Below are 65,573 nucleotides of genomic sequence, written 5' to 3'. Positions count from 1 at the left end.
ATGCCTTCCTTTGGATCAGGGTGTGTACTAGCGAAGTCTTCATAGAAACATGATCTGTGATTTACAGGCTGTGTGCTTCAAAGGCAATCCAACTAAAACCAGAAAATTAGAAAGGCAATTTGCCCACCTGACTTGAAATACCTATTTTGTTCACTGCTTTCATTTAAACGCTTACAGCCTTCTTGTCAGTAACCACCTCCACAGCTATTACTTGGACAGCAGCGAACTTGACATTGCTCATCTGCCCAGTGCTCTTGTAGTGAAGGTCATTCTGCAGCTCAGAGTACCGTGCAAAGAACAGCTAACAGTATGCTCATCCTCCTCCTTCTCTCTCTGTAGGAAAGTTTATCACAGCTGGAGACATAAACCAGTCAGCTAAGATACCAGCTGTTTGCAGTAGGGCAGACAAAGGGAAAGCAGTCTTCCTGATTCAGTGTTATAAAAAAAAAGTGGCTATCAAAGTCAATCAGAGCTAACTTGATCTGATTCCCAATTGCAAATTGCTGCATGAGAATGGCACATTTCAAAATTGGTGATTAAATCAAAGCCAGACTCTTGCCACATCCCATACTTTATTAATTCAAGACTTTGCAGTATGCCTGCTCTTCGGCCTGGCACCCTGAGAGTCATCTCTACTCTGGATATAAAAGGTACAGCACGCTAAACCTTGACACCAGCAATCATCTGTAAGTTTAATGTTGCATGAGCTATCAAGCAGCACAGATGAGTTCAGTCCATGGAGGACTGAGTCCTGATAAAATTATTTTAGTGGCAGTAGAATGGTGAGTTAAGTGTTTAAGGAGAAAGAGATAAGCCACTGAATTTTTCAGCATGTCCCCCCTCAGAGGTACCCTAAGATTATGGGTTGCTGACATAAATAACAGGTAGGAATGCATACAACACATGATTAAATTAATTGTTATGAACTCAGATGTTTCTATAACCACCAAGGTCTACTCTGCTGGCAGATAACATGTACACCTGCCATTATTTTCAACACATTCAGAAAACCACATTGTTCTGGACCATCATAGCTCCCTGTAAGAGACACATTTACAAAACAAGTGATTAACTGAGCTGTGCAGCCTGTAATGTTTAAATTGTGGTTAAAGTAAGTAGTTTCCCAGATCAAGCATATTACAAGCCTTGTGGTTAATTTCCAGTCCTGATCTCAGAAGGGATCTCTTGAAATTGCTTGGTTACATTTAAGAACAGTGTGTAGGTATGATATAAAGGTAAATATCCTATCCTGTTCCTGCTGAGCAGGTAGTTATGGATATACCAGCTATCACTGGACATTTCTCTTCATTGCAGAGGAACACAACAGGTTTTAGGGCTGACTATAGTTCCATAAAAGATTACCAATTTTTGCACAGTTTTTGGACATGTCATCTTCCAGTTCACCTTTCCCGTTACCTTTCTCCTTCCAGGCCTGTACACTATCGTATGTATTGTTACACAGCCAACAAAATATATGTCAAAGAGAATGCAGGACCTTATAAGATCTCCATCACTGCAGCAGGGTTGGCAGGGGAAGGTTTTAAGCTTACCACCTTTTACTACATCTATGTTGAGTCCAATCCAAAAGAAGAGAGTCCTTACAATCTCTGCAGATTTTTGCTTGCATTTGTTTTTTTGCTGTCAAACTAATGACCGTGAAGTGTCCTTTGACTCTTGCCATAGGAGGCTGGCCAGAGGACAGCTCTGTAAGAGCAATCCTTGGTTTTGCCTAGAGCAGGGGGTTTTAGAGTTCAGAACCCAAGATGCTATTTTAAAAGCAAGAGAATTGCTGCAGGACAAACAAGGCATTTGTATGCAGCATAGTATCTTCCTTTTATCTTAAAAAAAAAAACCCAAACAACAAACTCTTGCGTGCTTTGCAGCAAAGCATGCAAGCTTCTTTCTTACTGTGGACATGTATAATCCTACAGACAGATCTGAAAAACTTTGGCTAAACTAATTTAATATGACAAGCTATAATGAGAAGGGGGGGAGGCCCGCAGCAACCAATTCCAGTGAATTTTAGTGTGGTTTCTGAGCAAGGGGAATACATTAACAATACTGGCTGGTTCTGAAAGACAGTGGTTGATATATCTACAAATAAAGCCTGGTTGGACTACAGGGCTTTATTTTGGGCACCAGAAGAAAGTACTAAAGACTATATTCTGCAAAAAACCCAAGAATTACCTCACCTAAAACAACCTGTAAAGCAGTGTGTGCACAATGACATCCTAGAAATTACCCCTGAGCACAGCATTGTCCTGATGGTTATAAAGTCAGGCAAGAGAGGGCACCTGCTTTCCTCCTGGCAGCAGCCTTTCCAGGCCAGGACCATATAAGCACCACAGTTTTTCGTAACAAGGTTAGACAAATTGCATCTTGACAGAAGTGCACACTGTGGGCTGGAGGGTAAGGACACATATCCTTCTGATACCACTAGTTTTTATCTCTGCACAGAGGCTTTCAAAGGACCAGATTAAGCAGAAAAGCTTTGTGCACTGTGCAACTTCTCAACGGAGGCAGAGGCAATACCTGTTTTCAGAAGTAGGAATCATCACCAGGAGATTAAATAACCAAAGGGAAGAGAGTGTATCAGGGACAGGATCTAATGATAAATCCCTTATTCTAAGTGAAAGGCCTAGACCATGGTCTCCCCTTAGCTACCGACCTCTGAACCAGCAAGGGCAGCCCATGTTTGGCTTTTCAGTTGGGGTATCTGAATTTGGATCAGGCAACCATGCAGGACAGACCTTACAGTAGCCCAGGCAGTATTTCCTGCAGTTGCAAAGTGATTTGGAGACCTCCCTCCCACTTCCAAAAATGAAACATATAAATTGATGAGGGGGACCAAAATGAGCCACAGGCTTTCAAAGCTGGAGCTGATGCTACATCCTTCACACTCACAACAGTATCCTGTTTGAATGTGGGAAAAGCATGTGGGTACCTGCTTTTCCACAGACTTTCTGCTTTACTGCATAAATGACACGGGTCAGTGAACCTACAGGTCAGCTCAGCATGTTCATACAACTCCCTGCCCACCCAAGGGCCTTTGTCAGAGCTGAAATAACAAGGCTGAACATAAAAAGATGCAATATAAATGCAAAGTATGTGTGTGGGGAGTGGGTGGTAAAGATGGGAACAAAAGACATTTATCTAGAAATCCTTTTACAGACAAGATGCTGTTTCTTGGAATGACTATTTTTCTACTACAGTTTACCTACCGCAGCAGACTCCCAAGAACACCCCTGGAGTAATATCTGTAGACATAACGTTCTATACATTATTATTATTACCTTGGCAAAGGTTATTACAGCAAAGATTGCTCCTGGCCCAACTGCAGAAAAACGTTATTCCTTCCCCTGCAAAGACTGCAGCGTCTGGTTTGTCTATAGGACAAGGCAGCAAGAGTGCTTCCACCCCCTAGAAGCCCAGTTCTGGCTTTGGAGAGCTGACCAGTTCTTACAACATAGTATTTCCCCCCACAAAATTAAAAGAAGCCATCCTGAACAAGCAGCTGCCTTGAAACTAGGGAGCAAAATATCCTGATGAGAAGTTCTGTCTTTAAAGCACTATCCAGGGAGATGAAGAGAGGAATTAATTCCAGCCCTTTTGGTAATGAAACTTTTCAAATTAATAGTCAATTGCTTTGGAATAAACCTGCCAGACTAGACAAGGTGCTTTTGTACCAAAGATCACCCCCTAGATTTGCCTCCAAGAGTTCCAGGGATGACAGGATTTCAAATGCTTCACACTCAGAAACAGCATGTGGCTTTCTAGAGTTACTGGAAAACATAGGGAGCCAAGTCTTGCAGTCATCTAACTGGTCCATGGCCAGGAAGACCGGTTTTCACTGCTGACCTCTGGCAAAAGAAGACTCTTCGCAAAGTGACATGCAGACCCACACACTGAACCGGCAAAATCAAGGTCTTGCATGCAAGAAATGGTGTTGCAATACTGCAGCGACATGAGACCTTAAAGGGGGGCAAGGGTGAGGGTTTTTTAAAATAAAACTGAAGCAAGAGTGATTTTACTCTCTTATATCGATTTACTTATGATCAGCCGGACAATTGTAGCAGAGTAGCCTGCCCAGCAGTCAGGCACTGAAGTGCTTGTATCCCAGTGCCTGCCAAGAACTCCTTAAAATGACATGGAAGATGAGGGACGCTCACTATTGAGTCCTCCTCCTGTGCCCTGGATTCCTTTAAGTTTGGAAACCAGTCTTTGGTCTGCTCTTCTGTATCCATTGCAAGTTGATAGTCCGTCTCTCCAAGCCTTTCCACTTCTGTGGATCATCAGGTTTTGCTCACCATCCTTCATATTTATCTGGTTGTCTTATGGTTCCTACTCTGTTTCCTGCCTTTTGCCATGATCTTTAAATGGCTTGAGTTTTTATTCTAGCTTGGAAGTAGGGTATTCCTTCTTTTAGGCTGTCCTTCCCACACTGTGTGCCCTGGGAAGCTGTACATACTGGTGCTGGGGTCCCAATGACATGCTAATCTAGGTGCCATCAACCAACATATGCTATTAGTATAGCCCTTCTCCTGCTGTTTGTTCCAGCTGCTGCTCCCATTCATGTCAGTCTTAACATTTCTATCACAATACTCACACAGATTTGTCTCGGTAGTGCTATCAACCTTAAAGTGGTCTTCTGGGTGTCTAGGGGGGAAGAAAAAGACTTTTTATGTGCTTAAGGATTTTGAGAGCCTGGTTTTGGCACTCTCCAAAAGTTTTAAGCTTGGCTGAAATCTGTGCCTTAATTCCCTGCTGTGTAAATAAAGATGATCAGTTTATCTTCTATCTCTATTCACTGTAAATGCCTGGGAACACAGGTTGTCTTGGTAGCGTGTGACAGGGTGCTGGGCATAAGGTGGCACTGATTTTAGCAGGTATGTGTCAGTGTTACAGACACGCTGAGCCCTTGCAGGTAGGCAGGGACACCTTTGGGGTGGGGATACACAAAGAACACAGACCCAACAATTCTGTGTCAAGGGCCTATTTCTACCATGAATGTTTAGGCATGTAAATATCAGCAAACCATGATTACAGTTCCTGTGCAAACACAGCTTGCTATCCTAGTATTTTTTCTGAAGTACAGAAGCAGCAGTTACCAGCTTATGTGGTTCCTTGCTTTTTTGTGCCATTTCTCACAGTACATGCAAGCTAGGATATTTGAAGCAGGGTGGGGTTTTTTTCCCTCCCCTTTTAACTGAATGTAGTGTCTGAAAGGAGTGCTTGAAACAAGAGAAGAGACAGGTCTTCTATATTCTTCTCACTGCATATTTCATTCCTGACCTAAATGAGCAGCCTTCAAAGCATCGATGCAGTGTTTGTGTTCTCCACTCTCAAGCCCTGAAGTCTGCCTATGGGTTAATCTCCATGGTGGTCATTTTACTCACAAGCCATTTAATCACAAGGAATAGGCTAACAGTACTTGATTATTTCTCTCTGGCTACTGAAAAGCCATCATCAGGAACTACTTTCTACCACTGTCAATAGAGGCTGGAAATGAACTATTGGATGTTGAGGTTATGCGAGGTTCAATCCCTTTAGTCACTAGGTCTCATTAAAGACAAGTTAGAGGCATCAGCACCCTGCTCACTAGAGATGAATGACCATCTGCACCTTGCTGGTTTTCACCCACAGTTCAAGTGTAGAGGGGAGGGAGGAAGCAGAGAAAGGAGCAGCAAACAAAAGCAGCAAAGTACTGAAAAAGCTGGGGTTTTTTTGTAGAATGCCTAAGATATTAAAACTTCCAATACTTCTCTGTATTTCTTAATTTTTACTGCATTTGAGCGTTTTTCTCCACTTGAAGTATTTCAGAATTATTGACCATTCCCTCTGCAATGCTCAGCTCTAATTTTAAAGTCTAGATATATGAAGTGACATCATTTTAACTATGTATAGAGATGGATGTGGATACAGCAGGTGTGAACCATTCCAACATATTAGTGCAAGGGCCTGCAAAAACCATTCTGAGTGCATCACCTGCAACACTGACTCAGATGGTTACTCCAGGATAAGTATCTAATGTGCTGAGTCAAAGTGCCCAGAGAAGCTCTCAATACACAAAGTCAATATCATAAAATTATATTGGTTTACGCTGTCAAAATATCGTCATAGAAAAATTCAGAAGTGTCAGAATCATAGTGTTTAAGGTGCAGAGGATAACTAGGCACTTGAACAGGGAATTCAATACTTGTTGACCCATCATGCTGTTGAATGACTCTACCTTAATTTGAATTATATTTATAGCTCCATATTAGATCTTTACTACTATGCACCAACACAAGAACACTGCTTTTATGCAGACAGAAGTAAATGCTGAGAATCTTACTCTTGTTTTGTTCTACTTAGAATTGTTCACAAAAGCTCAGACTTCATTAGCATTTGCATGCAGGAGACTCTGTAGCTGTATTGAAGTTCTACAGCTTAGCATGCTCTTACTAAATCTTCCAGGAAGGGAGTCGAGCTTGTATTTGCATGAGCAAGTAGATACAGAAAACAAATGCTAAGAAACAGTGATGAATATTGCACAAAAACATTGACACTGATTGCTCATTCTCTTTTCGATAACTAGAAGCATATCCAACTTGAGGCTATGACAATTAACTATTGGAAGATCTGAAAGGAAGCTATCTGAGTGCCCTTATGCACACACAGAAGATTCAAAGTGTCGGTATAAGGTATGGAGATTCTGTGTAGCTTATTTATAGCTATTTTAATTATAGAATTTTCTTCACAGACTTGTGGAGGTGCATGCATTCTTCTTAACGTAAGAATTAAATTTGTTTGCAAAGTTACCATGCAAAGGTAGTTTCACAGGCAAAGCTGACTTCGCACATAACCTCATGTACAGAGGTATTCAAAATCCTCTCTGTTTATCTAATTGTAATCATAATGTTGTCGTGTTGACAATATTTGCATAGAAGAATGTGCAAAAATCACAGTTTATGAAGAAACCTCAGTCATGCTGTCCTATATTCAGAGCAGTTTCCATACTGTTATTGCCACAGAAATTTGTTTCATTTTGTCTATATTTCATTAAATCCACATTATCTTAGGGAAAATTCAGCTGGCCCAGTTAAGATTTTCTCATTTTAACTTGCAAAAACTATTCCTTTTTTCAGCTTAAAGTGTTGTGTAGGGCTGTCATTGGTCTGTTTATTTAAGATGTATAAAAGCAATATGTAATATAATTGTTCTTAAGAAAAACAACTTTGTGTTTACTCAGGTATTCCAGGATTGATTACCTGTGAATACTAAGGTGCACCTACACTGCTTGGAACGATTCAAGAATCCTGCAAAGACATTGGGAATTAGGTCCAGGTATATTTTGGGTTTTCCAGCCATACCAGTACAGAATTATGGGTCGCCAGTTTAGTATTTTTGGGTGTTTCTTTCTGTGATGAAGTGATCCAGCAATGCAGCTGAAACAGAGCAGGTTCTTCCACGCATTTGCTACACATCGACGAGCTATTGAAAAGGGAAAAAAAAAAAAGTTGCCTTTGAGTGATATTTTTCATCATTGCCTACTCTGCCAATAACTTTGGATACCTGTTACCAGGGAGAACAAGATTCAGCCCATTTTGCAGCAATCATCTACAGAATCTGACAAGGCGCTTGCACAGTGGGAGTTGCCGGTGATGCATTTTTCAGTACTTGTTCCATTTGATCGAATTAATCTCAACCTTTCTTTACAGGAATCAATGGTGTATTTGACTTAATTGATCTTTCTCGAAAAATATGCACACAAGGAGTACCGTGTGCTTTTGCTAGCTCCAGTTCAACCTTCTAAATTGTGTCAGAAATGCATCCATCTCCTGTAACACCATTTTTACAGATCAGAACACAGAGAAACTGAATGATAAACACCTGAATCAATGTTACCTTTCTCTGCCAAGCTCCTCACAGGTAACACGGCTTTAATAGCAAAAGATCTCCAAGTATGGTTTCAAATTACAAAAATCACATCCTATGCTGTTCAGTGCTAGGCTATCGCAACATCCACTACCTACACATTCAAGTTCAACAGTTTCACTGTGTTCTGATGAGACGCTGTACTTACACCTGCCCTCAGGTGTAAACAGGAAAGCAACATCACACAGCTTAAGCACAACACACATGAATTGTTCCTCTTCCTTCTTTAGCTCAAGTTTTCACCCTGGGCCATTTTCAAGGTCTTGTTTTTCTCTCTCTAATTATTTTGTTACTGTTAATGTGGCCAGCTTTTTTTAAAGGAGGATTATAGAAAGGGATAAGTCTTAATATATTTTATAGTCAAGAGTTTGCTTATCAGATCCAGTTTTCTATATCATGGGAAATCTCCTCTGGAATGCCTTAGAGCACCTTTGAGCAGAGACAGTAAAGGGCATCAGATATAAAAATCTATTGCCATCTTGTTATCCAACACTTTTGGCACTGATTTGTATAATCCACTTTATGGTTATTTTAGAGTAAGTGTAAAAAAGAAACTGAGTCTCCTCGTTATAGTTTGCCTTTCTGAAGATGATTTAATAAGCCTACCCTTTCTATTAATTTACAGGAACACAAGTGACATTCATTGGCTTAATACTTAACCTGCATCATTGTAAAATTTGGTGGTTGTATTAATTCCCTGAGAAGTGAAGCGTCCTTCTCTTGCTACAGAAATGATCTCATTAGTAAGCAAACGCCTGGCCAAAGGGGTAAACTCCTCACAAGTAATCACTGGCAACTCCAGCTTCCTGGCAAGCCTGATAGCTTGTACCAGAAGACAGAACACACCCTTGTGCCAAAGCCCAGCTTTAATATTCATGCTTCACTCCAGCACAAGCTATGCCTTAAGGCTAAAATACACCTGTGTGCAAAGACCCAGCACAAGGTTCACAAGCCACTTAAGAAGAGCCCTGGCCTTGTGGAGTCTGTCTCTGCAGAGAGGAGTATAGTAAGCACTGAACAGTGGAGCATAATGACAGTCTGAAAGTTACTTTGATGATTTCCTTTCTCTCTTCCATCTTCCCATGAAATTCACAGCATTTTCCTTTAAAATCTATCTCCCTCTGGCAAACTGTTTTGGGATCACTAAAAATTGTGTTGTCACAATAGGATGCATATTCTATTGAACAATTGTGTGTAAAAATCACATTCCCTTATCACAGCAGTGGGATGTAGTGGGGAACTAACAGAACATTTCCTGGCAGAACAGTACTTTCACTGAACTCCCCAGTAATAGATTTTGGCTGGTGTTCCTAGACTTGAAGAACTCCTGTCATTTGACAGGAGTGCAAATACATCAGCATATACGTTCCTCTGTTCTCCACCATGCCAAAACTCATTCACTCTTCCCAAAACATCTCCTCCCAACATTAGAAATCCCTTTTCTCTGAAGCTTTCTGGCTTCTCCTAACTGACTCTCTTCCTTCCCATTTAATTTTCTACCCCCTAAACTAATCCCTACAGACATTCAGCTGCTCACAGTCTCCTTTCCTTTTCCTCTCTCTCTTACGTACTTACTTGTTATTCTCCCTACACAAGCTCCAGTCTCACCGCTAATCTCTCCTTCCATCAGCACATCAGTTTGTTTCACTCCCCTCATCTTTCTGTTACTCCATCATGCCAGCATGTTGTCCCCAGACCAAGGATCCCACCCACCATTTACACCTCTCACCCTCAGGTTTTCTTTGCCCTTCTGTAACATACTTTGAGGATGCGCATGCAGCACAAAACCCTCACACACACACAATCGTAAATGGCCTCATTCCTAGGGGAGATATATTATAAAAAGATAGAACAAGGTATGGGGAACATTCAGACTGTTTCAGAAACCTTCCTACTGGGATCCAGCAGGTATCTCCAGTTAAACCTGTAGTGAGACTCAAGAGCAGTTTTTAATCAATGTATATACGAGAAACTGTGTGCAATAGAGTTGTAGGTGTGCTAGATGCCATTAAAACAAGGAAAGAAATAATCCCACTAAACCTATAGTTTCAAATTTCTTTTAGTTGGTATTCTATTACTTCAAAAGCCAACAAATCATGCTCGAGATCACTGTCCTAGTCAAACACCAGCCCATAAATGCACCAGTGTAAGCAATTGAACATAAAGGTTTATTTGAACTTCAAAGGTGTTTTCTGACTCTCAGTCACTGGTTACAATTTCTCTTCTGTAAGAAGCCCAGTTTACTTTTGCAGGTCTCCCCAGAATGCAGATGTAGACATTTCTGAGATGCTGTCATCTGATTTATAAAATCAGCAAATGGTCCATTCACTCCTTTGATGTGGATTTCAATGCCTTATCAGTTTCCACAGGGTCAGCCTGCAATGTCAGGTGTGAAAGTGCTAGTCTACCAAAACATCTAGTGCCATTAAAACCAACTAACTTCCACCCTGCATGTTGCCTGCATTCTAGGACGGACTTCCATTGGCCATAACAGATCTCATTTAGATTTTGATTCTTATTGTGTCAGAAATTACAAAGTGCTCTACACAGACACAGGTTTGGAAGTGAGTACTGTCAAATGGATTGCAAATTGAAAAAAGAAATGCAAATCCAAGACAATTACCTATGTAAGTGCATTTGTCTCATGAGGACCTATAGAGACAGACGTAGCAGGAAGCATGTGAGACCCAGCACCTGGTGTAACATTTGCATTATAGGCTGGAAAAGAAATGAAAGGACGTGCACAGCTGATGCTAGTATTCATCACATCTATCAATTCAGTGAGAGGAAAGGAAATAGAGAATGATGAAAGAAAAGACAGAAACTAAAGCAGAAAGTACAATGAGATCTTGTTTGAAAAAACGCATGTTAAGAAACACGTGTTGAATAGGAATTAGATCAAAATCTTTCAGAGTAACTCCCTGAGGCTGACCGTGGTGGCTTAAGCATGGGTTTGCTGCCAGAGAGAATGGAAAAAAGATATTGTGCAACTTGGAGACGCATTGCCTCTTACCACAGCATTTCCATAGGGCTAAGAGCACAATTCTTCTAGATACCAGTTCACAGCCACGTCTTCCAGCTGCCAGGAGAGAGCGCTAACAGGTTTGGTCTAGCGTGGGGGAGGGAGAAGATACCCTCCACATTGCCTGTTGTACCTAACTGTGCCAGTCGGTGTGTTATGAAAAAAAGGTATGACACTGGGAAAAGATCCTAGGACAAATGCATTGGTCCCTCATTTGCTGTGCAGGCTGTTAGGCATCCAGTAAAGCTGGGTCCAACAGAGATGGATCGGATTTCAAATACCAATGCATACCATGCCCTGCTTGCCATCTCTGTGCAGCTCCAAGCTGAGTATGCACCACTACTCATCAATATCCCAGGCAGGGACAGGCAGCACAGGCACCTCGCTCCTGGTCCCAGACTGCAGGACCTCAGATTAGTGCCAAGCTCCCTGAGACCTCAGTAGAGGAGTTTAGATCTGGTTGCCTCAATGACACGGGTGTTCGAAGGGGGGAATGAAGTTCAGAGAGCAATAAAGCCTGTCCAGAGCCTAGCTGACCTCCACTACAGGGATGAGATGAAAAACCTCTGTCTTTTGACTCGTTTAAGTATGACCCAGGGAAAAAAACTAACAATAAAAGTACATCAGAGGAAATAATCCTGCATAATGCTGGCTAATTTAACTGAAAGTGGTATCCATTTTTAATCCACTAGGTAGCATGTAATTCCAGACCTTTTATATCTGAGCAGGATTCCTCCATGGCAGGAGACACGCTTCTTTGGAACTAACTGGAAAAGTAGGATTTTTTTTTCTTTCGGGAAAGCCCACTTACATTCCTGTAAGCCTTCCTCGAGTACCTCAAGAGCCCTCAAGATCACTCCAACTGGAGGAACGAAAGGAACATTCAAGGTTTACAATAATCCTTTTCCTCAGGAGTAGGAGAAAACATCAGATGTGGCTGCAGCTTTCAATGCATTATTAATACAAACCACTTGGCAGCATTTGTTTCTGTGAGATAAATTTTATCTGTGAACACAAAAGAAAGAGAAGGAAGACAGCTGGTCAGACTGGTCACAGGAATACCTGCTGAGCCCAATCAAAAGCCAGTATTTTTGCACAGGGACCCGTGAAATGTGGACATAAAACAAAGCGTAGAGAGTAGTAAATACTTGAAGAAAATGTATTCAGTTACCAAACTCAATGAACAATTGTAATGCAAACTACAGCAGCACTTCAGCAACAATGCAGACTAATTAAAGATATTAAACCATGTAAACAAACCTCTTATCAAATAAAGCAGGCACTAAAGGAGATCCTGAGGCATTTATTGTGCCACTGGGTTTTCTGCAGGGGTTTTCAATCTGTGAATGCCTAGATGCTTCCCAGGGAAGCTGGACACCTTGCACAGTAAGACTGATCCTCCTGACAGCAGCCTCTCTTTACTTACCTACCTTATGTGGAACATGTGGATGTAATTTCTAGACTTAAACGATGGATACACAAAAAAAAAGGGTGCGAAACTTCTGGTTTGGTGGCTCAAGTCACCAAAATAGAGAATAAGCACTTGTGCAAAAAGGGTGCAATTGCAGGCCTGCGATCTGCACACTGCCATAGGTCCATTAATCTGCTGGGGGCTGGACTCAAGAGAATGGGAAATCTGTGACATGACATGTAACACCAGCTAGGCAGAACAGTAAAATGAGCCAGACGAGAAGGTCACACAAAGCTCTTGCATTCAAAATGTGTGTTTTCGTGTCAAAAAAGTCCCTGTGCCAGCTCAGGACTGACTTACTCCCAGACTCCTGCAGAACAATTTGATGTGGGGACAGGGACTAAAGGTGAAAACTGGGATGCAACCAAGTGCCCAACGCAGGCACCTAAATTAAGCAGGTGACACAGGGGTTCTTGTTTGCCTTTTAAAAATGCATCACTACCAAAAGTAATAATAAAAAAATTCAACCAGATTTCTTTGTGGCATTTAGTGTGGGTTTGCCACACAAGGACTGTAGAAGTAGATCAATTCAGAGTATAAACTAAGATCATTAACCTTTCACCCTGTGTGAGGACTCCCATTCACTCCTGTACAGTTGTTCTTCGATTACAGTAAATTATCCTTCCCCTGAGTAGGAGAAAGCTGCTGCAATCTAATAATGTTACACCTGAATGGGAGCTTCCACAGCAGTATAACATGGTTTAATTCAACACTTCATCTTCACACCCTCAGTTGATTTACCTTAGCTTTCCTGAAAAGAAATTACTTTAGGGAGTGAATTGGTCAATGCAGTAGCCTGCTTTACCAGATAAAACAGGTGATGCCTATATCTGTGGAGGAAAGAAAGACAGTGGCTAGGAAAAGAAGTGGATCACAGAGTCTGGAAGCAGGTGTGCAGCTTTTCTCCAGCCTCATGGAGAGGTCCCATGAAAAGATAGGAATGCCTCGGGCTCCGCTATCTCATAGCAGAGCACTCTGTCTGTCCCCACGCAGGCTCAGGGAGCAGCACTGCTGGTGCAGTGATAGGGCACTCTGTTTGGCTCACTAGGTCAGGGCGAACTGCATGAGTGCAGCTAGAGTATCTTCAAAGCCTGGGGAGATCTGTGGCACTTTGCAGCGTGTTTTTTCAAAAACAGCTCCGTGACTTCACAGGGAAGTAGAGAGGGAGGAAATTACCCTAAAAACTCAGTACACGAGGACTCAGTCTGCATTTTCCTTTCCCTTACAGAAGGGGGGAAATCCAGGTCAGTCTACTCTATACTGAGCATCTTTTTTGGTAGCTGCAACTAAACTTACGTCACTCAGCTTATATACTTTGTCATTCAACTGTTCTTCAAGAGTAGCCATTTATTTTACGCAGCTGACATCCTCCTTTGCTTTCCCCCTCGTCCCACCCCAGATTTCTGGGAGAAAGCATGACTCGGATATACCATCCTACTCACACAGAGCTTCTGTAAGCAACATTAACATAATCACCAAATGACCTATTCATCCCTGATAGACCTAAGTCTTTCTTTAATCAAGTCTATAGCTCCTCCATCATGTCTTCCTTGTTAAGCAAGTCAGACTTATCTCGAAATGTCAAGAGCCACTGTGACTAATTAATTATTCTACCTTATCAGTCTTTTAAGAATTACTTCAAAAATCGCTGAAGATTCCCCTTTGAAACCATACTGTCAACCAAGAAAGAAAAAAAATAGCACGCAAAAGAACTGAAATAAGAAAACTTCTTATTCAGTGCAGAAAGTTCATTCAGCCCAAGAAATGGTGTCCAGTAGCATATCATCAGCTTCACATACTTTACAGGGTTTTTCTCCCAAAGAATCGCACTTTTTTATTTGTGGTTTGCCATGTCCTACCTTGCCAAGCATAAACACACACTTACATAAACACTCTGAAGAGAGAACAACCTCATTAAGAACAACTGGCAGAGCTTCCTTCTCTCTGAAAGGAGGCGTCCTTTTCTACATCTTTCCAAATCTTTCCCAGTCCCATATGGATTTTTTCCACCTCCCCCTTTCCAGTTTAGGAAGCATGCCATGTGCTTTGATCATCAGTCCAAAAACCCGTTTATAATCTCAGTGTTATTACGAGCAATCAGACTCTGAATGGGATAAAAATAACCAATGCATTTGTACACTTCTTTCTTTTCAAACTAGCATAATTCAATAACACATTGGCTACATGCAAAAGATGCATTCATTCAACCATTCTAAAGAAAGACAACTCATTCCTTGAGTTGTAATGGTGCAAATGCACATTTATGCCTGTCTCTGTCTGAAGGATTGAGCAAATGCAAAGACTGTCATGAATTAGGGTTTTAGCTATGCTTACTAACGTTTATTGAAGATTTCCAATCAGAGAGTATCTTACAAAAGAATCAGTTGAAGAAAACAAACTCTCCCTTAACTGATTTGCACAGGAGTCCAGCCAGACCATGTTGTGGGTTGACACATATGTCCTACTGAACATACTCAGAGCTATTCAAGATGCTTGAAATAAATGCCATAGCCTTTAACAGATGTTAGAGTATTTGCATGAGCTTTTCTATTTCTTAATTATCCATACAACAGGTTCTTTTGTATCGATTATCTTCTGTTGACTGGGAGGAGCGTTGCTGTGTTAGATATTATGGAGAATTAAAAATAACTCATCTCCTCCACAAAGTAAAGCTAGTGGAACTAAAGGAAGAACGTCAAAAACCCAACTGTTTTGTTTGTTTGTCATATGTACCCATCCGTCATTCCAATTGTTTTATGCTGACATTATTTTCCTTTGTATACACAATAATTCTTATGGGGCATGCATTATCTTCTGTACAGAGAGATCCCATATAGTTTTTGTGGAACTTATCTGGAAAGATACTACCTAAAGTATACATTTGCATCTGACTATAGTGTCAAAGGGAAAACAGTTTGTCCAATTTCCTCCTCTTCTCCTCCCATCACTTTTAAGGTGAGAATTGACCCTTGTTATTTTTTCAATATTTGCAAAATGCAAAAGCCTGTTTTTAGAACCCCGAGAGATTTTCCTGCTCGAAAATCACACTGCACACTTAGGATGTTTTTGCTGCCTGCTATAGGAAGCATCTTTGTGCAGAATAAAACAATGCCCCTTTTCCAAGCACACTGGAACTGCACAAATCAGTACGCTGTGCTAAAATCATCAACTTGTTTCATATCTTTAGTTCACTGCAGCTAGAAGAAGATGAACAAATGCCACGTTCTCAGCAAGAAGAATAGACAGCGTTTCTTCAAAATACAGTGATTGGTTTGTTAAATGTTTGAGAAAGGATTTGATGTATTTAATTGAAAAGGCATTCCCTTTACTATATTTGTTTGATGCATGAGGTTATGACAATTTTTTTGTGCAAACCTTTAGCAACCCGATTTTGTTACAGAAATAGCTTAATTTCTATGATTAGGCCTGTGTGTACCACCCTCTTCTTTGTTCAGCTGCTAAGGCTGGCTAATAAAGCTGTTATTGCTCAGAAATGAGGTAAGCCACCTCTGGCTCTACGCTCCCAAACCCTCTACGGGAAAAGGGGAAGCGGTACATGACACAGCTGCTGTTTTCATTCCCAGGGCTTTGATTAAGGACAGAAAATGGTGCCTCTCGGAGCAGAGGAAATGGCTGTCCAGTAAATACATGCTGAAAAAAACCATACTGTGATAGAGGCTGATAGCAATGAACACAATACATGTTGCAACAGTAGCAGCATAACAGTGGTCTGGATATACACAGCACTCCCCCTGGACCTCCACAGGCTGACCAAGGAGACCAGCTGTCGGGGAACTGAGAGATGAAAGGTGAGTGACAAGCACTTACGGAAGAAGATGCTTTAGAGGAGTTGGGAGAGAGTCCGCACACCCTTGACAGCATGGAAAAATATCTTACAGCCTGTAATACTGGATTTACTAGTGGTTTTCCACAAGCTATGTCAGGGTAGGAAGAGAGATGCTTGGCCCCTGGAGCAGCTGCAACAGGAGTGAGCCAGGCATTAATAGCCTTAGTTCTCCTCCTTTCCTCGGGAGAACATCAGTTTGCTGCTGGCTATGACTTTCTTCTCAGCTCTGTGCAGATGACCAACAGCTTGCCTGGGAACACAACCCAGATTTTGAACAGTGTAACTGTCATGTAGGCAGATACTGTCCTCTTGCGCAAAGACCAAAAGACGGGTCCCAGAGGGAGCACAGCCAGGATTGCTTCAGGCCTTTCAATAATGGAGCTCAACAGGAACCATGGCTACTGCCAGAAAACACTAAAAGTCTGTTCACCACCAGTGACGTCCCTCGGGGCATCAGCATGCCTCCAAGGTGGATCTCAAGAGGAGCCAGTATGGCTGAGTTAGTGCTGATTAGGGGGTAGAAATCCTTTGAAGAACTAGCAGAACGACTGGCCTTATCCTCCATATAGCATCTCTCAAAGTGCATCAAGTTAAGCCCTCGGGATATTTGTACTAAGCCTGGAAGAAGGCCTTTTATCACCTTCAGCTGAGCAGGAGTCATCCCTTCTCCCCAGATAAGGAATGGTCACAATGACCCAGGCATGATCACTTCTGAGCTGGATTACTCTAATTCACTCTATCGAAGGCTGGATGCAGGCTGTGCCAAACTTCTCTGTTTCTCAGGCTGTGAGGAGTGAATGAAGGCCCTGCTCAGTTTTATCCACTGAACCCCAGTCATTTTCAGAAGATAGCTTACAGCTTTGCTCCATGGACTCCACACAGCTAATGTGTGGACCAAACAAACTGTTAACAGCCGATATGCCTAAGAAACCAGTTTTCAGCCCACCGCCTGCCTAGGGACTTCCATGGGGCCATGCAGCTCTGTGCAGGCACATGACCACCAAAACCAAAAGATGCTTAAGTGAGACGACCCAGGTCTAGCACAAGGCATTACAAAAATACAGTTAAATGCAGAGTCTCACAGTCTTTAGGGAATTTTTAGAAATTTGGAAAAAAACTTCTCTGCTCTGGTGGTACTGGGAATATTTTGTATAAATGAACAGCACCTTATCCTCAGAGATTTCATAGCCTTTTCCAAAGTTTATGTGGATTTGCCCACACAATGGCAGACACCTCTGAACTTGGAAAGGGAATTGTTTTGCACTAGTGACACAAGAAGGCTTTTTTTAAGAAAGAAAACCTCGCTTTTTGAAACTCCAGGGCAGATTTTCACAGGTAGGAATGTAGCAGTCTGAAGTGGGGCCACAGCTCCTCTCCCACATAACGCAGTGACAGTCGATGGGTGCTGTGATCTGCAAGGCAAGGGCACTCAGCATCTGACAGGACCTGCCCATGACTAGTCTGTTGGCCCCATGCAATAGATTTGCTGGTTTCTTTGGAATGAGCTCCAGGATCTCCATTAACTGTGCAGTTTATAAAAATCATCTCCCTTGGCTACTGTGCCTGGAGGACCTCTTCTTGTTTGCAAGTATCAAACAGTGCTTGATGAGGGCATGAGGCAGAGTAATACATGAGCTGAGAACATCATCTTTAAAGGTGTTGTGGATGGTTTCCAAGCAGATAACGAATCTCTCTCCAAGTCCAGAAGACCAGTTTGGTTTCAAACCTCATCTTTTGCTTGAGATGAAATTAAGAAGTTGCAAAAGCATCTCTTACTCTGTCAAGCCCTTGTTCTTGCAAACGGTGTCACTTACACAGCAAGGACTTAGGGTAGCACTTCCAACAGTATAGTGCTTGCTACCTGAATATATTACCTTCCATAATTTCTTTTATTTTTTTAAATTTACCTGAGTACTTTCTCCTGTTGCTTTTAAAACTCCCATTTAGGTAAGCAACCTATGGCCTTTTCAGGTTTTTGCCTTCTTCCTCTCTTCCCATTTCAACTGTTTTAGACATCTGTCCTGTGAATGTTCTTTGCACATTTCAGAAGCAAGGCAAACATCCTGCAGCAAGTCAACAGCAGATACTACTAAAGGCAGATACTTGTTCCACACCATAACAATACATCACAGGCAAGCAGCAAAGCTTTTTCCTGTACCCAGGCTCTTACTTGGTCTATGTGGGGGACCTCAGTGGAGGGGCTTGAACTAAGGGGCACAATGCCTTGTGACTGTGAGGACTGGAGCTGTGCTGATTTTGGGGAAAGAGAGGGATCAGATTTGGGGAAAGGTTGTGTTATGAGATGTTTTAAGTTGTTAGAGGGTGTTATAAGAAGGTAATTGTGTTGCTGTGCTGCAACAAGAAAGCAAAGTGTGAAATGCACTGGAGATACTACTTCTTCCACTACATGCTTTGGAGTTTAGTATCAATAATTAATATAAATAATTTTAATCCTTCAGTTTAATTAAAAAGGAAGTGGACTTTCAGGTACATCTCCTCCTGCACAGTCATGAATACCTGACAAACAATAGCTAATTTTGACAAATTGTCTGCCTAACAAATGCATTTAGCTAAACTAGAAGCAAAGCAGATCCTGCTAGATGTAGCTGAGTTGTAGTCCCTCCACGAAGACATTCAAACCTCAGATATGTTGTTATCCCATTCCCAAAGGAAATTAAGAACATTTACAGCTAACCAGTGCTATTACTTATGCAGTTAGCAAGCAACTTAATGGGCTATAGCTTGAAGAGAATGAACAGCCCAGTTCCCTGAACAGCTTACATTCAAGTTGCTGGCACACAGGAACGTGTGTGCCACTGGGTGTGCCTTGCTTTTTTTAATCTATGCTATCTTAAACTATCATCTGGCACAGATAAACCAGCACAACACTGTAACAGCACCTTCATTCAGCTGCAGGGAGACACCCTTCAGTAAGTGGTAAGCACCACCTCTCTTCCTTTCCAGAAGTAAGAAACTTAATAATAGCAGAGGCCATTCCTAGATTTCTGCTTCTTTTGACACTCTCTGTCTATATTCCTTTCTGCTACTGAAATCAGACAGGATCTTTCTTATGGAGAATCAAACCCCTCTACACAGGCTACAATTTTTCTTAACAGAGTAGTTGTTACTACTGTTGTCATTACTGTTAAGCAAAGGTGCCTCACCAGTCAGCCGCACTTTAAATCCTTGGGCTGAAGAGGTCTCAAGTGGCTGGTGGTCTCAGCAGTATCAACTAGTGGGATGAGGATCCTGGCTGCTTAAAGTGCTGGAAACACCTCTTCCCTTTGCAGCATCAGAGGAAGAAGTATTTAATCTAAACACTGAGCTACTCACTGAGTAGCATCTCCTATCAATATGGGCCTTGAAGCCTGTCTCAGATCCAGAAAAACTGCTGTCTCCAAAATTCCTTGGATCCCTAAGGTCTGTAGCTAGAGAACTGAACACAGAGTCCCCAAAAATGCAAGGAGCCAGTAAGGTTCGTCAATCATTCTTGACAGCATTTTCAGCTGCTTTTTGGGTATCCATTGAAGATACCTAGCAGGAAAAGCAGTTTGTGTAGGCAGTGAGCCATGCTCTGGTTGACTAGAAGTGCCAGTACATGAGGCAAATGCAGACACTATGACTTGATCAGCATTAATTTGAACCATATATTTTGGGAATACCCATAGGTCCATTTGTTCCGGAGAGGTACTTAATTACTGAATTATTTTTTCCTATCAGTTAGAATTATATTACAAGCTATCTATGTAATGTAAACCTTACAAAATGGAAACTGAATAACTACATTTTGGCTCACACTTGCACGAATCATTGTCTGTTACCGCTTTAACAGGCTGGCCATCACAAAATAGATTGTATGTCACAGTAAAAAAGCCCCAGATAAAGATTTGAAGATACAGGGTGTCTTTTCAAAGTATTTGAATAAACTTATTTGCTGTCTGATTCTCCTCTCAAGTACACTAATCTGTTGCTCTGTAGCTCAGCTGTTGGTACACTTAAGCAGAAACATGCCAGATGCATCTCTGGTTTCCTTGGTGTACCCAGGAGGACAGCAGAGAAGCAGGATAAATTCCCTCCTCTGTTTTACTCCTTCTCCTCCAGGCTGCTGGTGGAGTTGCCCTTAGCTCTTGGCAAGTGAGAGAAGCCCTAATGCTTTTTCAGTTTCAGTAGCATCATCTGCCAGCTCTGTATCATCCAGGTACGTTCTTGTTCAAGGGTCTCCTGTCCTGATAATGCTATTTCTTTCAAAATAGCTGGATCACAAAAGAAAGCACAAAAAAGAAGCCAGGTCTGAGAAATTGACCCAAAAGGGGTTTGATAAACAGTGGGATAAAAGACACCTAAGAAACAAAGCTCTGCACAAGTCTCATGGCCTCTGGCTAGTGGCCTGTTTAAGCTCTACCTCAGCATTTTCCTTTTCCACCACACATTTTAAATGATTCTTCCAGAAGCTGGTAATTTATAGCTCCTAATGCTGAAGGCTTGCAGTGCATCATCTGAGAAGATGAAAATTTTATAGCCAAATGAGGAGGATAAAGGTATTTTCATAATCAGTTCCTGGTCAATTCCCTACAACCATGGCTAATACTAGAACTGAGGAATCTGTGGTGGGTTTAATTAATTTAGTGTAGTGCAATAGAGGGATTCTGTAATCTATACTTCAAAAATTTGGTGAAGGTTGTAATAAAGCCTAAGCTGTTTGTTTTACACTGTTTTTAGACTCTGTTGTTAGCCCTTTGCTGTTCTTTGAGGGCTGTTTGGATAAAGGGTCCTCACAGCTTATCAGCAGCTGTTAAGTATGAAAGCAATGGTTTCTCTCCGGATTGTGGAGTCTCCTCTTGCCTTAGGTCAAGGAAGTCCAGGATCTGGTCTGAGAAGCTAGGAGTGAACAGCCTGGAGTTGCATGATGACAGTTATTTTATAGCTTACTACACTCAGAAACACACAGGGTATATCTTATATCACCTAATGCATAAGTCACATTTTCCTACAGTTCTAAAAGTGATGTGTGCCATTAGCATAGGTGCTTTACAGGCTTACATTTGAGTACTGCTTGTCAGAGCGTCTCCAGTGCCAGTCCAGCTACCTCTCCTATAATACACAGAGGTAGCCTTTGATTTTTGTTCTGCTGCCGTTGGCATCCCTAAGAAGTGGTCCTCAAAAAAAGAACATTTGACATAGCAATTTGAGATAAACGAAGTTATGTGCACACTGCACATAACATCTGTCTCAAAATCGTCAAGAAAATAGCCATAAATATCACATCTACAAGATGGAGTGATGATGATGATGGTGGCAGTAATAACAACAACAACAACGGTTGCTGTGAGATAGGCAAGGTTTGACCCAAGAGAAAGAGACTTTCCGAAAGTTCTGCCCTGGAAAGAAAGGTTGTGAAGTCAACTCATCTCCTTTTTTAGCTGAGACTGGCAATATTAGACACAGTATTAGACATTTATTGTAATGATGAATGTCTTGAGACTATAGGTTAAATAACATTTTTAAAATCTTGGCTTCTGCTTCCCTTTGAGATATTAGAGGCTATTAAAGTACATTACAATTACTTGCCAAATTTTATAATCTGTCATGAACAGGTTTCTGGAATCACATGAGACAATACCCACAGCAGTGGATGGATGAAGAGTGTGCTCACCGGTGTCCTCTGTTTTGGACAAGAGTTCTTCCATGAAAAACCTGCAGAAAACTCCTTGAAGAAGTATGCATATAGTTGGCTAATTAGTCCAGTCTGGTGGTTCCAAGACGTCCTGTTCTCTATGGGTTGTCTGTAAGGGAAACTAGGATTTGAACTACCTGAGATCAGAATTTGATCCCCAGGATCCTCAGGAAAAAGAAGAACAGAGGCAACCTGTAATTTGGACTGCTTCACTGCAAACAAAATCATTTTACAACATCTAATACCGTATTTGGTAATTTTAGCCAAAAGTCACCTTTTTAATCTAAGGCATGTTCTCACACAAAAGATTGGGACGGTAGTTGTAAAGTTTGCCAAAACACCTTGCAAGGAAGGGGATTCAGATCCTGCAATCACGGAGACTACAGTCCCACCAGCGACCCGCATGAAAGGTTGCCTCACCCAGGTGTGTTCCCAGCCAGCAAGACTCCTCCAGGTAAGGACCACAGCCTTTTCCTCAGCAGAGCAGTTAGAAGTCCATCCCCTCATCCCTGCCTCCAGGATCTCCAGTTCACTCGCCCCAAAAAGGAAGATCCTTGTGGCATCGCTTGATTCAGTCCTTGTGCCTAAGGACCCATCTTTTCCTGCTCCGTTGTTCCCTGAAGCTGCTCCTTAGCTCCTGGGCTGGCTCCAGCCTTCCTTGCTGAGCTGAGATTTTGACTCCAACACAGCCTTCGAATGCGCTAGGGGAGAGGGGTACTTCTGGCCATGAGACATCTGGGGACAGGAACACACCCTCGCAGAAAGGGGCAATAGATCATCTTGAAAAAGTTGCTTGAGCCAAAGAATGCCAAAATCACTAACCTTCTAGGATGAAGAGCTCTGCAGCAACATGCTTAAAAAACTGCCATGTGTACACAAATTTGCATTTTGTATGTCGTGAACCATTTGGTGTGCACCAGTGGGAGGGGTCTTTGATATCTCAGTCCATGGATATTTGATCCAGAACATACCCTGCCTGGCATGCCCTGGGCATTTCTTTCTGTAAAAAAAAATTATTGCAGGCACTTCACAATTCATTCAAAACAGGACAGCGGGCATGTTTCTGAGCTTATGTAAAAACAGAACAAACAGGCTTATTTTGAGACACATCATGTTTTCTAGCTCTTAATCCTCTCTATATAAGAAAGAGTAGGATAATAACAATAAAAATGACCCCAATATTAAATAAATACACCAAGGTACCTAGAAACAATATCCACAAGCTTATTGCTACAATTAATTACAGTGAAGGACGTAACCTCTCTTCTTTCTTTTTACTACCACCAGGCAGTCTAGTCATCCATCTGCAAAACCCAATATGTCAAAGATTTTGAAGTTCATTATTACATGGTACCAGAAACTCTTTACCAGAGCATGCTGACTGATAAAAGCAAATGGTGGAGTTCCTTCATCCCTGAAAGGGCTGCTGTGCAATCCTATTTTATGCAGTAGAATCAGCTAGAAATGGAAGCTACAGACAGAGTAGGAATTTAAGGAGCCCAATATTAAGAAAAAGAAGGAAGAAATAGCCATTAAACAGAGAATGAACATGGAGAAGGGACACTTGAGAAGTGCTAGCAGGAAACACACATATCACTGGCAATTCAATCAAGTGAGAAGGTGTTGAAAATGGAGAAGGAGCGGAGAGCAACAGCACACCCTGATAACCTAGGCAATCCATGTACCTTTCTGACCGATTTACTTTTGGCTGGTCCTCTTTTCCCATGCAGACCAGAGGATGAAGGACATTGTAAATATGGGTTTACTGTACTGATAAGCACTTCTTTTTCTTACCCTCCCAACTAATGGTGAGTTTCACAATCAGTATAAGCCAAAGCAATGTGGACTGCTCACTAATGTTGCAGAACATTTATCCCACAAAGAAAGAAAAGCTTCATTTTCACAACACAGCCATGTAGCTGCTAATGCCAGCACAAAAGCAGCAGCAGGAATGTATGGTCTGGGAGTTAACACTATTGTGAACTTGCACACTGCTTATGGACAGGGACATTGTACTGTCAGTCCAGGAATACTATGTAAACAGAGAAATGCATGACTGGCTTTTGAGAAGCCATGACTTATCATTTGCCAAACGCTGCTTTGTTCTAATGTAGTCTTCCTCCCTGCTTCCCCAAGAACACATGAAAATGGTGTAAATCGTAAGAAAAGGAGATGGGGTTCCTTTCTGTATAAATCATTACTGGTTACATAAATCTCTTCATCAGTAGGACACGACTTGGAGGAAATCCATACTACAGCTTTTGAGCATTTTGCAAGCAAGGTGCTCTGCTCTGTTCTTTTCACCCGAATGAGTAAGAAGGTACAAGTGTTTGAACAACACTTATGTCAGAAGTACAAAAGCTACCTATAAAAATATTTTTAGTGGATAATCTACCAAAAAGCTGATTTTGATGCTCCTGCTGTGTCAATATTAGAGGTTATTAAATGGATCATATTGTCAGTACAGAGGCGTGCAAAAAACTAAGTTTATGACTGTTTAAATGCTGTTGCCAAGATGATGAATTAGATTAGATGCAAAAATGGACTATTTCAGGTGCTGTTTAACCTATTTTCACTAAGAGGTTCCAAAAGTATAAGAAACCTTTGACAAACAAGGTTTAGAATGGAGAAGTTATGAGCCTCACTTCATTCAGCATTTTGGTTAACTGCAGTTTTTTTACGTGGAAATCATAAGCAAAGGCTGCAATGGAAGTTGTCTTATATCTTAGTTAAAATACATAGATGTATATATATATTTATATGTGTGTGTATAGGTACCTCTACACATATACAGACATATATGGCAATATATGGAGAGAGAGAGAGAGAGAGAAATTAATCCAGTGCTCAAATCTGTGGCAATTACTGTAAAGTTATTCTCTTAGGCAAAGACCAGAAATGAGACAGGAAGACTAAGGATTTGAGTTAGGTCATGTTGCTAAAATATCTTTGATGAAGATGAAAGTGGCTGATGAAGGCGTCATGTGCCATCTGTTCGTACCATATAATATAGCTGACATAGAAGATTGTGCATTTCCCTAAGTTTTGTCACCTCTACGTGACAAAATGTCCTTGGATCACCATAGGTGAAACAATACCACAACTAAATAACTTTGGAGATCTCTTTCAGCATTCCTAATGGAGGATAAGCAGAAAAAAACCACAGCTTCTTGGGCAGCTCTGCTGTCTGAAAGTCATGTAGGAAGGTGCATCCATTCACGAGCTACACTTACACACTGCCTAACCCTAGACATAGTCATGAATAGCTCCATTTGTGGATAAGGTCTTAAATTGGAGGCCTTTGCCTAGTGTGTAGGCTTTGGAGGTCTGGCTTAAGGTGCAGGCTGTGCGCCACACTTAAAAATTTGAAAAAACTGTCTCCTTGAATCTTAGCATATCAAGGCAGTGTGATACACCTGGATTTGGAGACGGTTACAGGCTGTGGCAGAAAGCATCTGTTAGGCCATGCTTTTAGGCAGAGCTTTCTGTCCTTTTGCCTTTACAGCCTCAGGGGAAACAACTGCTAGCAACTGTTCTCAGTACTGGCAGTGAAGTGTGAACTTCCAGTGCAAATAAAGATTGGGGAAAAAGAAAAGAAAACTTTTGAAACTGCATCTTAGACTTCAGTTTTCCATTTAAAAAAAAAAAGGGCAATATAAACTCAGAAATATTTTAAGCAGATCTAGAATCTCACCATTTTTTCTCAGTCTGTCAGGAAATGTCTCATTGACTAAAAAACTGAAATAGTACCTCTTGATCTCACTTCATTAAGAGAGGCTTTGATAGTTTTAATCTGGATTATTATTTTGGTTTTGGTTTGGGTTTTTTTTAAAGTGATTTAAAGCTGTTGTGTTGTTTGCACCCTAGCTACTAAATCATTGTGAAAGCTCACAAGAACAAGAAAGTCTTGCTAGATAGAAACAAATGAGCTGCTTTGTTTAAAAATTATTTTTGGCAACAGAAATAATGCTATTGCTGAAAGGAAAATTAGTCTTGTAATAAAAACAACCTCTCACTCATTCCACCTATAAAATTATTCATTCTTACAATGAATTCTTCTCAGGGAGCTAATTAGAAATAGAAAGTTCTTTAATTGATGAGCATCTGACCATTAGGGCATTTTCAATTTCTCACAGCATCCCAGATGACACTGTTATAGAAAGGCATAACTGAAAAAAGAGAGAGACTAATTGGAACAATTAATTGAAACAACATACAGTTAATTTCAATTATAAGAATCCTGACTGCTCCCTTGTCCCTTGTCGTGTGGCCTGCTGCACTGGGGTGATGTTCCTACAGACTCCTCAGCAAAAGCTGCATGAGGATCCCATCTGCACTGATTATTCCTGTATTTACTATTTGGATTATCATAACACACATCAGTCCTACTCCTGCACGCAGTTCCCAGTGTAAGGTGTTCTATAAAAGCAGAACAGGAAGATTCGTGACTGTAGACACGAGCATGGCTTTACATGCTTGAATTACCCATTCAATCAGGAAAAAGTTAAGCCACTCGCTTGAATGCTTTGGTTTTTAAATGTCCCTAATACAAATTTCCACAGGAAATGTCAAAGAACACTTCTAAGCAAGAAGTCTGTTTCCAGCTAAATATCCAGCTCTGATACTTACCAGACTCTGGGAAAAATCTCCAAAATGCGCTTTTTACAGGCAAAGTTTTCGTGCTCCGATTTGGAGACTCACAAACATTGAGCTACAAAACCTTACCACCTCATTTCTGTGAGGCTAGGATTTCATGCTGCATCTTTTGGTCAATGGAGTAGCTTTTGTACAGGGTGCACTGATGACATATTCACCTGCAGAAATTATCCAAGTTCTAGCTTGAAATAGCGTATGACTCTTGCATCTACGTGCAGCTGGTTCTGGCCTCAAGACTTTAGCTGTTCTACAGCTTCTTATGGGAGAAACTGTTTGATTTTTTATACTAGCATTCATTTCCTATGCCATGACTCCTAAGTCTGCTACAGGGATCTTATATAAACAGCCTATTCAGCAAGTCTGTGCTGAGTTTGGGACATGACTAATTATAATTTTATATGGTTGAGTGAATCAGGACTGTACTGTTCAAGAATGGGCTGCCTGGAGAGTTGCATTTATTCATAACATCCACCAATATTTTACCTCGCTTTCTCACACATTGTCCTCCCTGCAACAAACGAGAGAAACTGTTCTTACCTCAAATTAATTCGTCCTTCTGTATGGTTCCCCATACCCTTCTCATGTGGACTTTCAGAGTTCCCTACTTCTAATCCTTTGCAGGAAATACAATCTGAAGCTGAGTTTCATATTGACATAATCTCATCTGCCAGTAGCAGAGTGAGCAACCCTCCTGATTATCGACTGTGTTAACAGCTCCTGGGCCTTCAAGTCACCATGAAGACATCATCTGTGGAAGACAAAAATGGAAAGCCTGAATAATGATACTGTCTTAAATGTATGTGAAATCCTTAATCTTTTATTTTGTAAACCATAGATCACCATCTATTGAAAAAGTAGCATTTCTTTGTAAAGGCATTCTACGCAGATGGGCTTCACATTGAGATAATCCTAGTCCTGTACTGATTATCTGACTGAACAAAAGCTACCCTAATGCCTGAGTACCTACATCAGGAGGATGATCTGAACTTTGTACAACTAAGTGTGCCAAATATGCTCATTGAGATTGGTCAAGTTGGTCCCATCTTAAAATACAGTCTTATGTAAGACAATTGTGGTGGGTTGACCTTGGCTGACTGCCAGATACCCACCCAGTTGCTCTCTCACTCCGCCTCCTCAACAGGAGAGGCAGCAAAAGTAAGATGTAAAAGCTTCTGGGTTGAGATAAAGGCAGTTTAATAAGAAAAGCAAAGGCTGCGCATGCAAGCAAAGCAAGAAGAGGACTGTACTCACTACTTCCCATCAGCAGGCAGATGTCCAGCCACTTCCTGGAAAGCAGGGCCTCAGCACCCGTAATGATTGCTTGGGAAGACAAATGCCATAATGAGGAATGTCCCTGCATCCTCCTCTTTTCCCTCAGCTTTTACTGCTAAGCATGATGTCCTATGGTATAGAATGTCCCTTTGTCAGTTTGGGTCAGCTGTCCCAGCTGGGTCCCCTCCCAACCTCTTGCCCACCCCCAACCTACTGGCCTTGGGGGTGGAGAGGCAGTTTGGAGAGAAAGCCTTGACACTGTGCAAGCACTGCTTAGCAATAGCCAAAACACTGGAGTGTTTTCACTGGTGTCAGCTGTCAACCCTGCCTAGTCAGAAATGCAAAGCACAGCACTATACGGGCTGCTAGGAGCTTCATCCCGGCCAGACCCACTACAACAGTATACCAAGTTATCAGCTACTGAAGTGATAATACACATGGATAATGTTGCTAGACCAATAGAAATTGTATGATGGCCATAAGAACATATCCTAGATCCTACAGGAAAACAGACAAGTCCCTCACTTGATGACAAATGGGATCTTGTGAAGCTTCTTTGTGGCTTTTGATGGGAACCTGAACCAGGAGGGTAAACACTTTTCCCTCCTCTGAAACACATGGGTTTTTTGGAGATTGTCATCCCTTTGCATCTAGCAGAAGAGTCACGCCAGCCCTGGACTCTGCAAGAGCAGGCAGAAGGTTCTTCACTGACACAGTGCACAGTGAGACAACAACAAACTCTGCAGGCAAAGGGACAACCTACATTGCAGTGAACTCTGCAAAATTCCGCCTGTCAAAACTTAGCAAATTAAAAATCACAGAGAATTGAAATATGCGATACCAGAGATGGAAGCATTTCAGAGTTTAATTAAGATAAGCCACCACATAACGTGCTACACTCTGCCAGGGTAGTAGCACATTGCACCTTCAAATGCAAAGGAGAATTTCCATTCCCTTGTTTCCATCATTACTTTTCCACATTTTTTTCCTAGTCTGTTACATTTTTGTGGTTAGAGAAACCAACTGGAATGTCCGGTACAACTGGCCTATAGATGAACTTTGCTAAAATACCCACAGCTTCTGAGCCATTAAAAATCACTAGGAAATTGACTGCAGCAAAAGAAACACAAGAGAATTGTGAACTTAAAAATCTAAATGAGAGAATATTTTATATTCTCATGTTCATGAGTGCTTACAAGGGTTGGGGAGAGGGTCAGTGTTCTGTTAACCTCTTGGTTCCTCTGTTCAATACAGCCTAATGCTCAGGAGCTGGGTGGGAGATTTGACATATTGATGAAAAGTCTTCCAGTGGCATTAGATATAACCAAAACAGGCCCCACGTATTTGTCAGGAGCTGTTTCTATTCATATCTAGATATTAAACAACAGCACTCAAGATAGGTTGGTTTACATTTAACTTATTTTTCTCCTACCAGTGTGTTTCAGTCAGCATGTCTCTGTTACTCAGAAGAGATAAAACAAAATTGAAAACTTCAAATTGTTCAAGCAAGCAGCAAGATAAGGATAATAAAATCTCATTCATTGGCATAAATGGATCAATCACTCATAGAAGGAATTTGCTCTGTGATGTACTCCTGTTGCACAATTGGTCAGATGCAGACAACAGCAGCTGTGTTTTAAAACTAAAATATTGATTATAACTGCTAATGATCACTGGAATCAATAATCTGATCTGGAATGCCACGCCATACGGTCTTATATTTTCAAGGCAACACTACCTTTTAACGCTGCTCACATCTTTATGTTTACAATATTATATCCTAGGTACTAATTCAGAAATAACGATTTTTCTGTGAAGCCTTTTGGTAATCTAAAATTTTAGGTATATATTACTTTAATTATAAATAGTCTTTTTCTACCAAGCTACCACAGCAGTCATACCTGTATGTGATCACCAGAACTGTGTAAATTTAAAAAATTCTATAGAAACTAGAATATTTTCAGATTTCATAATAGGCTTTCATGATTTCCGATAGTCTTTACCAAAATTGAACATTCTTTGTTAGTGGAGAATATGTCACTGTTTCATCCCTTAATCCATTTTATTTTGTTTGTAGGCTGTATGTACAAGAAACAGAACCTATGCTTCTGGTTGCAACACAAAATATTTATTGATGATTTATTGATCCAGATGTAATGATAAAAAGTCACCTAAGTGAGCAGCAAAACTGGACTTTGTGCAGAACTGGGCACCGAGTTTTGCTTTATAAAACATGCCTCTGCCAGAGTGTAGCACATGCAAAATGCTGGAAGCCTGGCTCGGATAGACGTTGCCTGGATTTGTTGTGTGTCGGCCTAACATCTGGCTCTTGGTTTATTTGGTATCTTAGTTGCCAGGGTCTGCTGCTAATCCTGTTCCTCCTCCACTGATGCAGGTGTAGGCATGAGTCCTCTATCTCTCCATGGTCCTTCTACGCTGCGCTGGCAACATAAAGGACCTTGATAATGTAAAAGCTGTAAATGTAATTTGACAGGACTTAAATGCATCTTTTGCCACCTTTACTATGCTGCAGTGATATAAGGTAACCTTCTTGTCAGTTAGGGCTGGTTACTATGCAACTTCTATGCTTGTGGGTAAGACATAAATAATAAGAGCTGAAAAAAGTTGCCCACAGAGACACGCCAATATCCAGAACACAAGGCTAATCATGCCTTTTTGTTGAAACATATTACAAATACGAACACTATTAGATCAAGAGTCACTGCAGGAACTCAAATCTATGTGGAAAAAGAACAGTACAAAACCTGATGGAGAATCTGGGGCATTGTACTGGCACTGCCATGCATAAAATTTCATTATTTTTTTGAGTTTCTATGCAGACCTATGACCCACTTCTGTTCCCACTGAAATCCATGGCAAATTTAATAGGTGCTCTATTTTTTCATTTTAATAGGCACTCTATTTATAGAAAAATGTGTAACTTAAAACTATGCGAATTCTAGTCTTGCTTCACCTTCTACTCCTCAAGGGATACTTTTTACTGAAGAACTAAATGCTATTCCACAGTAGTAACTGTGAAAGTAACCATACATTGTGCCTAAAATGCCTGTCATAGCATGTTGAGCAGATTATCCTACATTGGAGAACAGACTTTTTTCCTAGCTACTAAGCTACCATAGTCACAGCGCGTCATTAAGGCTGTGCCTGGTTTTGACAGACCATCCCTCAAAACAAAATCAAATTATTTTATACTTCCTCATCTTTGACTTCCACCAATCAGTATTCATCAAAGTTTAAGGCTATCAGAAAAAGCACTGATGAGGCATGAAAGCTGGAAAATGTGGAGCTGCTTCCCATTAGTCAGTCTTCCATCCTCTTCTGCAATGTCATATGTTAAAAGTCAATTCTTTGATACACTCCACTTTTTAATTTTTTTAAGGTGATCTGAGAAAAAACCTTTCTTGCTAACACATCTGGGAAATATCAAGGTCATTTCCATTCAAAAGATTTCACTCTCTGATACCACGTTACTCAAGGTTCAGTTTCTATGATGGGCCTAACACAGCTTTCAGGACTTCAGCACAGGAAAAGTAACATGACGCAAAAAAAAAAATACACGTCTGTTTCATAAAATTAAGTATATATATTAAAAAAAAAAAGTAACACACAGATATTGTCAAGATAAATTGTGGTGGTACTTAAGCTTAGATTTCAATTACTCCTATTTGTTGCAAATCAATGCCTGGATCCAGTGTGAGCCAGACTGGGACTCAGAAGCAGTGCTCACAACGCCTGAGCTACGATGCGCCTCAGGAGGGGCTTAGTAATTTGACGTTGAGCCATACAGGCATACTCAAAGGGCGGTAGGCAGTGTGCGGGGATGGTTGTAGAGGCAGCGCAGTGAAAATCGGTGCTGCACCGAAAGGGGTGGTCTCATCCCCTTCTCCCTGCCCACAGCCACTTGCCCTCTCGTGCCAGCGCTGTCACTCATGTGGCCACACAGCGGGCTGGATCCAGGAAGCTGCTCAGCTGAAAGCTAGCAACAGTGAAATGACTGGGGTTTAGCCAGGTTGGTCCACCAGCCCAGTTCTCCACGTGGCTGCACAAAACTCATACTTGCAATGGGAAGCCATGGGGATGAGCGGCCAAGCACGGTGGCAGGCATGGTGCCATCCCTTTCGGAGCAGCCTGGACTGCAGCTGATTAAGCAGCTGGAGAGCTGCAAGTGGGTAAAACTGTCCTGCAGGTCAGGTGTGCCTGCAATCCCTACCCTGGGCAAGGCTGGCATAGCAGTACCTTAAGTATATGTTAACCTGCTTTTAAGCAAAAGCCTTTAACCTTCCTTTTCATGGCCTTTAAAACTATTTGAATGACCCAGTCCACAAGTAATTTACAAGCTTGCATAATTGAAGCAATTTTGTTTAAAAGAATTCCAGAGCATGCTATTCCCTTTTCTCCTCAGCGTTACAATGGATGCTTATCCAGTCCTGGGACCCTGGTAAGCTCTTATGGGATGCATATAAATGAGCTACGACAAGCAGATATGAGCTCCCTTTGCCTGCACACCAATCTAATGGGCCTCTAGCCAGCTCCAAACTGAAAACCCTTGTGACCTTGTTAGGGTGACACTGTGCCCGAGCTAATAAGCCGTGCTCAGAGGCAGAGCGATCTGGGCTGGGCTTCACAAACATGCTTTTGAATTGGAGCTGGCTTTTGTCCAGGCAGCTGAACATGCATGCAGAGGGAATTCGTGCATGAGTGCAACCAACCATGTAGACATATTCACAGTATCATCAGACTGAAGGCTACAGCTTCTCTCCAGAAGATCTGAGTATCTGCAAAGCCTCTATTCTAGATTTCAACGTATATGCACTGTGTTTCACTTAACCTTCCCTTGTGAACCAATGGAAACCTGTTGCATTATACAAGCTATCCAGTCATCTTCTGGCATTGTTTATCCCTAATAAATCCTAGGATCAATTTGGCTGTCCCTTGTTGCAGGAACCACCCATTTCCATATGGTTTGAGACATATTCCTGTAATTACCTTGGTTTTGCAAGGCATATGAGATACCATTATGTGTCTTCCAGTTTTGTAACTGTCATGTCTCACAAGCTAAAATTTGGCCATGTTTCTTGTTCAAGAAGCCTATACACTACGGAAGTCCTGTTCATTTAAGCCTGTCTTTTTAAGACAACAATAAACCTGTAAATATTTTGACCACATAACATAGTTAACAAGTGTTTTAGTTCACATTACTTCAATCACAGTTCAGCACAAATAAAGGCTAATATATTTTCTAACTTGGCCATTATTGGTTTTACCCAGTTCTTACTGGGTGCTTCAGCTGGGCTGTTGCAACTATTTACCACAGCACCATTGACATGAAAGCAAGTATTTTTATTACTTGCGTTGTTTTATGTATACACTTGGAACTTAACTCCGCTCTTTCACACTCTCTCCCCCTCTTTTTCTCTCCTCTCTAAGACTATTGACAAAGCTGGATGCCCTAATGCTCCGTATCTCTGAAAACATGTAAGGTTATGCAAACAGAAAGCAAAATAAGTGTAGAAAAACAAATTGAAAAGCAAGCGCATGCTCTGTCTATACATAAGAATAATAGACTATACAAAGTGCAGAGCAGAAAATGGCAGCTGTATCTAGATGTTAGAGAGTACTTAGAGCAAGAAAGAGAAATCTAAAAATCAGCACAGGAGGGGGAAGGAGAATTAGACCCACTATTGTGTAAGTCAGGTAGAAATCGAAATGCAGTATTTCAAGTGGGGTATAGGCACACCAAGAACGTTAGGCAGGTATTCTGACAACTGAGGTGTGTCTGGCAAATACCTGTATGCTAGATGAATGTTGAATTTTCCTTTGAGAAGTGAGCGCATACAACTAACACATGTAATATCTCAAAAAGAAATTCAGACTTTTCTGACTAAGTTACAAAACAATTCTTTGCCTTTACTGTGTAACATCTACCTAATGTTAAGAGAGGCCAGCTTTAACATACAATGCTAGGACCCATTTAATTTCTTACACGCTTGGTCACGAGCAGTTGCTTCTTTCTTTGTGAAATTGCCTATATTATTTGTCATTACATATCTTGCAGCGTTCTCAGTGTTCATAATAGCTTATTTAAAATTGAATTAGGAAGTGTGATTCATAAGGTGGATACTGTGAAAGCAAAATTCTATTAAAAGGTACTGGTATTGATGTGTCTTTAAACAGCTGGAAAAACTCTGCTGGCACAAAAAAATGTATTTAAGCATATCAACTGGCACAATGAAATTAGAAACTTTCCAATTATTTAATTAAGCAACTGAAGTTTATGGCTGAACGCAGTTTGCCTGCAGTAAAGGAAACAGCTCAGTTACCCAAAATCCAATCGCAAAAAAGAAACAATCAATATTTTCCCCCTCTGGGAGTGGAAGCAAGTACCAGCTGCCACACTGTATATATAACCGAGATCTGTCTCAGGGACCAGTATTCAGATTTGCATTAGAATGAGCAAGGAGTGTTTTTAAACTGCCTACTACATGACTCAGGAACATAAGTGCTTGTAGTGAGTTAAACAAGCAACCTAAACTTGATCCTTTAAACTCCCCCTGGGTACCTTTACCCTAATATGCCCATAGGAGATGTCTTCAACAGGAACAGAGTGAAATCTGAGAACAATGAAGAGCCCACTATAAAAAGGGAAGGATTCCCACCACCTCCAAGGAGGGCAAGACCTGGGCCTAATGTACACGTAAGCCACCTTTATTGTTCTTGCAAGATTTGCACAGTTTTGCTGCATTTGACGGTAAGAAATTCATGCTAATGTAACTTTGGTTATACCAGTGCGGCATACTGCATTAGCAAAAAATAGCTTGTGGCCATGTTTTTAATATGCAGTACAGCTAATCTGGTCCATATGGGAATGTGCACCAGCTCTTTATAGGGTTCTAGCTGTATCACTTGGAGAGAAAGGATCTTAACTGCTGCTACCCAAACTCTTTGCTCTGTCACAGAGGTCCTGCCATGACATTGGGAAGGTTGTTTAATCTCTTGTGCCTTGGGATCCCTCAGCCTGTAAACCTGAGGTAACAGAACATTCCACCTCCTGTCGCTGCCCTGATGGGAAATACATTAGAGACTCTGAGCTGCTCAGCTTGTGATATAGGCCATGACTGATCACTGCATTTACACCATTATCCTTAATCTAGGCCATTATGAGTAAATTAAGGCTCTTCTGTGCCTTCATTGTTTCAAGAAACAAGAGTGGGAAACTATTCCTTAATTAACAAGCTGTTTTCAACATTGTACACTTTTCAAACTTTTTAACATTTAAATAACAACAACAAAAATATCAAAATAAAACAAAGCTTGGCTAAGCAGTACAGGTGAGAAACATTAATTCAATTGAAACACAGTACCAGTTAGAAATGGCAATCTAAATAATACTGAAACACAATTTCCTTTAAAAACTGTCACAGATCGCTGTTTCTGTACTGTAAAAATGCATTCAGCTATCCTACTGTGCTAGTTGTTAATATGTAGGTCTTTTTTTTAAACTCAAATTAGATTACAATGTTAGTAGGTCATAATGGAGCTATTGTTCTCCTACCATGTACCTTCCTGTGCAATTCTGCTGCTGATAACAATTCAGATCAGGGGATTTAGGTGGAAGGAGAATGTTATACCTTTATGTCAAGCCATCTAACGAATGTGAGTGTGAAGAAATGATACACTTTAAAACAGTAAGCGCTCAGATAAGGATGTCCTTCTTACATTAATACTGAAGACAACAATCATCTCAGGCATATTTCTGGTGAAGTAAACTCTATAAAAACCTACCCAGTCTGGCCTTTCAAATCGGAGGTGTGAGGCTCACCACTGGAAAAAAGAACAGGGGACACCTTTATGCAGAAGTGAATTTGGCAGTGAATGCAGGATTACCACGTTGACCCTGCACACAGTTTGGGATGCTCACATATCAATGACAGAAATCTTGCCTTCCCACATGAACTTGCTGGAAATACTGCTTGGAAAAGGTGGGACTGAGAAGGAAGAGAGATGTTTGTATACTGTGCCAGCTCTCTGCCCTGTGACCTGGTGCAGTGCGGAATTACAGTATGGGACTGTATCTGCTATCACATGGATCAACCCCTCGAAAATAATTGTCTAAAGCTTGCAGAGGTCCCTAGTACAGGGGTAGCTGTCATTTGACTTTGTTATTGCTCTGTAATCCGCAAGTGCAAAAGTATCATTTCATGGAAAACTCTGCCTTGGAAACAGACACAGGGCACAGGCAGGAGCCTGGGAGCGGTCCGGCTGGTTCCCCTCCAGCAGGGTCGGAGGCTGGAGTGGGGCAAGTGTGGAGACGGGTCTCACCGCCTGAGCGCACAGGCAAGGGAGCGAGCTGCTGGCTGCCATCCCGCTCCCTGCCTTCTGCCCTCTGGCTAGCAGAGGGTACATTTCATCACCTGCCTGCGCCGTGACTTTTACATGCAAGGAGCCCAGGGCATTTTATTCACAGGACTCAGATCCTTTGACTTCTGGTGTGATGTTTTTGCCTAGTCACATTGGGATCAATTCATAAGGTGAATTTGTGCGTAATCCTAGGACTGCTTCTGCCTCACAGAACAGCTGTAACTGAAGTTTTCACCTCTGCTAAGTGTCCTTGAAAATTTCTTCATATATTAGATAAGCATGCTTTAAGCATCTGGCTTGTTTAACCAAGAATAAAACCATGTAATTTAAATTTGCAAAGATACACCCACAGCCTCTTGTTCTTGTCCAAATCACAAGACAAATATAGCATCCTTAGCATTCTGTTAACTTCCTCCCAATAAAGCTTAATGCATCTTAAATATCAGGAGGAAAACTGTAGATAACAAACTGAAGAGTCAACAATATCTTGCTGTTGCAGAAGGCGGCCTGGAATGTCCATTGTTGGAGGGCTTTAAAAACACGTTAGACAAACATCTGTCAAGAGAGACATAGGAATATCTGAGCCTTCCCTAGAGGCAGGAGCTGGATCAGACGACTCTGGAGGGGCCCTTCTAGCCCAGTTTTTCTGTAGGTCTGCCTTAAACTACTTACCTCCAGCTGCACTTAGCCAGATGCCAACTCACAAAGGCAAATGCTAACGTCAGTCTTTGCTCACCCCCAAGTCCGATAAGAGTGTCACTGGAACCCATAAAAACATTAGGTAAAGACTTTATTATTTTATTTACTACTATCATCAGTATTAATGATTAATAATAATAGTAATGAAAAAAGCTATAAAATAATAACAAAAAAGAGTTAATAACTGTCATAGTGGTAAGACAATCTCTGCCCATTTACATCATTATACTTTAGGTTTCTAAGGAGCAGCTATACTGTATCTTTACAAATATTTCTCTTTTGAAGGTTTCTTTTCACTTGGGATGATCCATCTCCAGATTATATAACACACAGAGTGTTATATACTTCCCCTACACAGGCAGATATATAGTTACTTACCAACATATGCTTGCAACACCAACAGAATGTTTCAATTCATGGATATCATAAATGCTTTTTGTTAAAGTAATGGACTGAAATATTAGTAAACTCTTAAAAAAAAAAAGAGTGAAACTAATTAGCAAAGTGACCATATAAGTACTTCCCCAGCTGCTAACACAAAGCTAAATAATATAATATCCTTGGCCAAAATTGAAGCCTGGGAAGAAAGTCTGTTGCTTCATTTATATCCACACTAAAAGCAGAACCACAGCAGCTAGCTATACACAGGCAGCTGCCAGGCGTGCCTTTGGCAAGATGCTGCTCTGAGAATTGTTACTGCTCACAGTTACACAGGGGTGGAAAGCAAAAAACAGACACATTTACTGAACCAGAGGCCTGCAGTTAGACACATAAAACTCCTTAACTTTCAGAGTAAGCAGCAAGATGCTTCTACTTAAGGTCCAAATATAGAATCTGGACGCCGACATTAAGCACAGTTGTATAAAAATATTGACTTTATTGAAGAATTTGGATTCAAATTGAATTAATGGGAAAAAGCACACCAGAAACCGCATAGAAAATACTTGTATCGACATTTCTTTAAAAAGGTTGAAACTCAAATCCAGGCAAAGCTTAGATAGGAGCTCAATTAGAAAGCGTCGTTCCAGTTGGCACAGGAGAAATTCATCACTCTTCCCTTCACTGCCCAGGGCAGGGGGTTGGTCCCTGAAACACAGAAATACTCCAGTTTGACAAGCCTCAGGGTGTCTGGGAAGATTTGGGTGCTTACACTAAAGCGCATTTCTTCTTTAGCCCCAAGGCTTTCTCCCTCAGATGCACATCTCCTGGGGATAACTCGTCCAGAACCACCTTCTGAGGCAATAACTGCATTCAGAAGTGGAAACAAATAAAACAGTGCTAGGGACTCCGTGGCACAGTGACGCAGCAAGAAGTGGGTAAACAACCTGGACAGCTTAACGTGACAATTGCCTTCCTGCTGAACCAGTCCTGTGGCCGTCCCTCAGGCTCATCTGCACTAGTTCTTTCACAGAACTGTCGCAAAGCTTGAATTATTGATATCTGTGGAGCACAGCATATCAGTAGGTACCAAAGAACTCTCTCCCTGCAAAATAAATAAGAAATAGAGCAGATCCCATAGCCGCTAGCAGCCTACTGAGAAAGGGCTGAATCTTGCTCTGACCTTAACCCTGCAGATGGGCCTTCCAGCTCCAGCTGTAGAGCAGCATGCAGCACCAAAGCTGGTCACATTCCCAGGTTGTAGTTTTTCACTGGGGCTGCTTATTTTGAGCCGTACATCATCTCTGAGCTAACTTTCAGGTTAGAAGCAAGAAGTCTCACTGATTGTTACTCATTCAGAGCAGTGTAACAAGCACAAAGAACGAGGGCAAACTATCAAGTACCAGTCTCTTAGTGACACTCGTGGACAGCATGGAGACCAGTGCATGACATGCGAGACCCTGGGAACTCACACACGTTGAAACATGCATTTCCTGGCTTTTTCCCCTCCCAGGAATGACGACCTAGCAAAAACACCAGAGATAAAATAGGGGCGGTTGTTCTTGGTTATTTACACTAATGAGGACCTAGAAAAGCTGTTATACTTTTCTAATTCCTAACATGAGAGGACAAAGGATACAGGAATTTTCCCATGGGGTTTTTTTGTGTTTTTCCCTGGAATGTTACAACACCACAAGGGCTTCTGCCATATCCAAGCCAAATGCAAGTAGGCCATGACCCTCATTTTTTTTTCTCCAAATAACCCAAGTAAAGCCTAGATAAATCCCATAGCTGTATACACCTGCTGGAATTAGTCAGAAAAAGATGGTGTCACTAACATAGCAACAAATGGAGTGACACACATAGGAAGAGGAAACCGGATAGGGTCATACTGGACCTTTTTTGCATGCTGGCTTCAACCACTGCCTATAGCTGAAATATCAGAACAAGACATACCTTTCACTTCATCTCTTTCTTAACTGAAGGGGGTCCTTTGGCCACTTGCCACCAGCACCAGTGACGCTTACACATAAGATAAGCAGTGCACTTGAACACGACAATAAGGATGACAATGAGAACCCACTTGCAAACGGATGAGTAAACAGCAATCAGAGAGAGATGGGACATGCTGGGAAAACCAGAGCAGAAAAGACACTTAATTTCAATGTAAAATGCAACGAGATTGACCGTCATCTCACTGAAGCCACTGGGACTCACGATCCTGGCTGCAAAGACGAATTTCAGTATGATATCCCATTGGAAGAATGTGACTGGCAGCTGTAGAAGGATGTGGGATTTTATGAAGATGAAGTAGAGAAACAGACTGACTTTTGTAAGCTCTTGAAATGACTAGCAGCTGGAGCAGCTCATCTACGTCACCTAATCTGTCCAGCTCCACTTTGCAGGAATGCCCACAGCCTCGGTAGCCCATCTGCAGTGACACTGCACTGCCCTCTTGTTCACTGCCCCATTACTCTCATTGTAAGAAATACATTCTTAATGACTTGAGATTTTCCTGTTTCAGCTTCAGGCCATTGCACCTTGTCTTACCTTCTTCTGAGAATGTGGATAATTCCCTTCTTTCATTTATACTATTATCTCTGCAATTATTTATAGTCTGTAACTGTGAATCTCCTGAGTCCTCCATTTAATACAGTTCTTTCGGTGTCTTTTTCTGCAGTATGTCTTACTTTTCTATCACCATCCATTACTGGCTTTGTATCTTCTATATTTTTAAAATAATTTTTACATTATGGGGACTCAATTGTATTCACCATTCCAAATGTAGCAAAATCACAGCTATATGAACCAGAGTCTCATTATTTTGATACTATCACCTGAGAAAAGGTGGGTGTCTTTTATGTGAAAGATAGATTCAAAAGGCACAGGCAACCTTATTTTCAAATGGCAAATCACACATGCTAAACTTGGAAGTGTAGGAGCAAAGCTCTGAGTATTCTCAACATGTCCAAAATATTGCAGTTTTCTTCAACCATGCACTAAGAAACACAAGAGCAAGCAATCCTTGTTAAATTAATAAATAACAATGAGAACATCAGTCTGAAAGCAGGATCTCATAATAGCAACTATTACCAAAATCTTTAGGTGACAGTGATTCCCTTTTACTTAAATCAATATAAATTTAAAATTTAAATAATGGAGCATATTTCCCTGAAAAAAGGCCAAAAGCTCCAATAATAATAAGTATTAGGAAAGGCATGGGTAGAGTTTATTGTACAAATTGTTGGTGTATTTTAAAATTTTCCTAAATTTTAATTTTTAAAAAAAATTGACAATCTGTTAACTGCTGTTCTGAAGATTCAACGATCCAGTCACTTGAGGATGTACTGCAGGCCATAGACTGTCTCTGTTTCCACAGTATTTACCACTAAATTACTTGAGCACTTGCCAATCATTAATAAGTATACCCCCTGGAAATGCCTTGTGACACAGGGAAACATTTTTATCTCCATTTTACCGGGCAAAGAGGGATAGAAAAACTGAGCTGCACAAGAACATTTGAAAAAATTTTGACAAAGCCAAGCCATAAATTGAATCGAGATCTCCCGAGCTGCTGTTCAGTATCTTCACAGCAATATTCTTAAGAAAAAACAGACAAGGTAGCTGCAGTTGAAAAGCCTAAGGAATCACTCATTATATGCAAATAAGATTTATCTTCTTGTATCAGGAGACGCTATGCTGTATTGGCGCTGAAATGACTAATGCTAACTACAGAGATCATGATAAAATGGATCTCCAAGGAATAAGAAAGACATGATAGAATAGCAATCATGACAAAAACACAGCTTTGAAAGGGTACTTGCCTATATTTTAAAGCATTCAGGTAAAATGAAGTAATGGTTATGACAGTGTAGTAGTTTTGCATATTAATGATGTGATAGACTTCAGGAAAAAAAGAGATCAAAATCAGTCTGGAAAAGGAAGGCTCTAATGGGATAGAGTTGGAGTCTGCTATGGGCCACCAGATATGGCAACAGAGAAGCACAGCTCTACAGTGTTAAAAGGGAGAACGATGTGTCAGGACTGTGTATTATCAGAGAAGACTTGAACTTCCCATACACAGAGAACAAATACTACTGATAGCTGTCAGTTCTGGCTACTTCCAGACATGAGTGATGAGTCTATCCTCACCAAGTAACCAATGAACCCATACTGCTGCGGTTGAGTTGTAAGTTTGTTCTCCATTAAGTTTTCCACATCAGATCTGGCAAGATCTGATCTGAATGACCATGGGCCAGCTCACTTTAAATCAAATGAAATTATACATAGGATTAAGTTCTCTATTGTAAAAGATGAAATTTTAAAATATTCAGAGAACTAGAAAGTTTAAGGGTTTGGAATTCCTTCAAATGCTCATCAAATGTATTAATAAAGAAAAAAGTGCATTGCATATGTATTGCATATGATACTAAGATTAAAGATCCTGTAAGTATCACTCTATAACTAGATTAATACTTGATTCACTTTTCAACAGAAACAATGACTATACAGTCAAGGGTAGGATGGTTAAAGGAAAAAAGGATACAGAACAAGAATTATCAAAATGAAATAGAGGTGAAACTCCAAAGATCTTGCAGTGGAGTAGACAGTCTTTATCCTAGGACACATGCTACAGGAGAATAGAATGAACATTGTTTGTATTTAAGGAAGAAAAGGGGAGAAATTTCTCAAACTGCTCAGCCAGTCAGACCTCTAGTCTGATGTCAATAATCTACAAAGTTTTAGGACAAATACAGAAGAGAAGACACCATAAACTTCAATGTGCTTGGAAAATGGGAGAAAACACAATGTGCATTTACCAGAATTAGATTGTGCCCAGCTAACTTGAGTCCTTCTTTCCATAAGTCATCTGAATTTTTCGACAAACTATCTAGACCAAGTCCACATGGGACTCAGTAAAGCATCTGACAGAGTCCAGCACAGGAAACTATTAGTTAAGCAGCAAATGCTGGCAATTTGTACAAGAGTTGCCAGATGGGTAACATACCTTAAAGGGAACGTGAGTACTAATATTGAAAAAAAAACATTAGGATAAAGGAGGTTACTAAGAGAGTCCATCTGTGATCAGCCATGGGATCAATCTTATTTAATATCATCACCAACCTTACTTAATATCATCACCAACAATCTAGCCACAGAAATTAGGAAGGGGTTAACAAAATTAAGGACATGAAGGTGGACAGCATACTTAATAGACAACTGACATTGAACTACATAATAGAAACTGCCTACATGTCTGTGAATGGCCATGCAGAAATGTCCATCTCTCCCCTTTGATTACACAGGTAATCTTGCACCCCAAGTTAAATACTTAGGGTAGGTGGGTACTTACAACAGCAACCATGACACCATCTGATGCAGCCGGAAAAAGGACACACAGGGTGTCAGTCAAGGTATTTCTAGCAAGGAAAGTATTAATGTCAGCTTAATGTCAGCATAGGAGGCTGGGATGAGACCTCCTGTGGAGCTCTTTGCACCCTGATGGACCACCTACCTTTCTGTTCAGTCAAGCCCAGGAAAGGTGGATTCAAGCTGGGAGGGGGGCTGATGGTCCCAAGCACAATGGTTAGAGGGTGGTCTATCAGCAGTGAAGTGCCCAAAAGTGTTTGGCTAGTTTAGCTTGAGAAAAAGGGAGCTGAGAGAGGACAGGGAAGTTATGTCAGGCACAGTCACTGAAAGTGAACGTCAGTCTCAGAAGAAACAGAAACAAAATGAACAGAAATAAATTCTGTGTGGAAATTAGAAAGCAACTAGGTATCCCAGGAACAAGACAACAGGGTACTCTTGATAAGGTTTACAGTAGATGTTATTGCAAAAAGAAAGAGGAAAAAAAATCAAGAATCCCTCTACAAACAACTCTCTAAAGGGTTTCCACATGATGCATAATCAATTTACGGTTTACTTATGACTTAGCTTTCCACAGCATGAGACTAGACTAGTCTTAGCCTTCCCTTCCAGTCTTCTGTTCATTATTATAAAAAGATACTTTTCCTTTTGAAAACAGTTGTAACAAGGAAATAATTGACCTTGCAAGAATAAAACTTATTTATATCTATCCTATCCAGGTATGTCCTAAGATAGCCCAGGCGTAAGAAAGCTGATTTTCAATCAGCAGAATTAAAGTTAGAGTCTAAGTATTGCTATAGACAGATACATTTATATTATATTCTTGAAATAGATACAGAAACTCTATTTCATGGCGTCATTTCATTTCACAGAGGCAATTTCCTTGTAAGCAAAATCTAACAATATTTCAGCATGCAGAACAGTATAATCTTGCATATAAATGCATAGACATCAGTACTGATCAATTTCAATGTAATTTAAAATTTAAAGGAAGTGCTGTTATACTGCATTTCCTCAGTTTGTAAATCTGTCTACCACTTCTTGCAAAACACCACCTGCACCAGGGAAGAGCTTGACCATTTGCCTGTCGGGTATTCCACCTCCCCCCAAACGACAGTATCCAAAAAAAGACTGTGAAACTCAAACATATGGGGAAGAGGAAGGGCTAGTTAATGAAAATGGCAAGAGTTTACAACACCCTTAGGGATGAAAAATGAAATTTGCATTTAAAATATGAGTAGGCAATGCAGAGTGTGACAACAGATCATTTTTGCAGCAACTATGGGACACGGAAAACACAACTCACTGTTACTCCAAATAACCCATGAGCCCAGGGCAGCTCTCTTGCCATGTCCTTAGTTTATTCTTTTTTTGACCACCAAGCGCCACAGCCTCTCTATCCACAACAGGGAGCTCCCCCAGCATGGTTCTCTGCTGCCTACCTTTCTACAGAGGTATGCTTTTCTGCCACGTTTGTTACCTTTTTTGCAAACCAAGAACATATTCAGAAATTTCTATATTCAGGCTAATATTGTATTCTGTTTCCATATTATCCTCCAAATCTGAACATTCCCAAAATGTTCCAGATCATCCGCTCACATGTTCATGTGAAGGGAAAGTAATATTTCTTCTCACACATCTGCAGTGACACCCTCATCATTTCAGTATCTGATTAAAAATTTCTCTGCTAGCATGCAAGAACCTTATGGCCCACTCCAAGCTTTCCAGTAACATTTCTTTTTGTTCCTCATCTTATTTCCTATGCTCTACAGGCACACCACCACAATCTCAAGTTTTAACCTGTTTAACTAGTCATATTCCTTATTTTTAACATGTACGGCCATTTTTCATCCTTTGCAAAGAAGAACACAAATATTAATATCCTCCTCCACTTAATATACAGTTTTTGGAACACAAACATCAGATTTCCCAATATGCAAGTGTACTTCCACAAAGGCGAACATATACAGTGTTAGTCATGAGTGTACATTAAAAAGAAGCAAACAAACTTCAAATTCCTCTTTTTCCACTGGAAAACTTTACAAACATGTACTTCTGGAGGAATTTTAATAAATGTTTGTATTAACAGATGTAAGTCCCACAGGAAAAACTCATCAGAATATACTCCAGCCTATGTATACTGAAGATAAATCTTGCAGTATCAGCAAGATCAATTTATATTTGGTTTATTACTAAGCATATAGAATTGATGTCACATGAGGGTATGATATTCTAAAGAGTATCTCATTTGTAAAGATAAACATTAAAAAGTGGAAGTAGTCACGCAGCTGCAAAATGGGCAAGGCTGTACTTTTAAGCCACGTTCTGTCCCACATCTGATAGAAATGGAAGCTCTTTTTCCACCACAACTAAAGTTTTATCATGTATTACCGAAAAAAAAAAAAAGTATAATGGAAGTTTTGGTTCCAATGCATGACTTACAACTTTCTCACTTGCAAGTTTATGCACTGCATGCACAGCACAGTACCACCAATGAAACATGGATTTGGGTTTTGAAAACAAATTAAATACTTCCAGGTTCTGATCCTAACATGACTTCAACGATTGTGATGTCTTCCAATACTGTAACACTAAATAAAATGTGTTCATGCTCATATCACACATGCTAGATCCTCGCAAGCAGGGGAAACCCGTTAGTAAGTGACTATACAAAGAAAATTGACTAATTTGTAGCACAGAGGAGGAAATCCTGTCCTCAAGGAAACCAGCGGCAAATTCCAATTGATGTTGGCAGGTCAAGAATTGTATCCAATGTTTTTTCCATTGTGAAGAATACATCCAAAAGAGACAAGTATTTTCTAGCCTCCTTCAGAGATGAACTATCCACGTTTCTTGTACCACTAATGATAAAAAAAAATCGTAAAAATTTGTACTAAAATCGCTAGCGAGACATCAGTTCTCTCTGCCTCGTTTTTACAACTCAGATGATGACGACAGGAATGATAAGGGGGACTTTTTTGTGAGTCTTAATTTACTGTTTGTTAGGTATCCTGAGAACACCACAGGAAAGGCACTTTCTTAGCGCAAAGTTGTTTGGTTTTGTCCTTTTTTCCCTAAAGCTGCAGGCAAAACACAGAACATGGATGTGAGTAGCACTTTTAACAACAGTATAAACCTTCCCACAGTTTGCAGAGCAGCCTTGCAAAAAGAAAAAAAAAAAAGGCTAATTTGTGCCTTAGATACAGCCACACAATCACATGGATCAGAAGGATTCACGCACATACCTATTTTAAATTATTCCCAAAGGATGCATTCTGTCTCTCTCATGGTCTGTACAACTCCTCTGAAGTCAGTAATACAGATCCTGGCTCTGCACTTCCAAAATACAGCCATGAATACACCTCCTTCGATTACTGTCAGTTCAGGCATGCAATGATCTTATGAGCAGTTTATGTCTTTGATGGCAGCACACAATGAAAAAAATATTTTTGCAAGCGATCCTAAGGCAGGATGCTATCCCATGATATGTAGCTGCTGCTTTTTCTACCCATGAGGCTTTCCTCTTCTTTATTAGATTAGGTTGCATACTGTAGATGTATCCTCGCTTCATGTCCTTCACCAGAGGAGCTGGAAGCGAAAGTCCCATTGATTTAAGACCTGAGGGTGAATTAGTAATCCCAGTGCTTCAGGAACTCATTTAGAAATGGAGGCTACACGGTCTTTAAGGCGTAAAGAGAAAGGAACACAAAACACACTTAATTCATATTACGTGTACTCCAGAAGGTCCTTTCTGTTCTTTATTTTCTCTTGTAAGTTGACTTTACACTCTATAACCAACAGGGTAAATTAATTATCCCAAAGGATCCAAACCTAATATGAGTCCAAAGGTATTATCAGGTGAATTGATGCTGGAAAGTCTCTGGGGCCCCAATATCCACCAGAATTCCCAAAAGGAAAGGTAATACGATGCCATTGCTTGTTACTTGGGTCGTTTCTTTAAGGCAAAGGCAATGCCTAACTGGTTCACTTAGCTTCTTCGCAATCTTTTCCAGCTTTTTTCAAGGGAACATCACTAGATGTTCACGAATATTCACCAGTTACGGGTGAGAAAACAGGATGGAGACTTGCAGACTTCTCTAAAAACAATTAGCAGTAATAAAACTAGTATGCATAATATTTAATACCATATACCACTTGACATTTTACAGTTCTTTGCACACACACGAACAGATTGTTCTGTACAATGTCCCAGCAAAGATGGCATATCCTATTATCACAAACGAGAGATCTGCAACAAACCTTCATTTCTGGTGAAACTCCACTGAATCCGAGTGTCTGCTCAGTACAATACAAGAAACCACTGTTAGAAACGTGGTTTAGGAATGCTTTTCTCTGGTGTCTCAGGCAGTCTGGTTAGTTAGAAACTACTCCTGCGTAATGCCTAAGTGGTTGTGGAAACTTTAGCCCTGTACTCTGCACATCATATATCTTTATAGTGCATATTTAATAACGTTACTACAAATACGTATTAATGCAAATAATAACAGGAGATAGACCTAGACCGGTTCTGCGAGCAGTACAGGAGCAGAGCACCCTTTGAGATTGTTCTTGACTGCGGGAACTTGCTTAACTGAGGTGGCAATGCCAGCTTTCCCATCACACTCCCTCTCTACACTCCCTGAGGTTGCCCACTTTCTCATCCACCTTCTGTCTGCAGCTTCCTGACTTCCCGACAGCTGAAGAAGTTCAACTCAAACAGACATGGCAAAAACCAAAGGAGACTGAGGGTCACAGATGGAAACACAGCAAATGTTAATGCATTTCCCAGACCGACAACGAAAGGACTTACAGTTACAAAAGCCAGCTCACATTCTCTACAAAATTCAGCACACTTCCTAAACCTTAGACCCTCCTGGGCGCTTTGCTCCTACGTTATCACTAGCATAGTAGGACTGCTATTCTCCTAATATTTCCAACAGAAACCCACAATTTTATTCCAGTTCTCCTGTATAGATCTATTCCGGCTTATATCCTTGTGTGTATGAACAAAGTGACACTACAATTCACTACACACACAGCAGATCCTCCCAGACACCTTCCCATTCCCACACCTTCCCATTCCCACACGAAGCAAGCCTTTGCAAGACTACGGCTGCCACAAAGGCACAAAACCTCACTGCAGATGGCTCCCGGCTCCCATGGATCTCACAGATCTCCTTGTAGGGGCTGGCAGGCTACTTGTCCTTTTAAACAGAGTTCCTGTAAGGATGGTGCTAAGGAAGGGAAAGACCTTTTCTGCCTGAGATGCTTTTCCAGAGATTCCACCAGAGCCTGCAAATGATCAGACTCATGTATTTACTTATTCACTCATGCATTTTAACTTAGTTGAAATGCCAAAAATTCTTTTACAGCAAGTTCTGCTTTGGAGTCCAAACTCTCAGGTGTGCAAAGAGCTAGGTACATCCAAGATAGAAAGTTGCTTCCCCATCACAAAGCCAGGTGCAGGTGCTCACGAAGCAGTGATAATGCAGGGGACAAAGACTACTTTTCCTCCCTCTAGTAAATCTGTATCTTCCATAGACAAAAAAGGAAGACCATCAACTACCAGCATACACTGAGTTATGTCCAGCCCTGTATTTCTGCATGACTGGAGTCTTCTTGTGTATTGCTGCACTCAGTGTATGGCTTATAAAATATTTCTGTAATGGTAACAGGACATTTGTGAAAATGCTGTTCAGCCCAAAGCACAGCAGACCATGCAACAGTGAGCACCCGACTGAAGGCAATGTGTCATGCTGAAGATCTGTGAGAACGATGTTTTCAGCGAACCACCTACACTAAGTCATCTTCCTGAGGACCCCAGTCAACCCCCCTTGTACACAATAGATGTTTCTTGCTTGAAGCAGAATTATGTTTGCAAGAACAATGCCGTAGCAGCTAATGCCACATACCAGGCAAGCTGGGAAAGCAGTCTTTCTCTCGCTGCCCCTGAGGCCATGTGGTAGAGGGGCTGTAGGAAGGCAAACACTAGGAACTGGTCTCTTCACATTTACACACATATTAGAAATATCATTCCCAGATGTATTTCAGTTACATGAAATCAAATCTTGACTTCTTTAACAAGTCTCTGACACATCAACTATTTGCCCATTTGGATGACCTCGACACTCATTCGTTACATGAACTGCAAGAGATAATCCACTCTGAAGTTATTCATGCAGTGGTATGATTTGTCTTTAGTGGAGTCATGATACAACTCGATGCGATTCAAAAGGGGCTTCACTCTGCAAATAATGTATAAAGAAATATGTTACGACATTTAGGAAATATGGCGTCTCAAAGATACTTGCTTCATTGGAGGAATCATCCGCATTACTGAAAAAGACTTCAAATATTAGGCTAATAATTCAAGACTTCATTTCCAAGGAAAGAAACAGCAACCAGCTTTTCATCATTTTTGGATGCAGCAGCTCGCTGAGGTTTATGTCTCCACTACAGTATTAATAGCACAGCACACAGTATTACCATAAAATAGCAAGTCCATGAAAATAAATGAAAAAAAGCAGAGGATCACTAAACCTCAATTGCAAATTCTAAGAGTGCCATGAACAAAACCAAATCTGCGTTTTACCAGCCCTTCTCGTCTTTCTTTATTTCACCAAGACATAATTGGATGTTCAAAACGCTACAAATGTGGAATAAAACTACCAATTCTCCTCCTTAAAATAAAAGGTTAAGCTTGTAATTATACGACTTTGGCATATCATTTTGTGCAATTACTAATTAACTACGATCCCTGATCAGAGAATGCAGAAGTAGTGATTTTCTTCCTCAAGAGCTGCGCCTGCTTCGTTTTAAGTCGAGTTCCGCTACGGAGGGAGGAAAAAACCCACGGGCACGCAAGCATGTGCGCGTGGGGCGGCGGGCGGGGGGGGCACCAAGTGGAAGAAACGCTTCTTTGGAGGCAACCAGCCCGCAACGCGGATTTCGGCACGCCTTGCTGTGCCGCCCAGGACGGGGGGCCCCGCAACGCCCCCTCCCCGCGGCGGGGCGCGGACGGCGACATCGGCGTTTCGGGGAAGCGGGCGAAACAAAGCCGCCGCCGCCGCGCCGCACCCCGCCCCGCGCCCCCCTCCGCCGCCCGAGCTCCCTCCCGCCTGGGCTGCCCCACACCGCCGCCCCGGGTGCCGGGCTGGCAGCGGGGTCGCACCGCCCCCCCGCCCCGCGGAAGGACGGCCGGGAGGGGCTCTGCCCGCGGCGCGGCACCGCACCGCACACCGCCTCGCCCCGCCGCAGCACCACTCACCGCGCCGCGCCGTGCCGTGCCGAGCCGGTGTGCGGGCGCGCCGCGGCGGCCGCAGGTGCCGCGGAGGAGGAAGCGGGGGCGGGCGGCGCTGGCGAGCCAACCGGGGCCCGGCGCGGCGCCGTGAGTCACCAGCGGCCGCGCAGGGCGGCCGGGCGGCTGGTATAAGAGCGCCGCGGGGACACCCTCCCCCCGTGCATGTCTCCGTCTACCCTCTTCTCCTCCTCGCCTCTCCGACCGCGGCGCCTGCCTGCCTGCCTGCCCGCCCGCCCGCCCTCCCTCCCTGTCTCTCTCCGTCCCCGACGCGGCGATGCGGTCGGACCGGCAGCGCGGAGACCTGAGCGTCGCGGCGGCAGCCGGCGGCGGCCCCGGCCCCGGCCCCGGGCGCGGTGCGGGGCGGCGGGCGGTCCCGTGCTGCTGGGCGCTGTGCCTGCTGCTCGCCCTCAGCTGCCTGCGTGCCGCCGCCGACGGTGAGTGCGGGGCCCGGGGGGGCTGGGGCGCGCACCGCCGGGGCTGCTCCCGCCGCCGCCCCCCGCAATAATTTCTTCTCCCACCACCCTTTCCTTCCCCCCCCCCCCCCCCCGATCTCTCAGGCTGCTTGCCCTCTGCGCCGGGGGGAGCGGGGCTCCGTGGAGGGGCCGCCGGGCGGGCCCGGGGGGACAGGGGGGCGCTGCCGCTGGGGTCTGCCCCGCCGCCCCTCTTGTCGGGGGAGGCGCCGTCTTCCCCGCCGGGCCCCGGGCGGCGCCCAGGGCCGATGAGGGTGGGCCTGAGCCCCTGCCCGGCCGGCCTTTCCCGCCCCGGGGAGCACCTCTCCCGGGAGCGGCCGGGGTGCCGCGGGAGGGTTTGATTTCCTGCGCGATGCCTGGTGCTAAGAGGAGGATCTGCGTGCCTGGGGCTTACCGGGGGGTCGGGGAGGATTGGGGCTTTGCCGTGGAGGAAGGAAGAGGAGCCCTCGGAAAGCCCGCGGCGTTAAAGGTGCTGTCAAACTACTGTGCAACTTTGGCTTTGTGGCATCCAGCAGCACTGGCATGGCCCTAGTTCAGGGCCAGCGGTAACCACCATAAGGGATCTCCACCTGGTGGCAAGGTTGAGTCTTGCCAGCGCCGGATCCCTTCTTGCCGGCTGGGCTCTCACTAGTAGTGCTGCTCGTGGCGAGCTCCAGGGTTGCCTCCCAGTATAGAAGGTGCTACCCCCATGGCAGAGGGACCTGCACATTAAGCCAATTGCATGGTCAATTAAAAATATTTTCCTCTTGAGTGGAGGTAGTAATCAATTGACTGACTCCTTTCTTCCTTCAGGAACTGAGGTCCAGGCTGCTAGGTGGGAGGTGGGCAATTGATATCTGCATTGTTGTGTGGCTCTTAATCTCCTGACTAGTGCCCTAAAGTAGGCCTAAGTGTCAGATCTTGGCTGTGTTGGTGAGATATACTTAAGGGTAGTTGGACCTTGTAGTCCTAACTGTGTGCGGTAGTTCCGACACTGGGTCTGTCAGGTAGAGCCCCGCCAGCGGATTGTTGCATCCAGTCCTCATACAAGGAAGAACAGGGGAAATGTCTGCCTAGTCACTCCTCAATTCCCAGTCATGTAGATTGCTCCCATGTCTGGTCTACACCAGACATGATTAAACAGCTGTGGTATGAAGGACCAAGCTGCTTCAGTGGCACTGAAACTGCTAGTGCACTGTAGTCAGAAAGTGTAACAGCAGATGAGGGCAACTCTAGTCCACCAAGTTAGTCTGATTCTTCCCTCAATTTGAGTTAGTGGCCCCACCAGCTCTCTCCTACTAGTAGTTGCAATTGCCAGGGTCTGGGGGAGTCTAAGCTAGTTCCTGTATGAGCTCTCGCAAGGTTTCCCAATCACTGTTGCAAGCTTTTCTGGGACTTGGTGTCAGATGACAGCACACAAGTGTCACATGTTTGAGGCTGCCCAGACAAGTAATCTGACAACTTTCTTAAGGGGCTGAGACAAACAGTGACAGTAGAGGTATGGAGAAAGCTGGTTTAACTTGGGTAGTCATTGTAACTGTGCTCCTTCGCCCTGCACACATTGCTGCTTATGAGCCAGCTTCTAGTAAGTAGTTACCTGGGGAACAGTAAAATATTATGTTAGCAATCACAGGCTGTGAAGTTACTGGTTCTCTGCATCTTTTGCCTGAGCCTTATCCCAAGGAGGAGAAAAGGTGTGAAGGTGCTTCTGGTGTATGAGTAGCGCATGAAGAGAAGCTTTGAATTAGTGGCTAATTGATGCTGATCTAAAAATCATTAAGTGTCTAGTGACTGAAGCTGCAGCCAAGGTATGACTCTGTTGCTTCAAATAGCAGTGGATTAGACTGGTAATGTCATGACTAAATGGTTACCTGGCATTGCAGAACTGTGCTTCATGTAAGACAGGGGACCACACTCAGTTACTGGCTGGAACTAACCTTCATCTTAATGGGAGCTCACTCCAAGTGGCCTTTAGAGTTTGACAGACATTTTCAGGAGTAGCAACAGATGATGACCTTTACCTTTGTGCACCTGTGTGGGTGTTAGGTGCTGTCAGTTCTTTACTTGTTTGTGTGCTAACGAGTAGTTGCTCTGACATTTCACTTGGTATCAGCTGCAGAAGCCATGATACCTTCTTGGAATGGCTTGTTGTAAGGGTTGTGATTGTAAAGTTATAGCTGTTACTCCAAGCTCAGTTACTGTTTCATTTAGCCTTGTGTGTAGCTTCCCTGTAGCATTTGGTCAAAGTGATGTTATGTTTTTAAGTTAACTGTGTTGGGCAGTCTTAGCAAGCCTTTTCTGGTTATTCTAGCTTGAAATAGAGTAACTAAGGACTGTGGAGTTATTTTGGGATCTCCTGAGTGACAGGCTTAGTCTAATATCTCTAGTCTGCTATTTTGGGAAAGGTTGACTGTTCTCACTCTGAAAGCCTGGATGAGAATGTCTCAAAACTAGCAGGAGTCAGTCATTGCATATGTTAGGTGGTAGTACAGTAATAACTGGAATAACATGTGACCAGGTCTTGCAAGCAGAAGGCTACTTCTGTTAGAGGTTACTGGACAACAAGGTGATGTCAGGCTTGGAGCAAGCTGATAGCTGTGGCTTCTGCACCCTCTCTAAGCTGGCTGGGGTATGCCTTCTCGCACAAGGCAAGCTACTTGTTTGATAGCTCTTGACCAAATAGTAGTAGCTTTACAAAACCATGCTATTAGAAAGTGCATGCTGGTGTAACTTCCATCCTGAAGAGGAAAGGAGCGATGGAAATACAGATCACAAGAGCTGATGTTCAGTTTTTTGGCACTCTTTGAACACAGTTCCCATGAAAGTTGTTACAGCTTTATTCTGTCTGACAAGTGAGTTAGTGTTTTACTCAACCAGTAAGACTGCTAAAACATTAGCAAAGCTCAATAAGCTGCTCTTTCAAATCCTTTACTTCTAGCATGAATTTACATGAGACAGCTGGTAAAATTGCCCATGTTGTCCTTGCTAATACACTGTCCAGGGTTTGCCGTTGCCTAGTGCTTGATGGCTGGCCAATATAATGTGAAATGGCTGAATAGCTTCCTTTTCCACTTGGGAACTGTCTTGCGTTTTGCATGTCATACACAGAAGATATAAAACAACAAGTAACATTCTACTAAAATTTGGTGCCCTTTGTGAGCCCCGGGATGCCAAGACAAAGCACCTCCACTAAATGATGCAATAAACCAAGGAGGAGCAGGAGTCTTGTGTTATGCCATAGACATGTGCAGCCAATACTAATGCACGAGCTTACACGCTTGCCTGCATGCATTACATGGAACAGCTCTGGCTCAGCTGCTGAGGAAGCAGGCTACTGCTTTTAGTGACAGTTGTAACACAGCTTCAAGACAAAGTAGGTTCCCTTGAGGGATGGGGTCATACAGTTTTAGAGCTGAAGATACTCTGGAAAATGCACTCTAAGCACCATGCAGAAAGCAGTACCTTACTCAAGCGTGCTGACAAATCAAGACTGTTATCCATTGAGAGACAACAGACTTGATTCCACAAGGGAGTGATAAATTATCTTGCTGTCTTAGCATCACACTTGATCTAACTTTAATAAGCAAGATCAAGATAAGTAATCACTCTTCTTTTTGTGTCTACTAAGGAATGTCTCTGGGTGCCCTTGTTTGAGGAGTAACTTAAATCATGAAAACTTGTTGTTCAACTACAGAGCAGATATGTAAGCTATCTTTACAGATATCTTGGATTCTGCTGTAATGAGTTAGCAGAGTACTGAAATGCTAATCCAGATCGACATTAGTCAAGTTTAAACCCAGTTTGTTTAAAGTTTGAAGAGTTTTGAGAAAGCAATGCTAGGTGCTAGACAGCAGAAGTTATTATGTGCACGCATCTCTCTGCCTTGCAAACTTGACCTTGCCTTGAAAAGGAAAACTTAGTAAGAAGAACACTGAGGCTGGTTTACTGTTAACTGGCAGGTGGACTATTGTAGTGCTTAAGCTTTGCACTTGTACTGTGAAGGAAAGCTTCTAGCTCTACTTTCATGATTGAATAAGGTGATTCCAAAGATTTGGAGCTCAGATCTGGTTTCATGTTGATGTTATGCTGTTTATTAAGCTGGGTAACTTCTTGATCAGCAGTGGGGGAAAGCAAGAAAGTATTGCTAAACAGTATCGGGGCTTAAGTTCCCTTTTTTCATTGAAGGTGCGAGAGCAAAGTGTGAGGAATCCCAATTCCCATGTAGTAATGGACGCTGTATTCCTTTACTCTGGAAATGTGATGGTGATGAAGACTGTTCAGATGGCAGTGATGAGAATGCCTGTGGTAAGTAATCAAAATAAATAACACCTCTGTAGTAGTACTTGCTAGTTGGCAGTGGGGGCTTAGCAGTGGATAGCTGGAGAGACCCTTATCCCGTCCAGCACTTCTGACAGTCAGAACACAGAGTAGAGGACAAATTCCCTAGAACAGCTGGGGGACTATCTTGATGCCTTGTATCCATCTGAGGCAGTTGAATTTTCCTGAGTGCTATGAAAGTCTCCTGGAATTGGTGACTGAGAGAAGAGCTCATGACCAAAACTCTTTATTTGCGAGGGTGGTGACTGTCAAGAACAGAATGCAAGCCTGTTCTCAGTTGTTGCTTAAAGACATAGTAGAAACTGTTTGCTATTAGCACTTAGCTGTTGGCTATTCAATGGTTAAATGCCCTATTTTATGTGTGAAAGTGATTCTGCTGAGTCCTCTACAAACACTAAGTCTAGCTTTGGTTGCCAGCTCTTGCTTTAAGCAGACGTAGAGGCCAAGATGGATGACCAGATGTACTTAGAGATGAGGCAAAACGGACTCAATATCCAACACTGTTGTGGCTGAACTGCCAGTCTACTCAAGCAGACCTAAACTGTTACCTTAGGGTTACATAGTACCATGCTTCTGTAATGACAAATCAAATGCCTTGATAATAAACTCAGAGTTCAAAATTCAAATATTAATATCAATAGACCTTACTTTAAATCAGGTGTGTTCAAGGCACCAGCTATTCTAGTAGCATAGTCTCCCTTAACAATAGCAGTCCTTCAGTGCCTGCTTACAGGAAGATAAATGTTTCTCTGTGCGCAGTATAACTCTCTAGGAAGTGTTAAACAGTGCTGTCATTAGACTGGTGGAGGATGACACCAGACATCCAAGGATATTGCATCACTTTCCTAGGGCAAGGCAGCTTATCTCTAGCTGCAACAAACAAGCTAAGCTCTGGTCTCTAAACAAGTGGCTGTCCTTCTCCCTTGCAGTGAAGAAGACATGTGCTGAATCTGATTTTGTGTGCCTCAGTGGTCAGTGTGTGCCTAACAGATGGCAGTGTGATGGGGATCCGGACTGCGAGGATGGGTCTGACGAGAGTGCTGAACTGTGCCGTAAGTGAGCCTGGCTTGTTGGTGCAGGCAAGCCTGCAGGGAGTAGCGTTTTGACTTCTTGCCTGCTTGCAGCCCGGCTCTCCTCCTAAAGGAAGGATGAACTTGTGTTGGAGAGCACCTTCCTAAGTGCTAGCTTGGCTTTGGCCACATCAGGGTCTTGACAAGACTTTTTACTACTTAAAAAGATGCAGAACTGAGTGGGGACTCTGCACTTGTATCTGGTAGCAGATAGCAAGTACAAGACTTTACTGACAGTCAGAAGCAGCAAGCACAACACGGCAAGCCTGACCATTACTGTGGCTTGTTCACCAAGTGATCACTGTCCTCCAAGACAACTACTTTGCAAGATAACGAGAGCTAGTGTAGGAACTGAGTGACTGACCACATGTTGGGGGGTGGGAAGCAGAAGTGCAGAGACTTGACTGTGAGATCTTGCGGTTAGCAACCCCAGTTGTCTTAACTGTGGTAACTAATCAAGGAATATAGATCCGTGAAGCTTCATTTCTCTGTATCAATAGGATCCACACTGAGGAATACTTCAGCCCCAAGTCCTACTGCAGTTTGGCATTACTCCTGCCTGCCACTACGTGTTATAGCTCAAGCTTCTACAGCGTAACTGGTGTGCAATCACAAAACTACCACTACAAAGATACTCGTAAAATACTAATCTATTAGGAGCTGGAAACATCTTTTTTTTACTGAACACTACAAACTAGTGTAACCTCTTCCATGACGGAGCAATCAACTTAGATGGATGCTGGCATCTAATTAACTGCAACTTTGTCCAGAGCTGAAGCCTTTCAGTCTCAACTTTCAGGACAACTGCTAAAACCCAAGATCAGTAGCTCTTAAATTTCAGAACTCTTAAATTGAACTTAAACTTTTTTCAATAGATATGAGAACATGCCGGGTAAATGAAATCAGCTGTGGTCCTCAGTCAACCCAGTGTATCCCAGTGTCCTGGAAATGTGATGGTGAAAAAGACTGTGACAGTGGAGAAGATGAAGAGAATTGTGGTAAGGGAAGAAATGGTGGCTGCATAACTCTATTTGAAATTGACTTGTCTGGAAAGGAGCTAGCTGGGCAGTATACCTGGGAAGATAAATTTCTCATAGTATCAATATCTCCTTAAACCTACATTCATCTTGTATTGCAGCCCGCTTAACAAAGCGGACTTGTTCTAGCACTCCTATCCTGCTAAGTTAAGAACTACAGCAATATAAGCTATTCAACATCTATCTCTGGTCTCTGGCTAACTTTGGCAATAGCCATAGGCTTAGTCACATGTCAGGCAAACCATCAGAACTTGTTCTCTGCAGAGTTTCTCAAAAGGTAACTCTAGTTGCTGCTTACATTAACAAATCATCTCCTAAAAATGCAGTAGTGACTTGTAGCCAAGGGCACAGCTGATCTGCTTTATAGCCCTATCCTGGAGTTTTCTGTGCACTTGTCTGAAAGTGCAGACTAGGGAAGCTAGGTTTCAGGTGTTGGGGGGCCACTTCAGGCCAGTACATAAGTGAAGCTGCCACTGCCAGCATTAGAGTGCAATGTTCCTGGCTTGTTCTAATGAACTTGCATATGTATGAGTTGTCTGAGGTGTCCTGAGAAAAATTTGCTGTAACCAAAGCCACAGGGCTGGCTTCCATCAGAGCCACCTTACCTGGATTGGCTAATGAGACGCAGATCTCCAGACTTCTGCTATGTGTCTGTGGAGTTGCTGCCTTGCTCAGCAAGCAAATGCCTTAATCTGACAAGTAAATCTACAGACAGCACTTCTAATGAAGCTGATAAAACTATCAGCCTAGGCATACCGAGCTGCTAGCTACACTGCTATTAAACCAGCATAATTTGTACTGGCATAAGTTGTGGGGATGTGCTTAATACCACAGGATCAACTGGTGCAAGATCTTGATCTGTTATCCCCAGTGGTCCAGGCAAATGGGCTGCTGCTGTCCTGGGGACCAGCACAAAACACTTCAATTTCAAACTACAGTGCATGCTGACCATCTGGCTACTTTAATCTTAATCTGTACTCTAGAGTTAGCAATTCTCTTACCTTCTGTCTCTGGTTCACAGGGTTTGAGCCTGTTTTCCGAAAGGCTCGCACTCTGAGGCAGAACAGCCTAGCTGCTTCAGAAGGAGGTTATTTTCACTCAGTAGCTCAAAACTGATGCCTCTCAGTCATAACATCCAAAGGCAAGGAGGACAGTCTGTGTGGGGCCCAAGTGTCCCGTAGGTGGTCAGTTAGGTTTTCCTAGAGCCTTATACAGGATGCTGATCTGTCAGCTAACAGCTGATGAAGAACCTGCAAAGCAAAACACCTTCATACAAAAGTCTGCCTCCTTGTGATAATCTGCTAATCTCTCTTACTCCTGTTACTCCAGGCAATGTGACTTGTAGTCCAGCAGAGTTCACATGCAGCAGTGGGCAGTGTATTTCCAAGAGCTTTGTCTGCAATGGTCAAGATGACTGCAGTGATGGCAGTGACGAGCTGGAGTGTGCACCTCCTACCTGTGGAGTTCATGAGTTCCAGTGCAAGAGCTCCACTTGCATACCTGTCAGCTGGGTGTGTGATGATGATGCCGACTGCTCTGACCACTCAGATGAATCTCTAGAGCAATGTGGCCGCCAGCCTGCACCTCCTGTGAAGTGCTCTGCCAGTGAGGTGCAATGTGGCTCAGGTGAATGTATCCACAAAAAGTGGCGCTGTGATGGAGATCCTGACTGCAAGGATGGAAGTGATGAAGTCAACTGCCGTAAGTTAACTTGGTCCTTCTCTAGAAGGTGCTGGTTGGCTCCTGTTCTATTTTCTTTCCTTCAGCAGACCTCAGGAGTTTAAGTCTGTAATGGCTGTGTCCTCAGCTTCTCGGACCTGCAGACCAGACCAGTTCAGATGTGAAGATGGGAACTGCATCCATGGGAGTCGGCAGTGCAATGGTGTGAGAGACTGTCTGGATGGCACTGATGAAGCAAGTTGTAACAATGGTAAGCGTGGAACTGAGCAAGAATAAAGTCTTTGCAGAATATCTGTTGAAGCTGGTAGTCGCCCTCACAATCTTCATTATCTCAGTTATTCAGTGCTCTGGACCTGGCAAATTCAAGTGCAGAAGTGGAGAATGTATAGATGTCAATAAAGTGTGTAATCAGCAGAGAGACTGCAAGGACTGGAGTGATGAGCCCCTCAAGGAGTGTAGTAAGTGAACAAACTCATTACACAATGCTGACCACTAGACATACTTGGATACAGCCTCTGAGCTGTCTGATGTGAGTGTGGAATGCCTGTCTGCACTTCCTTGGTGGCAAACAAACAACGAACAGCAACATAGTCAATAGGCTAGTTTTATCCTAGCCAAACTGGCTATTGGGATGACTTCTCCATGGCCAGAAGGCACTTGAAGGCATTAAAATTGAAACTTTCAGGAGACTCAATCTGTGTCTGCTGCTGCCAACTTGTAACACAAGTAACATGCTGATAGCTGAGCAAATATGAATGTGAGGAGGGTCTCTTGCATGTGACTTCAAGTGCCAGAGTGGTTTATCAGATGTGGCAGGCATCATCAGAAAACGGATGGGTAGCTGGTAAAGCACTCTGTGACTAAGACTTTAAGACTAAATATATGTGCTGTCTCAGAAGTGGCAAATTCTTCTCTTCTAGACATGAATGAATGTCTGGTGAACAATGGTGGATGCTCTCATATCTGCAGAGATCTTGTTATTGGCTATGAATGTGACTGTCCAGCTGGGTTTGAGCTTATAGACAGGAGAACCTGTGGAGGCAAGTATCAAGTAGGTTAACATGGACCCTACTGATGGTATTGGAGATGAGAACAAATTAAATTGTTGTCTTTACAGATATCGATGAATGCCAGAACCCTGGTATCTGTAGTCAAATCTGTATCAACCTGAAAGGGGGCTACAAATGTGAATGTAGCCGTGGCTATCAGATGGATCTTGCTACTGGGGTGTGCAAGGCAGTGGGTGAGTACTGGCATAAGACTTCTGTATCCTCACTTTAAAATGAGGTAGCAAGTGATGTACTGTTTATGCTACTGTGGTTTTGACACTAGTTGTTGTGCTGTTATCAATATAACTTGTACAGACCTGAACGCTCCTAACACTTTGAACAATGCCATGATACAGTACTTAAAGCTGCCTGACATAAACTGCTTGTGTCTGCTCCCTGGGCAGGAGAACCCTACCCATCAAGTTGTGGAGGGAGAAAAGGATGAGGTATGGTACAGCCAAGACCTCTGTCAGCATCCACTAGCAAGTGTGGGATGCCAAATACTAAATATGATGACTCTTAAAATTTTTCATAAAAGAACAGTGTGTGACTGCATGTCTAGAAGTACAGATAACACTTACACTCTTTTCACAGGGAAAGAACCATGTCTAATTTTCACCAACCGCCGGGATATCAGGAAGATCGGCCTTGAGAGGAAAGAATACATTCAGCTAGTAGAGCAGCTAAGAAACACTGTAGCCCTAGATGCCAATATTGCTGAGCAAAAGCTTTACTGGGCTGACTTCAGCCAAAAAGCAATCTTCAGGTAAGTGGATTCAGCTTCTGAACCCTAGTGTGCTCCCCTAAACCTTCCCACATTTTACTCAAGATGCTTCTCTAGGTTTTGGTGATGAGAACTAGATTCCTGATGTCCTAAAGTACAGTAGATGCAAGTTCCCACAACTGGCAATGTGTATGCCTATTGCACTTCCTAGTAACTGCTGCTACAAGTGTACAAAAGGCACTCTGTGGAAAGTCACAAGTGCATCTTTTACATTGTCTGCCCGAGATCTGTGTGCAGTATTTGCTGAGGCATGCCAAGTGGTGGTATCTGTGGAGGAAGGAGTTGAAAGCAAGTAATTCTTGTCTTCCAGTGCCTCTATTGATACTCGTGATAAAGTTGGAACACACGTCAAAATCCTGGACAACATACACAGCCCTGCAGGAATTGCTGTTGACTGGGTTTATAAGAACATCTACTGGTCTGACTCAACTGCAAAGACAATTTCAGTGGCTAGCCTAGATGGCACAAAAAGAAAGGTTTTGTTCCTCTCTGAGCTGAGAGAGCCAGCTTCTATTGCTGTAGATCCTCTCTCTGGGTGAGTATTTATCCTGGTTCTCTTAAAAGAGCAGATCTACCAGCTATTCCATGTCCTGATAACTGACTTAGGTAGCCTTTGTTAGTTATTGGTCATAATTAAGAGTGATACTACACAGTACTATAGCGCATCATACAACATAAATTCTGCTTCACAGCTTTATGTACTGGTCAGACTGGGGTGAGCCAGCAAAAATTGAAAAAGCAGGAATGAATGGATTTGACAGACAGCAGCTTGTGACAACAGAAATCCAATGGCCTAATGGAATTGCTCTAGGTATGTTGAACTTGTCTCTGTGCCAGAGGTATTCTGGAGCTTTAGCAGTTTGTTTGCTACAAAAGCCAAGGTCATCCTTCAGAGAACTATTTTCAGCTTCTGAGAATGGGAAGTTCCTGCATGCCTGGAGACACTGCAACAGGCACAGATAGCACTTCTCAGATACTGAAATGGTAACTTTTCTTGCACTGCTCTATCATAGTTGAGGCACAGGCCACTTAGGCAGCACTGCAGCAGCCTTCTGCATCCTGGTATGGTAAGGAACTAGGGCAACACTGCAACTATTCTTGAACCTGTGGGTGTTTCAACTTTTGCAGGAGGCTTTGGAGGTTTTCTCCATGTAGATAGTAAATATGTTTTGTTTTTTCCTCCTAGATCTTGTAAAAAGCCGTCTGTACTGGCTTGATTCTAAACTACATATGCTCTCAAGTGTGGACTTGAATGGCCAGGACCGTAGAATTGTGCTGAAGTCTCATATGTTCCTTCCTCATCCTCTTGCTCTAACAATATTTGAGGTATGAATGACTTCCTGTAGTAATTGTCAAAGATCCTCGTCTTGCTAGTATGTGGCTAGCAATTATGTTGCTGATAGCAACACAGAGGTAATGGGATGCAATGACTCTGTCTTCTAGGACCGTGTGTACTGGATTGATGGAGAGAATGAGGCAGTCTATGGTGCCAACAAATTTACTGGATCTGAATTGGTTACCCTAGTGAACAACCTCAATGATGCACAGGACATCATTGTGTATCATGAACTTGTTCAGCCTTCAGGTAACTCTAATACAGTTTGTAGTTATGTCAGTGTATACTTGTAAGGAGCCTGACCTGCTTGGGTGGTGGCAAATGGTACCCCCTCCCTTTTATAACTGTCTTCTTCACTTCTACTTAGAGTGCTTGGAGCTTCTAACATAGGCACCCCCGCTGGGGTTGAGAGAAGGTCTAGTTGCAATTGCTTGCTCTTGGGCAGAGCAGGTACAAATGTATAACCTGCAGAGACAATAACTGTACTAGAGCAATTATTGAGCAAATGATTATGCTATACACCTGGAGTATGAAGGCTCACTCCTGTCAATTGCTGTACCAACAGGCAGGAACTGGTGTGAAGAGAACATGGCAAATGGAGGCTGTAGCTACCTGTGCCTGCCTGCTCCTCAGATAAATGAACACTCTCCAAAGTACACCTGTGCATGTCCTGTTGGATACTCCTTGCAGGAGGATGGTCTGAGATGTGCAGGTATGGTAACATGACTGAAATCTTTTCCAGGATGGATGGGGAAGGAGTAGGGGTACTGAACCTATTGGAGGCAAATATGGCAGTATAGGCTGACAGCTTTGCATGAGTTAATCTGATGTAATTAATCTTGGAGGGGGTGGTCTTCTAGCATGCATTAAGCTGACCCTCAAAGTCTGCAGGTGCTGTTCAAAGTCCATGCTTGGCTTCTGCATCATCATCATTTGCAACAAGACCTTGTACGTCCATGTTTTTCTGCAGACAGCAAGCACACGCACAAAACATACCAAGCCCCTTTCTTATAAAACAAGGGGTATAAACTAACATGGCTCTACAGTGTATAAATACAGTGTTGAAAAGCTGATAGGCTAATCTTGCTGGCCAAGGGAGTTTGTTTGGACATCCTTTTGTAGTCCAAACAAACATGCTGCTGCTACTACCCTGAGCACTGACTGTATGGCAGACTTGTTTGTCCAGTGGAGTGGAACTAGAAACTCCAAGGTGCCACTTACTATATTGCATGTTGATTCTGACTGCCACAGTTAGACCACTGAATGCAAGGATGCTGTCCTCAGTTGGCTGCTCTAAAGGGTTGCTATAGGTATCAAAGACTGTACCTAACCAGTAAAGTTGTGGAACTAAAATCTCACTCAGAAAACCTGAAATGAGGGATGGGGTGGCTTACTGTTGTCATGACTCTAAATACCTGTAATTCATGCCTGATTAACTGTCTAGCCTTGTTCTTGGAATTATTTTTGATCAAAAACCCTCAGCTGAGGGTGTGCTAGTGAAATAACTAATGTCAGTGTTTCCAATAAAGCTAACAAGATGCATGATCATTCTGCCATCTGCTAAACATTCACTACCATGGCTCTCATAGCTAAGCCATTTCAGAACTTCAGGATTAACTGGGTTCTTGATCTATAATTAGTTTCAGGTACTGGAACAACTGTGGCTTACACTGAGGCTAAAGATACCAGCACAACAGAAAAATCTCCAACTGTTGGACTAGTTCCTGGAGGTACTGGTCCCAATAACTCAGACTGCTAAACATGAGAGAAATTAAATGCAAACTGACCCACTAGCCTACTTGAAGTTTTCTCCTTTGCATGCAAGTAGAGAACACAGGCCAGGTCATGTGTGTAGTACAAGTGCAACAGCTGGAGCATGTGATAAACAGAATTAGTTCACTTATGACAGTGTGGAACCTATAGGTTCCATGATATCCCAGGAGTGCTCAGAGAAGGCAAACAATAAAAAAAGCTTTCTACTAATATAGGATGAAGCCTGTTAAGCTGTTCTTGCAGTGTGTTACTGAGAAGCTAATATATGATAGCAGCTTCTGGGCTTGGGAAGTGCTTCCTTCTGACAAAGTCTGCCACCCTGTCAGTAAGCAAGCTCACTACTTCAAATTCCCATGCAGGATTCAACATCAGTGGTACAACATCTGAGGTAGCTGCAGCTGGAGGAACATCAGCAGCTTGGACTGTTCTTCCTGTCTGTGAGTACAGCATGCAGTAGCCTTTGGGACCCATTGTGGTGGGACAAGCCACTCTTAGTCAGGAGCTTGACTTGACCCTACTCCATACTTGCAATCTCTTTCTCTCCCTAAAGTATTGCTGGTGATGGCTGCAGTGGCTGGCTACTTCATGTGGCGTAACTGGCAGCACAAGAACATGAAAAGCATGAATTTTGATAATCCTGTCTACCTGAAAACTACAGAAGAGGACCTCACAATTGATATTGGGAGGCACACCGGTTCAGTAGGACACACCTACCCTGCAGTAAGTAAACCTATTGACATGTCTGAGGCTCCAGGTTAATCCTCAGAGTAGACATAAAGACTGCCAAATGATGTCTGACTTGAGTTTTAGAGAGGTCTCTGCTCTTGAAAGCTGCTGGCTGCAGCCAAACCACTGGGCTGAATCAGCTAAGAACTTGTCCTTTTAATCAAGGTTAAAGTTGTAGCAGGCGACTACTGTCCTATAGCTGGGATGGAGTAATCAGTGCTGAATGTGCTCGCTAGCCTGCAGAACTAGCCCCTTTCAAACTGCCATGTATTGATGATATGCATTGTTTTGCATCTTTTATTAGTACAATTGTAGCTAACTTGTGCTTATTTTGTACAGATATCTGTTGTAAGCACAGATGATGATATGGTGTGAGCACTGGATCAGCAATCACTTCCAGTTTACTTGTGTTTTACACTCTTTGGGGATAGTAACCAGGTTTGTGGCTGAAAGACTTCCTCCATTCTTGGAAGAAAGAAGATACTTTCTGTATGTATGGAACACTTATGTAAATAGCTATTTTATACAGCTTAACAACAAACTCTGTAAATACCTGTCCACAACAATTCAGCTTTTAGTGGTTACTGTTTTATCAGTAACCCTTGGATTGGTCAGCCAGTAACACCACTGACCAAATATAAAGCACTTTCCATAGAAAGCCATATTCCAGCCACAACTTGTAACACCTGTACATATGTGTATAGGCCACTTGTAAATATTATTCTTGGAAAATCACTATCAAGCACTTTGAACTAGTTCAGATGTAAATTATTGTACACTGTCTTTTTCAATGATTGGGGCAATGGCAATAGGAAAAAACGGGTTACTATGATTGCCAAAAATTTGTAAACCTAAGTAATTTTGTATGTATGATTGAAACAATCTTGTCTGTTACCTCTTACAGGTATACAGGTATGAATGCTCTTTAAGAAACCACTGTAAATCTTAAATGCAGAGGAGGTGAAAAATAAAAAAAAATGAAGCAGTTAAAGTATTGGTCTCCATTATTATGTCAGCACTGAAGTAAAATAGAGTATCTCCTAAGTTGGAAGCTTTAGTGGGCTACACGACTACTGCTAGCCAGAACATGAAGTATTTCTTAAGTTATTTCAGCAGTACCCCAGACTGCTAAGACAGTACTGACTTGCCAGGTGACTGAGGTTTGTACTTGAGACTAATACTCTGCAGGGTACTCGACTGAATGGGTCTCCTTTCATAGGAGTCCAGCTGGACTCCTAAGTTAGGACTGACAGTGGCTAAAAATACTCAACTACTATTGCAAGCTCTTAAGAGGTAGCATTGACAGAGATGCTACATGGAGACGGGTCAAACCATTGTCTGCCAGGTAA

At 42.3% G+C, this 65,573-nt stretch overlaps 1 protein-coding gene across 2 annotated transcripts; it reads left to right on the top strand.

The window, feature by feature from the left end:
* Positions 1-50,193: 50,193 nt before the first annotated feature.
* VLDLR (very low density lipoprotein receptor) lies at positions 50,194-65,207 on the top strand. Of its 2 annotated transcripts, XM_050912735.1 has the most exons (19): positions 50,194-50,416; positions 54,617-54,736; positions 55,699-55,821; positions 56,715-56,837; positions 58,206-58,577; positions 58,684-58,806; positions 58,892-59,014; positions 59,477-59,596; positions 59,674-59,799; positions 60,200-60,371; positions 60,700-60,924; positions 61,082-61,200; positions 61,576-61,715; positions 61,833-61,974; positions 62,291-62,437; positions 63,372-63,455; positions 63,858-63,935; positions 64,049-64,218; positions 64,564-65,207. In XM_050912735.1, exons 1-19 carry the CDS (start codon positions 50,257-50,259, stop codon positions 64,597-64,599), a joined length of 2,703 nt encoding a protein of 900 aa, XP_050768692.1. In that variant the 5' UTR covers positions 50,194-50,256; the 3' UTR covers positions 64,600-65,207. The 2 variants fall into 2 exon arrangements, with proteins under 2 accessions (XP_050768692.1, XP_050768693.1); XM_050912736.1 differs by lacking the exon at positions 63,372-63,455.
* Positions 65,208-65,573: the final 366 nt, after the last annotated feature.

Source organism: Gymnogyps californianus, chromosome Z (genome assembly GCF_018139145.2).
Source record: "Gymnogyps californianus isolate 813 chromosome Z, ASM1813914v2, whole genome shotgun sequence".
Lineage (NCBI taxonomy): Eukaryota > Metazoa > Chordata > Aves > Accipitriformes > Cathartidae > Gymnogyps > Gymnogyps californianus.
Note: the sequence above shows the minus strand (reverse complement) of the source record. Positions and strands in the feature narration are given on the sequence as shown.

What these genes read in the sequence shown, in the direction of transcription:
- VLDLR (XM_050912735.1), top strand. Translation starts at nt 50,257, where the DNA reads ATGCGGTCGGACCGGCAGCGCGGAGACCTGAGCGTCGCGGCGGCAGCC. An exon ending in AGCCAAAAAGCAATCTTCAG is followed by an intron (nt 60,372 to 60,699) that starts GTAAGTGGATTC and finishes CTTGTCTTCCAG; the next exon opens with TGCCTCTATTGATACTCGTG. An exon ending in GCTGTAGATCCTCTCTCTGG is followed by an intron (nt 60,925 to 61,081) that starts GTGAGTATTTAT and finishes TCTGCTTCACAG; the next exon opens with CTTTATGTACTGGTCAGACT.